The 72,089-nt window shown below is 30.4% G+C and overlaps 1 protein-coding gene across 1 annotated transcript; it reads right to left on the bottom strand.

The window, feature by feature from the left end:
• Positions 1 to 1,767: 1,767 nt before the first annotated feature.
• LOC143915813 (cholecystokinin receptor type A-like) lies at positions 1,768 to 56,151 on the bottom strand. The gene is made up of 11 exons (XM_077436630.1): positions 55,825 to 56,151; positions 45,966 to 46,080; positions 41,939 to 42,139; positions 30,145 to 30,330; positions 17,739 to 18,001; positions 15,905 to 16,078; positions 10,504 to 10,575; positions 10,236 to 10,408; positions 6,111 to 6,211; positions 5,075 to 5,232; positions 1,768 to 1,824 (listed from the first exon to the last, which is right to left on the bottom strand). The coding sequence occupies exons 1-11, from the start codon at positions 56,149 to 56,151 to the stop codon at positions 1,768 to 1,770; spliced, it is 1,827 nt and encodes a 608-aa protein (XP_077292756.1).
• Positions 56,152 to 72,089: the final 15,938 nt, after the last annotated feature.

Below are 72,089 nucleotides of genomic sequence, written 5' to 3' on the forward strand. Positions count from 1 at the left end.
TACAGACAATACATACATAATCTACCATTACTCATTCGATATAATAAAACAAAAATATGTACAAAAAATAGTTCTAATCTATGTTCTATTCTTTAACATGCATTTAATACTAAGGATCCTACTAACATACATTATTTCGATTTCATTTTATCAAGTTTTCATCAGTAATAGCAAATATACACTTCGATAAAATTTGCATTCAGAATATGGATAGTTGAAAATGTACAATTGTGATACGTACATACATATGTTCATTGATATGAAGAAAATTGCACTTCTAATGCTGCAATATAGTGCATAATGCATAAGCTGTATTGCAAATGTATCAAAGAATACCAATACAAATAAAGGTGAAATATATAAATGTATAAGAAACTGGAAGTTTATTGACATAGGTTCTTTAATACTACAAACAGGGCCGTCGAGAGGCGGAGGGGGGGGGAGGGGAAGCTGAATTTAAAGTTCCAGGGCCCGGACTACCTGAGGGGCACTATGTTGGGACGTTAGACTGATCGATATTGATATTTTATATTATTCTACATACAAATACATATATTTCTTTAATGCTAAATGTTTATTATTTTTCGATCCGCGCATTCTTTGTGTCCATGTGAAATCGCACCTGTTATATCATACTTTATTATTCGATTATTTAAAAAAATAGCATTTAACATATATATATCGTAGTTTTTATAGATTTTTCGCATATTAAAAATATATCTACATATAAGATTTTTTTAATAATTCCATACCCTATGACAAAAAAAAAATCTTATGGATATATTTTTAATATGCGAAGTTTGTCATAGGGTATGGAATTATTTTTCCAGGGCCCGGGAATCCTCTCGGCGGCCCTGATTAATACATATAATATGTGCCTATGTATGTATTGTACATATGTGTATATACATATGTATACGACATGTTTTCTCGCAAGCTATTAACGTAATCACAATTGTATGGAGACATTAAACTTCAATAAAATCTTGTAAGAAGAATTTTACTATCAATTCGAATAATTGTGACAGTGACATGTTGTCGAGATCTCAAAGTATGTAGGTATGTATGTACGTGGTGCATATATTCTTCTCGAAAATAGCATCAAATTTATATTCATTAAGTGGTTTTTAACCTTTATTGGGTCGCGGCAAACGTTAAAATATATAAAAAAAATTACGATCATGATTACTTTTGGTTTGGTTTTTTTTTATTATTATTTTGTGGCATCAAAAAGTACATTTTAAATTAAGTTTAAAAATTATCGAAGATTCCTCGCCGTAATATATATTTTCCAATTAAAAACGTGAAGTTATTAAAAAAAAATGAAAACCGAAAATAATGATGACAAAAGTTTTACCATTTGAAAATCAATTTCACTTCATTATGTTAGCATTTGGATGACGTTGGAAAAAATTGGATTATATTATATTTTTAACTGAATGAAATCAATATTAAGAAGTTAAATTTTACCATACTTGTAATGTTGCAGTCCTCTTTAAACATATCAACGAACTTCTATACAGGTTCATAGACCCTGATTCAGAACAAATGAGCCAGATTTTCTGCCCGTCGACGTAGACAAAGCTGGTATTTTGATTTGGTCAAAAAAAGGGGCAAAAACTCACGAAGGAATTGATGACAGCAAATCTTTGCAGACTTTCACACACAGTCGAAGGTAAATAAAACCACTTTAGTGTGGAACTTTTTCACGGAGAGTTTCGCAAAGATCGTAACAAACTTTGATGGACATTTTCCAACAGAAAATTATTAGTTAGAAATCCAGCCAGCAAACTTGTCTTTTATTTTTACAACGTCGCAGAAATGCTGTAGCATTTCATGAAAGATAGATCAAAAGAATACGCATCAAGTCCCGAGTCAGTTCGAGATAAAAGCGATAAATACGGAACAAACAAACCTTGACGTACATACGTACGTCAATGTATCACTTGTTGAGCTTTATCATCGTTTCGCATTATTATTATAATAATGTACGTGAAAAATATATATAAAACGTCGCAGATTAACGTTAATGCTCTGTTTAAGATATAGTAAAATAGTTATTACGATGACGTATACAAATTGCACTCATATCTCGGTTAAATATTTGCGACCACGGAAGATTAACCCGTATAAATTCGTCTCGAGGACAGTTAAGTGTTGCGGTGACTTTAAAAGTCACCTCTCGGAAAATAAGATTAAGCCGTGAAAAATGGTTAAAAAACACAACCATGTTGGGAAATTCGTGAGCGACGTTTTCTCGCCATTATTTTGTATAGGTATAGTAATCAGACGAAAAAAATAGAGAAAAATAATATTTCTACATCATTAAGTTTATTTACATAACGTTATTTGGTTAATGTAGAAAATTTTACGTATTTTATGATCGCATTAAAAAAATACTAAATGAGAAAAACATTTCAACCACATAGTATTTTAAATTTTTTTTGTCTTCGTCAGGATCTAGAGTTTTTCACCTTCATGAGAGTTTTTTTTATTATTTTCACCCATTTAATGAATCTTTTTTGTAAAAAAGAACCCATAAAAATTAGCAATAGAAACAAACAGTTCGCAAAACACAATTAACTTATATCTTTATCTTAATTTTAGAGTAATATTTATTTTCAATTTTACACAGGTGCTAATTGTTATATCGGGGTGCTAATTTACCGAATGGTTTTGACTAGACATACATATATCATATAAATAATTAGCTATTCTGTGTATCTGTGTGTTTGTGTAAGATAACGCTCGCCGTACTGTAATAGTCGTGTTGATTCGACATAAGTATGTACACAAAATGTACGAATATAATACGAACATAATAACGGATCAACAAAAAACTTCTATATATACTGTTTGCTAACAATGTGTCTTTGAGCATTTAGCGCCATTTATTGTAAGTTTATTTAATTAATTATTTTTTCTATTGTTTTTCTATTGTTTATATGTAGGTAGGTAGTTTTTGCCATTTTTTTCATACTAAAAAAATAAATATAAATATTAAATTAAATATATTTGAAAAAAATACCACCTCTTGCGGATCGAACACAGAATCGACACATTTCTTTTAATTTTTTATATAATCAATAGGTAAACAAACGTGTCGAGGAAGATGCACTGAACGACCTGCCTTTTATAAGCAGGTACTTAGGCCATACCAAGGCATTCTGGACGGAGCACTGGCTGTGCGTGTATCTCCTTAATCAGCCCATAAATGTTGTGAAGCGACTTTGGCCTTTTATTTGGATCTTCCACCCACCAATACGCAACAATACTTTTGCATAGCAATGCTAATTTAAAATATATTACAATAAAGTTTTTTTTTTATTGGATTCAAATACAATTAGAAAAATAAAAGCATTTATACTTAAACAAAATATGTACATACGCTTAATGAAACGATATTTAATCTCATGCTAAACTCCTTAATTAAATTAATGAAAGCGTAGTAGTATCTTTGGACGATAATAATCGAAATCGATTCAATGGAGGATATCGTCCACACAATGCTAGCGAAATTAATGGCAATTATTTCACTTTTAGTCGTTTTGAGAATACCTTGTAAAGCTTTCATTACAGCCAAATAAAACAGCTTTTCCATTATTACCCGCTATATTTTACATGGGTCGCTTAACGAACCTGAAAATTTAAGACGACCCCGTTTCTACACCGAAGCACCTATCTATGTACATACATATGTATGTACTTTGGAAATAGCCAGAAAATTTACACGAAAAAAAGGTAAAATAACGACCTGCAATATTCAGAGTACACTTCATGTATCATCATAATAGAATCTCGCGTATATAAATATGGTAATGTGAATTGTTGAACATTTTTCAGTCGAGCATATACATATTATATATGTACATATGTATGTACGTGTTTAATCCAGCCGCTGAAAGATTTATCTGCGTTTCAGCAGAAAGCGAAGTAATGGGACCGTGTTGACGCAGAGAGTGAAAAATTTTTCGTGTTCCCAGTGCAAATTAGTCTTGTAAAAGTATAATAACTCGAAATGTTTGTTTTGTATATGTATATTTGTATTTCTGGATGGAATAATTTACGAGGTCGCAAAACAATCTGTGCGGTATTTCGTAACAACTCTGCAAGAATTATTGCTCTATCATTTTTTCCTCTAAGCTTTCGGAATACGTAAATATTTCTGTGGAATTCAGGTTAAAAAGACGTAGCTGAAAAAATTAAGACTTGAGTAAGAATATTTTTTTCCATGAGAAAACCAGGAATATGCTTTTTTTAATAATTCAGACATATTGAGCAAGGACATTGTAATAAATTTAAGCAAATAATTGTTTTTAATTTTTAATTAATAAAAAAATGGGCAAAAGATGATAAAAAGAATAATTACGCATGAAATACATTTTGCACTATTCTAATTTTTGAAATGTTGAATTTTTCTAATTATTGTAATGAAAAACTGTATGATTTTTGAAGATACTCTTCTTCGAACAGTGGCCCATTGAGCTTATATTTTTAGAAAATAATGTTTGTAGGTTTATTTTATCAACAAGTAAATCCAAAATTTTTAATTCAGAACCGTGAAATATGGTCTACTAACTGAGACTGTACTTTTAAATGGTTATGAGCCCTTAGAAAGGTTTTTTATAGTCCATCCGAAACAACGCCAGTTAGTATTTCATAATTACAAATATAATAATAAAAAATACCTTTTTAATTACATAATTAAACGGTTTTTAATTTCAAAAAATCAATCTACACAATGAAATATTCGAGTATGTAAATTCTACTAGCGTTTATAAAGTGAAATTTTTTATACCAACTTACACTTCACCTAGGCCATTCTTTTACCTAAATAATGAGAATTTCAGAGTATTTTCTATTTTTAAGCGGCATGCTTTTTCACCAGAGTCCATGATTTATAGAGGTACGGAGAGAACGAAAACTAATATACGAGAGCATGCAAGGCTTTCTCTACATTGAATGCGGAAACTAATGTGAGTACCTACAACACTCGAGCTTGTGCTTTTTCTACGGTATGTACCTACTCGTACATATATATTTTCCTTTAGCTTTATTTATTTTTTGTACTCACCAGATCTGCAAAGGGTGCTGGCTCGACCCAAGTAAAGGGTAGAGTCGTTACCGGAAACGTCAGATACGTTTTGGGGAGTGTTTCGGCCGCCTCTGGTAAGTCCTCGGCCCTGAGCACGACCCTCAGCCCTTTGGCGTGTACTTTCAGGACAGCAGACACTGTAAAAATATAAAAAATATACAATTTGCATAACGAGGGCTGTTTTTTCAAAGAACGATATGAATTTAATTCCTGGCAGCTTGGAAAGTTTGCTTAATAGTGGAAGTTATATTTGGATGGATCTCTTTTAAAGAGGTTCGTAAACAGTGATTGAAAAAATGAAAATTAAAAACTGTATCGAAGAAGATCTTAATGGAGACTGATTTCATTGATCTTAGAACAAAAAACTATAATATGATTGGAGTATACATAGTTCAAAAAGTTGGTACATCATCTTAATCGAGTTAAAAAAGTTTTAATTCCATTTGGATATGCAAATCATTATTTTAAATAAACAATGTAACAATGAAAACAAAAACTCAAATTGATTTTATGTATATTCAACATGGCATGTGTGTTGCCTTGTAACATATCACACCGCACTTCGAGGTTCTTATTTAAGGTAAACAACAGAATTGATATGTATATCTTAAAAAGCTATAAGGTCGTTTATACATTACTTTTTTTATTTTAGTAACTTCTTTACAATATACTATAGATAATAATTATAATAAATTTTTAGTCCAGACGATAGGGAGAATATAAATAATATATATGTATATATGTAGGTAAATGAATCATAAAATAAATAAATATAATATAATGTTATAAAAATAATATAATATATGGATGTACATACATAGAATAATAATATTAAATCATAAATAATTGATTAATAGATTGAAAGTCAATTTAGCAGCAAGAAAACAGCAATTTAGCAACAAGAGCAGCAGCCAGAAAACTATTTGATGATACAAATACAAAACGACGTAGGGAGGCTGCATCCCTGCAGATTTTTTCAAAACTAATACTAGCCACTTCGTCACCGTGCGCTCACCGGTGGGCACTTGAGTTAGGTTCAAAATCTCCACGCGCCCGCCTGTGGGAACACAGTCGCTATATGAAGCTAAATAAATATCAGTTTCGTTACAACGACATCTATAAAATCAATGAAATTGAAAAAAAAAACTGTATTTTACGTGAGTTTTAAAAGAAATCGATACAGGTTTTTTTGGCCAATTTTCTGACCATAAGTGTAATATAAGGAGACGTTGAGAAGCAAGTGAGCCATAACATTTGATAACCAAAACTTCAATATTCAGATAAACTTACAGTCTCGTATTATATGAAGGCTGCTTTATTTTCTATGGAAACCTATGTAGATTTGTTTTCAAATAAAAAATCAAAAACAATCAGTCTAAAAATAAGTTAATCTTACATACTTAATCTTACTGTTCGACTCCTTAACTTACTGGCACATTACTTGGACCTATTCGATGCCAGTTATGTTGAGTTGGTGGAACACATCCTAAATAGCACGATATAAATTTTTCAATCTTATTTCTTTGTTTTTATTTTGTGTACATATTTTTTACTTGGTTTTTATTATTTTTTTATGATGTTTTTTTTTTATTTATGATTTTTATTATTTTCTTATGTTTTTTTTTATTTATGATTTTTATTATTTTTTTTATGATGTTTTTTTTGTAATTTTTATGATTTTTATTATTTGTATTAAAATCACATTGACGCTTTGGGGCAACCTGTCAAGTCTCTGTGGTATTGATTTTTTAAAATAAAATAAAAATAAAATAAAATATACAAATCAGTCGTTTTACTAATTTGATTGACTAGAATTATTAATGACAATGAGGTATTTAATTCATGTGTAATTTCATTTCAATAAAAAACTTTCAATTACAATTTATTTTATTTCAAACTAGCTTTAAACCCGCGAATCATTGAAAAGAAGGGTAGTCGGTCAAAAAAGTTTGGGAAATTCAGCTTCAGAGCGATCGACTTCGTTGTTCTCATGTACATACATATGTATGTACATATGTACGTATGTATAAATATGGTCCCTACAGTACTGTCAGAGGTTAGACGTCCTTTTGAATGGCAAATATTCGAGGATGTGGAGAGATTATGTTGAAAAAAAAACACGCTGAAATTCCATTCATGAAATTTTAAGATATTAAATATTTAATCGTGTACAAATGTTCCCCTTGTGAATATTATAATTCGGCGTGCTCAGTTATTTATTATTTTTTAGACAAAACAAACTCTAAGGATTTTTTTGTACTTTATTTATGAACTGAGACATCTTCTTTATCAATTTTATATATGTACATTACTGTATATACTGTATATATATATATAATTACTGTATATACTGTATAAATAAATATTACTGTATATATATATATATTACTGTATATACTGTATAAATAAAATAAATCAATAACAATATAAATATTTTCTTTTTAAATATTGTATATTAGTGGTTTTACTCGGCTTTGCTCTGCATTTGTAATAAAAACCGCTTAAACATGGTAATCTAATAGTTAACATTCATTTGTTTTTTTATTAAATTGATTTAAATCTGGAACTGAAAAAAGAATCCGAAACTGAAAAAGGAATCCTGAACCGGAATAGACAAATTAATCTGGATCCGGAACTAAAAACGGAATCGAAATCTAAATGGAAAATGGATTGGATTTTAATTTTTTTTTATTTCTAGTATAATATGTGTACATATTTTGAAATATTAATATTAATTTCAAAAAAAATTATCAAAAATCATCCCTGGTAAAAATAGCCAGAAGTATTACTTGTAGAGCTTCATTTATTCCAGCTAATTGTATTTAAATATTAAAAAAGTTAATTTTTAACGAACAAGCGCGTACAAGTTTTTTCTTTATCTAGGGCGCGATATGACTTTTTCGCCCTAAAGCACAAAACTTTTGCATATCGAAGTTACTTGCAAATTTTGAGTTGAAGCACTACTACTTACTCGGAATATTTGAATAATAAATGCGTGGAAAATCGCAAGAAACCCCGCCATATAACTGTAAAACTTGCAAACTCGCGACCTTAAGCACAACTTATGTATGAAGAATCAGCCCACGTTTGGACGATTTTCTCATTTGATGGCACACACGTAAGCTTTATATCCGAAACCCGAGTATGAGACTCATCACGAATGTCTGTCGTGACACAGATATGCGTGTCTAGTAAAATATTTACGCAATTTTCCAGAGTTTCGCCACTCTGGGAAATTTTTCCAGTCGCCGTGTAAAAAAACCGAATGTGAATTGTGGCAATTAACCTTCGCATTTTGAAAGCTTTTTAATTGCAAGTGGCAAAGTAAATTTGCACACTTAAAAAAGGCTTATCTCGACAGTCCAATCGACAGATTTGCAAGAGTGAGCTTTCGTGTTCCCGTTTCTTGTCGAAGCCCTATAATAATTCGAAAATTTTCCTTCGTGCACAATAAAGGAACAATCGATAACATCACGGTCAAATTTCAGCTTTTTCTTCTCCAGCCTTTCACATAAGAAATTGTTCTCGGAAACGCTTATGCCGGTTTCCCAATTTATTTTTTTATTCGACCGTTACCGTTACATATCAAATGATGAGAAAAAATTTCATAATAATATTTGAGTGGGTGTTAAATATATTATATTCGGTCCGAAGCATTTTCCAGGTATACACTCTTTTTAGCAATAAAAATCCCGAAGCTTTTCGTAATAAATGATTTTTATACCCGAGTGCTAAAATTAACGCTAAAAAGAAAGTTCTTCGAGTAATGATCAATCAACGTCGTATTTACTTCCAAAAGGATGATTAAAAAGGGAAAGTTTGTCAGATTTTTAATTTATTTCATCGAAAGTATAATCAAGAAGGATTATTGACGCGGAAGAAACGAGGCAAATTAAGAAAATGGTTCTATAAATGAAAAATTTTAATTGCTGCAATTATGACTTCGAAGAATCAATTCTTAATAAGACGAACTCTTTAAAAATAATATAAAATTACTACATTGTTAATATACTTGGTATATTTCAAAGATTTATCAAAGTAGTTCAATGAGAATTATTTCAAGTCAGATGAAACATTTTCAATTCAAAACGAAAACGAAAAAAACAACACGAATCTAAAGGTTATTGTAGAATAAACACAAAAGTCAAATCATTCAAAATTATATGACTTCATTTCTACATTATATATATGTACATATATGTGTATATATATATATATATATATATATATATATATATATATATATATATATATATATATACATATATGTACATATATATAATGTAGAAATGAAGTCATATAATTTTGAATGATTTGACTTTTGTGTTTATTCTACAATAACCTTTAGATTCGTGTTGTTTTTTTCGTATATATATATATATATATATATATATATATATATATATATATATATATATATATATATATATATATATATATATATATATATATATATATATATATATATATATATGTATATTATATATTTTCAATTATACAATTTCAAAGGATTATAAAATTCTATATATAACGTCTAAAAAACTTATTTATTACCTACACATTGGAATATTAAATATTTAACTATCTTGTATTATTTTATAGTATATTCCATTCATTTTTACTTTATCTATTTTTCATTATAAATGATTGAATATTTATATATTTTTTGAAGAAAATAAATAATCAAGTCCATTTATTCTTTAGATGTTCATAAGCATATTTATTTTAGATTTTTATCAAAAAAATTACTTAAACGATAAAAACAAAATCGTCAAAAAAGTAAGCACCACTTTAATATGAGCCTATTTATGAATGAAAGGAACCAATATTAATAAATCAACTTTTCGTGTTTCATAAACGATTTTATTAAAAATGTATTATTTAAATAGAATTATTTGAAAAAAATCAAATATGAAGTTTTGATGAAAGCTTCAAATATCATCTGCGAGGGAACTTTCAGTTGTGAATATTTCAAGAACACTCAAAAATCAAATCTTTGAAAATATTTTATGAAAAAAATCAATTAAAATCCATCTCGAGATGTTCACACTAATCATATCACACATATGCATTAACAACACCACAACAAAACTGAGACGGTCTTCATACCTGTTAAACTTAACAATTAACGAGCACCTACCTCAAGCAGCGGTAGCAATCGAAAATAGCAAGGAATGCTTGTCGAAACTTCTTATTCATGAAACAATATGTAATTGGATTACAGCAGGAACTGACGTATGCCAAAAGTTGAACCAGAGCCACTCCAGTACTGCCGACATACTTGTAAACCAGCTCATGTGAAAACAGATACACCTGATAAACAAGAGGAACAACATTGAGCGAACTTAATGCAAACATAAATATACATGAATAAGTTAGCAGGGCAATAAAATATAACATATTCGTACCGTATTGAGGACATGTAGAGGAGCCCAACATATGAAGAACTCAGCAATGATGACGAATAGCATTCGTATAACCTACGGAAACGAGAAAAAAACACTGGTATAATTCATTTAGCGGAGTTACATATATCGTTGTGTTTCCAACTAGATAAGTGTAACATTGTTTCAGTAATCCTTATCGTGTCGGGTTCCATTTTACCGCACGCAACATAAATCCCCTTTTCCAGCGATTAAATGAAAGAATAACGGAAATAATCCAAACTCTTCCTCCTTCCCTCCCCATTCATCTACGTTATTTAAAGCGTAATGAAAATATTTCTTCCTTTCGTGTTGTTTAGCCGGGTGTTTCCTTTATATTTTTTTCTTGTCGGTTTGTCGCTAATTCAATGTCACTGGATGTAATGAAAAAATAAGTAAATTACAACTGTTTCAACCAATCTTTTGTCGGTATAGTTAATGGCTTACGCTTGAAGACTTTGAATAGTTTATTTGTATTAAATATTCATAATTCAATAATTTACGTACTCATGTGATGCAAACTCGAACTATTGACTCATTGGGATTATAAGGTTCGAATTGTATCTTTGATTTGATGCGATGTAAAGATGATGAAAATAATTAATTGTATATTATTAAAAATGTGGTTTTTAAATAAATAAAAAAACTGAATTTATTTATAACATATACATACATAAATCCAAAATCATGGCTTTTATACAGGGTTGTCAGACGTACCTATTTGAACGGGACTGTCACGAGTTCAACGGACAAATCCCGAGTCCAGGATTGCCTCTGAAAATCCCGACTTTGTACATATATGAGCACTTTGTATATGTACAAAAATGTACGTAAATAGAAATGGTAAATTTAAAAAAAAATCAAAAGTATATTTAGTATTTAATATTTGTAATTTGCGAAAGAATATTTAGTCTAATGAGAGCAACCTGGAGAAAGGAGGGAAATAGAATATCATTAAAAACTATAGAAGCTGAATTAATGCAATTGTAACAACTTAAGAAAATTTTTATCAAGCAAATGTGACGAACATATTTTGAAAGAAGCTAAAAGCTAGGAAAAATCTTTTAATAAAACCGTTTCGATTCTATAATTTTTTGCATTTAAACCTAAATGTAATTCCTGTAATTGCATTCAATAGATTTCTGTGGATCATTAAGTGACTATTTTTTATAAGTTCTCATCCGATATATATGCATACTTATGTAGATATGTACTTATTTACATACATTATAATTTAATTAAAAATATTTTTTTCTTAATTTCGTTCAAAATAGTGACTGTCCCGATCTGTGATTTTGGAAATCTGGCAACCCTGCTTGCATATCAACAATATTCGTTTTTATAATTTAGTGTGCCGTATTACATTAAAGTTATGTATAAAATGTAGACCAGCAACGTATAAATATCAGTCCATAGATGTCTCTATGATGATTGTAATATTTGATGATCAATGTTTGTAACTGGTATTGAATAATACCTATGTATGTACAATTTTTTTAATTAAAAAAAATAAATTGTGTATACCTGTATACATAAAAATAAATAAATGCTATTTTGTATGAACGTAACTGTTACATATATACGAAACCATTGTCGCTTCTTATAAGATAATGTGATAAGCATTGATTCAATATGTAAGTATAATAGATTCTCAATTGAAATCATCATTTACTTCCATTCAGCCATTCTTTTTTCGTAAATCTATCTCAACTGTACCAATTTACACTCTCTTGGGTACCATTCGAGAAGTTCTTTCCAGCAATGTGATACATATGTACATACTTCACTATATAATTTATCACAAAGTGTTTCGTTTCTTGTCTCTCTTCTTTATTCCGAGTATACAGCGTTCAAAAATAACTCGAGACTTAAAACACAAATTTAAGATAAATAATGGATTGGATCCATTCTCTCGTTAATATTTTGTATTCCCGACTGTTCTAGTACTTTGTTATTCTTGGGAACTCATTTAAATATTCACTGGCACGCTAGTTTGATAAGTTTGTATTCGGTCAACTAAGTTATTTACAATTACGGTGCGAAACTACGGGATAGGTAAAGGTGTGGCCTAGTTATGATTTACGTTGCAAAGTTTTTGTATCACGTGTCGGGAATACATGGAATATTCAGTAAAATAGTAATGGATCTTTTGTGAGCTTTGTACGAAGGGCGCCATTAAGAGGCGCCAAATAAATCCATCCAGAGCCGGCGAGGAAGCGTCCTTCATTACTCTTGCTGCCGGATTCTTACAGCTTCCACTCTCATTATATTGTGGGGGCGCTAATGTAGCTCCAGTCGAGCTTTTTCACGCGAAAAAAGCTCAAAGTCCAGAGTGGTTGTATTCTTCTGTGAAAATAGTGCAATTTAGCGCAATCGTCTCGCTTCTCCTTCGAAGTACATTTTAGATAATTGCAGTCATTAGTCAAAATTAACTGTAGAACAAGTGACGTCTTATTTTCAAAAGAATTGCATATAATATATACAAGTACATTTAATATTTTATTATATTTTTATTTACCATATATATAAAATTATGTTTTACATACAGTGACACGACAACTCGTTCACAGATTTTCCGTAAACCGAGGATGCGCTCCAGGCATTACGTATACGGCCATCTCTTTCTCACCCCGTCTGTTCACCAAGATCTCGTTTACTATGCCATTGCGTATGCAGCCATCTCTTTCACAGACCGTCTGTTATCGGTGAACAGAAGGTCTGTGAAAGAGATGGCTGCATACGTAATGGCATAGTAAACGAGATCTTGGTGAACAGACGGGGTAAGAAAGAGGTGGCCGTATACGTAATGCCTAGAGCGCATCCTCGGTTTACGGAAAATCTGTGAACGAGTTGTCAGGTAACCAAAATTATGTTTTACATACATATATATACAAACATTCATACTTTGTTTAGATTGAATTTTACAACAAAACGTCTATACTCTTCAGTTCTTCAGGTATAAGCACAGATTACCTAAACATAATCTGCTTTAGATCGTCGACATTAGAGAGTCTTTAGTTAATATTATGTATAAGATGTATTATGAGCATTTAATTGATTAAAGTTATCGCAAGGCGAAAATCTTCTCTATAAAATAATGAAAATTGTATTGCTATGCTATAAATAATCTCAGATTTACATCAATTTCAAAGTCGACACATTTTCATATGGTGGCAACTGTCAGAAATAGCGTAATTACCATGAGCTTGTTATTTATTAAAAACGATACAAGTATACTAAGTTACTTTGAATACTAAACCACTCCTATACAAAAGAGCTCTCTAAAATAATAGGTTCAAACTTACTTTTGATAGCTGTCTGCAAAATTTCAGCAAAACCGCAACACCACATCTGAATTACGGTCGTGATGGAACCCGATGTAATGGATATTAGATTACGAGAGACATTTCCAAAATAAAAAAGATTGACCTACATTTATATATGTATGTATATACATATATAAAGCATGTTAATTCAAATTGAATTCGCGCCGATTCTATGCAAATCAATTAGACTGTGTTTTTGAATGGCCAGGAGGGGTCCGAGCATTTAGATTTATAGTTTGTACAATTGTGACGTGATTTACGTTTAATTTAATACTTCTATATTACGGTCGTAATATACCGTTTTGTGATTTATCGTCGGAATTGAATGATAAAAGGCCGGTTAGTGTGTAATGAAATAGTTTTGTGTATAATTTGAAATTGATACGGGGAATAACAATGAAATCGTTCTCGTGTCTGAAAATCGCGCTCTAAATAATTAGTTGTCAAATGTTTAAATTGCCTTTAGATATTAATATTTTGGAAATTTTGCACTCGGTTGATTGATGTTTGTTTGCTCGTTAATAAATTAAATAACAATGGACTGGTGCGGATTCATATTATAAAATAGATTCTATTATTATATGTATTATAATATTATTATTATACGATACATCATCAGTTTTAACGTCACTTCACGAATATACTAATTAAATAATATGATACTATCTCTTGGTACAATATATAATACTGGAATTCTAAAATTTTTTTTTTTGGCATCTTCATACTTCATACTCCACGCACTCGCCACATACAAACATATGTACATATATATAATACATACATCACGTCCGTTTTTTATATTTTTTATTATATATACATACTAGCTTTATTACCCAGCTTCGCTCGGTATTTGTAATATAAACCGCTTAAACATGACTAATCTAATAGTAAACATTTTATTAAATTTATTTGAATAGTTTTATTTTATATAAATATATTTTAATACTCATTTGTTTTTTTAATTAAATTGACTGTCACGAACAAACAAACATATGTATATAGTAAGTTTCTTATAAAAAATTATATTTATAACCCCGGGGTCTGCGCCCCCTAGGGCTCTGCCCTCGGCGTCTGCGCCTCCAAGGGGTGAAGCCCTAGGGCTTCGCCCTCAGAGCCTACGCCCCCGGGAAATTTGAATCCTTTGAATCGGAAAAAAGCGAATTATTTGTTCGATGACGACAGGACAATAGACTGTTGACGAAAAATACGTAGGTACTTAATTACATAAATACATATATACGAACAAATTTTAGTGTTTTATATATTAGATTTCAGTAGAAAAATTCTTAAAATTACAGAATATCTTTATTTATATAAAAATCTCAAATAAAAATTTAATTGATTATAAATTAAATTTTGTGACTTTGCTGGATTTAATATTTAATAGATCTATTTAAATATTGAAAAAATAAAGTTTTCGGTATTTTTTATGCCCAAAAAGTATATTATAAAATACAAGATTTTGGTCAAATATATAAATCAATTCTTTATAAAAATATCTTTTTGACTCTCTTATCTAGTAAAAGCTCGAATATTACGTTGCGAAAGCCTAGATAACATCACGCCTGGAATAAAACTACGTACGTTAAGTTGGCAGTAAAAAGACTAAACATAGAAAACGAACGAGATTCGAATCTTTCTTTGGACTGAACATATATTTTTTATAATGTCTGTAAGACCAAGTTTCTATCGATAAAAACGCAAGTTTCATTTACAGTCACATTTATTTATTTACTTTCAGCCTTATTAATGTATTATTGCTTCGTAAACCACTTTTTCGTTCAAGTTGTATGGTAAATATTTCATATAACCTTTATTTCGAAGCGTTCAGCTACAAGCCATTGTTTATGGGTAATGGAGTGCGTGCTTATAGGGGGTCAAATTGATAAATTGACTGTTAAATGAGTTTTTTTCATTGTCGAGACCTATTTCAATGGATATTTTATATCAGAAAATGGTTGTAAGAGTAATTTTATCACACAGATAGAAAAATTCACACACAGACAAGAATTTCTCGTTTATTAGAGGTTAGATTTAATATGTGGTAAAAAAATACTTACATTTTTCTTGGCTTCGATACTCTTATCCATATAGTTGGACCTGATGGCGTGTCGGGTGAAAGTGTAAGTGGTTTCTACAGGTGGTTCTGCACTGTGGCACAGACCATCCCTAGAGGCTCTCATCGAGCCTGGAGCCAGGCCCGTGCGCGTTTTCCCAGGAGCCGGAATACTCACCTATATGTAAATATACAGATTAACATATGTACATATCATACTGAAAATGTGAATAATTCAGAAAGTCAATACAAATTTTATTCTGTGTATCGATTAAATTTTCAATACGATTTGAAATTAAAGTAACGATTTTAAATACCGCACTTTTTGATTATATTAGTTTTGTACTTTCATGAACAAATTCATCGAGCTATTTATAAACTTGTAATTTATAGATTTTTAAGTTAAGTTAAAATTTTTATTTTGGAGTATTTTCTTTGGCGAAGTCGTATCATTTTATCGGCATAAATTTTTCATTAGCCAGCAACATAGCTCGGTTGTTAAGCTTCTGCCTAGCACTGAGAGGCGCCAGGTTCGATCCCATGAGCTGACCTCGATTGAAAATATTTTTTCTGTAGTGCTGCTGGTCAGACTTGGACTCCAGGTCGATCGTTTCCTATCAGAGTTTTCCAATTTTTCTGATTTCATTGTTGAAACGGTTCCCGATTAAATTGGCTAAAAACCTTCCTACCTACAATGTCACCACTATTCGAGTATGATTAATGTACAATTCATAGATGTCTCCTTAATTAAGAGTTTTCAGTGTCTCGTAATTCATTGACTCGTATAATAAAAATACTGTATTGTTTGTAATTGGTCAGGAAGGCGCATTGGGGTTTACCTGTAAGGCCTTCCTGGTATAAAAATGTAACAAAATAAAAATAAAAAATATGATATGACATACTATAGTCGAACCGATCGAGCATGAGACGTAAATGTACATGCTATCACTAGTCACCGGAGCCTGAGGGGGCCGTGTATTGTTCAAAGGTTGTAAATGCATTGTTAAAGGTTTGCCGAACAATGGATAGCACTGTGACTATCCTACCTCTAGCTATCACCATCCACTCGACCCGCAATGGCCAATTACATTTCGTTTCAGTATCTCATTGCATTTGGATCAAGAAATGTAGCAGTCGGTAGAATTTAATTTAATTTTTTTTAGTTTTGAGTTCGTGTTTCGTATTTTGAAATATTTAAATTAATAAAATTTGAATATAAAAAAAGTGAGTTGATGATATTATTAATTTATTTATGGAATAATTATTATATTTTATATTAATGGAAATTTATATTTTTAAGACGATAAAAGTAATTGACAACGTCATGTCATGGACAGCAAAACTAACAGTAATATTATTCAAGACCTTGCATTGAATTATATTGTAATAAAATTATATGGAAATAATTAAAAAAATATAAGAAATTATAAATAAAAAAAAATTAAATTTTTTTACGTCCTTAAAATGTTACAACACATTGTACGAATGTGACAGCATGCTCGGATCTTGTAAGTCTCACGCTACATTGGATCGACTATAAGAGCATTGTTTGATACTGTTATACTATGTATGTAATTGATTGAAATAAATTGAAATTCCATTCATATCGTGTTTTTTTCTAGCTGTTTCAAATTAGAGCGGTTTTTTCTGTTTTCATATAACGTCAGAGCAAATAATGTAGCTTTTTAATTAAAATAATTGTCATTAACTAAAATTTTGAAATTAAAATTAGTAAATTATCATGTTTATATTAAGTCACAACTGAATTCTAAAGCAGAAATTTTAAGAAAAGTAGGTACGGAGGGGGGGGGGGGGGCTTGTATTGGTTGATTTATTACCTGCATCATTCCTCTTAGCAGCCAAATCTTGACCGATTTGGATCCTTTGTTCTTGTTGTCTTGCTCCTTGGTGGTGAAGGTGGTGTCGCCCCGTTTGGTGTAGCCATTGGCGTTATTATTCAACCGGGACGGAGATAGACGGTGTTGTCTGAGTGGTGTTATTGGCGTGAGGTTCGACGCTGAGTTGTTCGGCGAACAATTGTTCGGATCTTGATGGATGAGGGTGACGCCATTCATCGTCGCCGAGCTGTACGATCGTTCCACTGTGAACATTTTCAACAAAGAACACACATTTTATTACATTTTTTACTTTTTCAAGGACACTACATGCATATTTCTTCCCCTTGTGTGGTATTGTCAGTTTTCCCTCAGATTTACAACATGTTAAACCCCTAAGACGTGTATAGTATGACGTTAAAGACATGACATTTTGACCTGCTTATCTACATATATATGTATGTATGTACATGGGTGACCGTGAAAAAGTCGAAAATATTCGTTTATCATGCATACGGTGACACGACAACTCGTTCACAGATTTTCCGTAAACGGAGGAAGCGCTCCAGGCATTACGTATACGGCCATCTCTTTCTCACCCCGTTTGTTCACCAAGATCTCGTTTACTATGCCATTACGTATGCAACCATCTCTTCCACAGACCGTCTGTTATCGGTGAACAGACGGTCGTTCACCGATAACCGTCTGTTCACCGATAACATACGGTCTGTGAAAGAGATGTCTGCATACGTAATGGCATAGTAAACGAGATCCTAGTAAACAGACGGGGTGAGAAAGAGATGGCCGTATACGTAATGCCTGGAGCGCATCCTCGGTTTACGGAAAATCTGTGAACGAGTTGTCAGGTAACCCCTGCTTATCTACATACACATATATGTATGTACATGGGTGACCGTGAAAAAGTCGACAGTGAAAAAGTCGAAAATATTCGTTTATCATGCATACATATGAAAAACGGTTAGTATATACATATATCAGTGGCGTGCGGTAAAACTCTCTCTCCCCCCGTCGTACATCCTCACTTAATTTGTGCGAGCAGGATACAACAGGAACAAGAGGAACAGGCTTTTCCTCCCGTATCCTGCGCGCGCTCATTAAACAAGGCTGTGTGACACTGACATATTTGGTCAAAAATCAATAAAGATCGTGTATTACATTAGCTACGAAGCTACACGCCAAATTTGAAATTTATATATACATGTGAGAGTTAAAACTATAAATATTTATATATTAGAGATAACGCGAACCTATAGAGCAAATTTTATAAAATATAGAGTGAATTTTAGGCGTCCAAACAATTAAAATCTGATATGGCCATATCACGGCGAACAGGTTGGAATATAGGTTATAGTAGCTTGCTAGACGATCAAAACGACACCGTACCCAAAATTGTGAATATTTGATACGCATTGTATACGATATTTTATCTCCAACGTAATGGCAGACGATACATTAACGTATATTGATGACCAAAATGGGCAATATGGCAAAGTATGAAAACGATCGGATAAGAGAGATAAAAAAATGACGACTTACACGAAAACCATGTGAACTGTATAAGAGGTATGTAAAAAGAGAGATAATTTCACTGCATGCCACTGATATATATTATATATATACAAAGCCAGCAGTTTGGCTTAGTGGTAGCGTATATATTTAGCACCACTGAGGCCAAAGGTTCGAGTCCTCGCCATTCTGCTGGTTAGATTTGGAGGTTTTGTGACTCCAAATCGATCGTTTCTCTATCAGAGTTTGCCAATTTTATCTGATCATTGCTGAAACGGTTCCTGAAAATTGGTATTAGATCTAATCCTGTTGTCACAAAATCTGCCTGTGGATAATTTGTAATAATTATACACAGTAATCTGAAATCTATAGATATCTCTATAGACATCTCTATAATTTCGTATATATTATATGTATAAAAATTGTATACAAAAAAATCTAAAAGTAATCTATAAATGTCTCTATGATTATTATTTCTGATTAATTGCTATATGCTATATATTCTGATTGTATATGTACGTATTACTGTATTTCTGATTTCTGATTGTTTATGTATTCTGTATTTCGTTAATGTACACCCATCGCATTGGAGCAAATTTGTAATGGCGAGTGTATATTGATCTGTAACAATAAAAATAAAATAATACCGTTTAACACGCACCCTTTTTTTATCTTTCGACTTAAGATTTCGATTTTCGATCTTTACCTTCTGATATTTGCTTTTTCGACCTTTTTACTTTCGGTGCCGTGAGGTATACCCCTATATACATATATATATATATATATATATATATATATATATATATATATATATATATATATATATATATATATATATATATATATATATATATATATATATATATATATATAAAAATCAATGTTTGTTTACCTGTCTGTCTGTCTCGAATAGGCTCCTAAGCCACTGAACCGATTACGATGGAACTTTCAGGATTTGTTGTATGCATGTCCGGGAAGATTACCTCTTAAGAATAATATTAGTAATTACGATTTTACCGACGCGAAAGTAAGAAGCGCCAGTGTAGTCAAGGAACTATGTTTGTTGGTAACCAATTTAACAGGCACGCATGCCAACCCTTACATTACGTGCCATTCATACTAACCGTACATTACGTACCATTTATAACAATCCTACATATAGCTGAACTCGGCATGCGTTGCAATGTCACAATAACGCATGCAATTCCCGTTCCCGTTCCCGTTCCCATTCCTGTTCTCGTTCCCGTTCCCGTTCCCATTTGTCGGAAAAACGCAGGCAGCGAACACATTTGAAATTATTCAATTATTTGTTTATTTTACCATAACAACGCAGGTCGCGACGCGAAAACATTTGAAATTATTACGTTACAATGCCACTCATTCCCGTTTTCCCCGTTTCCGTTCCCGATTTTGGCCGATCTGTTTTCACAGTAAGCTTCCCGGACATGCATACAATAAATCCTGAAGGTTCCATCATTCCATCGTACAATAACGCATGCAATTCTCGTTCCCGTTCCCGTTTCTCGATGCGTTTCTCAATAAGTAAATGTTTCTGTTTCAAATTAATAATGAATAATCAAATTAAATTATAGTAAAGTATAGGAATGCATACGTGATAGACGATAAACCAAAGGGGTTTGACTTATATATATATATTTAATGAATGAGCAAAAGAAATAAAACAATCAAGGAAAATACACGATGAAATAAAAAAAAATACAAAGATAAAAAAAATAGACCACTAAAATGATAACAAATGTAGAAAGAAAACAAGATATAAGAAAAGAAGAATTATAAAAATCTTTTAAGTTTAAGAAAAACATCTAGCTTGTTTTTAAAATATTAAGGTTTTCATATTTTACTACGTTGTTGGGAAAACTATTCCAAACTTTATCCACTCTAATTGAAAAGAAGGAATCTAATCAATTTGTTTGATTTTTCTTTTAGGAGTCTGAGAGATTGACCTGTAAGATGAATGTTTCAGGTCTATAGTAAATTTATATGTTTATACAAATGTATCTATACATATATGTATATGTACGCTAAATATGTTTATTTTGATACATAAGATGTTGTGGTTGTTTTTCATTATTTATTAGCTTTCTCATATGTACATACATCTGTACAATATTTGTAAATTTAAACAGAATACATATTAAAATATAAAAATTTTGCTTAGAGATTATTACGTGTTTTTGACATATCATGTCAAAAACATTTCACAAGACTTATAAAATTACGCTAGCGTTACAGACTTATAAGTAACGTTAAATAAGTTTTGGTTTTTCGTGGATATTGAATTTTTATTTACATAATATTTTTATCATATTATGAGTACCAGTAGGCATATTTTTTTTTGTATATGTACATATACAATGTATTACTTTGAAATACACTCATATTTTTTTTTATTTCAGGTTAGGGATGTTGAAGTATGACACGATTTATATACGAATAAAATATATTCAATTTGCAATATTATGTATGAAGTATTTTAAACTTTGACATAAAAACTTAAACGCTATACATAAAGGTAAGAATGTTAAGTACAGTATTTTTTTTACTTTATTAATCAGAATAGCTCTCAAAATGTCGGTATTCAGACTTTCAATTAAAATTTCGATGTTATATTCAATTTGAGACGTAAAACTTATTTTCAAATCCATGGCTAAATGGCCAATAAAGCTTAGGAACGGTCATTTTAAAGTCGAGATAGAGCTATAGTTTTAACTGGAGATTATTTTAATTCCACTTTGAAAGCATTATATAAATGCATGAATGCTTCCACTTCGTAAGCATTCATGCATTTATATTATTGTAAAATTTATTATTTAATTAGTCCTTTTTTTCGACTTCATAGTTGATTTATATCAAACGACTTTAATTAACATATTTATTTAAAAAAAATAAATAGTTAATAATGATTATTAGCATATACTGTTTATAACATTCAGGTCAATATTACTTTTAAATGAACATCTGCTTTATTTTGCATAATTATAAACAATGTCAATGAAGGAAATCCTCATTCTATACATACATATGTCTTACGATGAACAATAGGAAGTCACTCAACCGATCGTTTTCAAATACATCTGAAACTAAATACTAACGTTTCGACAGGTTGGAAGGATTCGCACAAAAGACAAAGTCGTATGCAATTTTCCCGGATGTGATTTTCCTTATATTTCCTGAACGTGCCCCACTTATGTGACACAATGATGAACGAGCACACGGCTCTGATGCATGAAGTTGCTATTTTAAAACGAGTAAAGTCATCATGGATGAAATCCCATTTCTCATATAATATTTACATACATACATACATATATACGTAATATCGTAAAACAATCACGTAGTCTTAATATGTTAATTTATTGCGAGCGTATTTCAAATTCTGAATTTGTTTTACGCATACGCAAGTACGAAACGCACATTGAATTTTATTACTATAAAAATGAGAACGTACGAGTTCTGAGAAGTTTACTTAGCTTTGAAACCGGGTCGCGATCGTAAAAGGACTTTTGGTGCAGAAATAAAATAAAAAACTTAAAGGTTCTAACGGCGCATATCGGATGTACTAAAACGGGGCATTTGCAAATCAAAAATATTTTATTTTTGATATGAATAATGTACGCAATGATTTTCTGATTTTGGTTTAATGTATGTACATACATACATATATGTTACAGTGATTTCACATCGGCAGTGAAATAATGAAATAAACAGCAGCATGGACTATGTAGTGGTTAGCATATATGCTATTGAACATAGTGGTCACGGGTTCTGTCACGCTGGTTGCTGCTGGCCAGACCTAAGTTTATGACTCCAGATCGATCTTTTCCTATCACAGTTTGCCAATTTATCCGATTTACATCGAAACGGTTCCAGCAAATTGGCAACCTTTACCCAATTCACTGATTCGTATAAAAATGCTACAAATTTGTCAATAAATGTCTCGCAAAGTTTTTAAGCATCTTGAAATTTGACGATTTATATGTATGTATACAAAAAAATGCTTCGAAAATGTAAATCACTCTGTTTCACTCCGAGTATCTTAAACCACTCCTGATAATAGCTACTAGTAAAATGGAACCACAATTAAACTATATTATTAACAGAAAGGAACAATTTCATAAATCGCATTAATATTTTTTTCCAATATTCCAATTGTGTTTTTATTTTTGTTTACATACTTACAATATATTAAAGCTTTGATTATACGTATAATTTTTTTTGATTTTTATTTCACTATCTACATACATATATATTGAGAAAACTTTATTTTAATTTTGTAACGCGACGTTTTGTCATCGTCCCATAGGGCAACACTCGCCCTTTATTTCGAGTGTCCACCCAGGGAAAAGCCTTATAGGCGCGCGCGCATGCGGAGCGCGCTCTCTCACCCGCCATCAACCGACGAAGAAAGATCTCTCCTGTGCACGTCTCCAGGGGGAGACGGGGCCCAGAGATCCACCATCATTGCTGAAGAACCGCTGTGAGGTCGAGTGTAGCATCACTCCCTCCCCTGAGTTCCAGCACAACGTCCCCGGCATTCCTCACGCCGTTTCCGGAGAAACCTCAGCCGTGAGAGAACCGACCAGAGGACCGCAGAGCCTCTTCTCTCTACAGCCAGCCGTCATCCGGGAAGGACCTGCCTCTCCAGCATCTCCGCCGAGCGTCTTCAGAGACGCCCAGAGATCGCCATCTTGTGTCCACACGAGGCAGTACGGAGTTTGTCTCCTGCCTACCCCCTCCTGCTGCTGTGACCCGACCAGCGGTGCTTCAACGAGAAGATGACCGCAGAGCCAGCTTCCCGAGCACGAGGAAGATGTTATCAATGAAGACGACTTGCAGTCAGGAACCTCCCCGACTATATACATATATATCACAATCCCAAGGTTAGTCCACGTTTCTACATAACCCAACCCTTGGAAGAATAACGGAGTAAACGCCCTCTGCACTCCCACCACGAGATCAGATAAGCGCGCGTAAAATCCGTTCGTCACAATTTTAAATTTTTGTTGTAATTGTGTAAAGGTTGAAATAAATATACAGGTTGAGGGCCAGATGGAAAAAAAATCTAGACCGCTTCTGCGGGCCAGATTTTTTTACCCGGGGGTTGTAGTTTGAACACCCTGGTCTAGGCGCATTGGGTCTACCTGTCAGGCCTTCCTGGTATATTCATATCTTTATAAAAAATAAAATAAAATTTGTGGACCATTTGATCCCTTAATGGAATGCTCTATTTTTCAGAAATTGGACATTCTTATAATCCAATTGGTACTATTATTGGGTTGCCATAATTGTCGGACCATAGATGGGGTTACCCCCCCCCCCCAATAAAAATAATTTATTATATTTTTTGATAGTTTAATTATAAGAAATTGAATCATATTCAATTAAATTTACTCATTCTCTCTTATCTTCAGTCTTCCCCAACTTCTTGAACTTGATCTTCATTGCTCTTATTTGCCCAATCATACTTTTCTGACTTTTCCGGTTTTTGAAAGAGTTCCTTTTTCCCTTTTAAATAATTATAAAATTCGATGCATGACATTTTATAATTGAAAACGCACTGAATTATGCTTTCTGCTGTGACAATTGAAAGCTTATTTCGTTCATCTGTCCACTGAGTATTTTAATACATGACCACTCCTTTGTGTAGTCGTCAGAAAAATGATACTTTCTTCTTCCCATGGTTGTAAATTTTTTTCAAGTTTAAGGAATCACCTATATTATGAAATGAATAAGTAGGTAACCTGGTAACTTGAAGAGAAAATTGGAAAAACCTACTTGTCTTCCCGAATCATAACGCAAATAGGTAAAAACACCGAGCTCCCGGCCGACTTTGACAAAAAGGAAAATTATGATGTAATCCATGTCTGAAGAATGGGTATTGACTTTAGTGTTACCATTTGACAAATATAGCCACTACCCTTGTATTACCATTGTGCAAACCCACTTAATTTTATATTATCGGAAAGATATATTTTTAAATAATATCTATGGAGAACTGGGACAAATATCCTTCTGAAGGGGACACTGGGACACAAGCCTCAAAACGTGGACATATATATATATATATATATATATATATATATATATATATATATATATATATATATATATATATATATATATATATATATATATATATATATATATATATATATATATATATATATATATATATATATGTATATATATATATATATATATATATATATATATATATATATATATATATATATATATATATATAAATCAGAAAAATGGGTGGAATGAGATGAATGAGAGTTATTCAAAACGGAGACGAATGGAAGGCAGTGGATTGTGAATGGCTGTGAATGATGATGATGATGATAGTGATATACACGACTTTATCTGTATACATATCTAAATCTGTAAGTTTATTTAAACATTATGCATGTAAAAATATCAAACGTTGTTATTTTAGACTCATTTTCTCAGAAAAAAACGTTATCAGAATGTGAAATGAAATATCTCGAATACAGACTAAAACTCCAACTTTCCTTTTAAAGAACTTCTTATTTTGTATACAAAGAAATTTCTTTGATAATGAGCAAAGGAATAAATATACGTGAAACTAAAATTGCCAATTTTACACGACAGAGATACTTACATAAAAAGGAAAGGTCTAAATAAATCTTCAAAATAAAGGCAAAAGATTTATTCTTGCTAGGCTATATTTGAAATTGAGACAGAATGATCGAATAAAGAATATAAATGGAGAAATGATAACTCATACTCTAAATTGTTTCAAATGTATGAAAAAAATGTTTTCGATTTCGAATGAAAAAAGTCATGCTTTATTATTTTTAATGTAGTCAAATAAAATTATCTTCAATACAACACAGTTGTGTGTATATATTTTTTTAATATAGGTACATGTAATACAAAAAGACTTTTAACAGGATTAAATGTCTATTTTCAATATAAAGTATAGTGGACTATATATTTTTCCCTTTGTCTGCTTATTTATTTTAACGACCAGACATTCCTCTTCTGAGCCATAGCTTGGATTTGTGAATCGTGAAAGCGTTCAATAGATACAGAAAAGGGTACGGAGTCTCTTAGGGTTCCAAGAAGATTATCCCGGCTCTCATCTCATTGTTCGATGGCGTAAATCCGACACCAATACGACACAAAATACAACAAACTCCCTCTAAAAATAACCCACATTTACCGAGCGAACTTTACATCGTTGTTATTTATCGGTCTGAAAAAGTCAAATTAGGTAAAAAAAACAATATTTTTCAGTGGTTTGAAATATGGATTTGTTGTGTGTGGTACTTGGAAACGCGCCCACCACTGCGAATTTTCCTCTCGACACTTTTCCGAGAGGGCAAAATTTAAACGCAATACATAATTTTTTTATTCTTCTTAAGCGTATTCGTGACTTACTAAATCGCGTTCGTGAGCGAAATGTGATTCGGATATCGGGTTTTTCTTGGCATTAATAATGACTCTGTTTAGCATTCAAAGCTCAATACACAATTTATTGTTTCCCATTCAGATCTTATCCCTTGTATATACATACGTATGTACATACATACATATGTATAAATAAAGTTAGTATAATTGATTTTAATTAATCTAGGATAGTTTTATAGTAAAAATGTATTTTTTAAAAGGTTCTGAAGCATTCTAGTTTTTTAATAATTTTGTAAATCGATTTTTGTCGAGGTTAAATTTCACAAAATCGTCAAAATTTATCTTGAGTAATATCAAAGCTTTGTGATAAATTTAATTGAATAATTTTTTGATGAGTGATGAAGCTCATTTCCAGCTGGATAAGTAAAATGGACTATTCTGGGGTTCAATTAATCATCAAAGCCTTTGCATTCAGCCGACACAGGAATATGATCTTAAATTATTTCTTGCCACAACTGAAAGAAGGTCATGGAAGGTGTCAAGTAGAGAAATTATTATTTCTTAAATTAAAAAAAGAGATGACATAATCTCAAAAAATATAAAAAATTGGTCTATTATGCTTTATTTTGAAATTTGATCTTTTAGTAAATCTTTCTTTTTATCAAGGCAGTTATTCAATGCAAAATATTTTCATTGTCAATAAAATGTATCATGAAATACGTAATATTATAAAGAGTATGTGGTTTTGAAAAGATTTTCAATTTAAATATATAATATAATGAAATTTTCAATTTGGTAAGGAATCATATTTCTTAATTGAATTGAAATATCGAAAAAATGTCGGTTCAAAAATTCATGTATTTATCATATAATATTTCACGTAAAATAATACTTTATTTCATTATATACATACATATGTACGCACTGGTATTTTTTTATAAGCAAAAGGGAACGAAAACTATTTTTTATTATGTTTTTAACTTCAATAGACTTACATAAGCGTGAAAATTTTAAACCAAAAAATTTATATAATCTGCACATAATTTTTTGACACAGCAACGGATCATATCCTTTTCAACCAAATGGCGCAATATCCTTTACATTCAGCCAACTTTCGCAAACGTGTCAACGCCATTTATTTCTATTTTTCTTTATACGAGTTTACCGGATTTTCTCTGGCAATATACATAACAGATTTTCCCCTCAAAAGCTTACCGTTGAGTGGGTGTGCTCTTTTTTATTTTTTTGGAGAGCTTTGCATGGATTCGCTTTAACACTCGTAGCACGAGCTTTAAAAGCGTCTGAAATCCGCTCGCTTTAGCCACATTTTAATTTGAAGATACGCCCTAATTGAATTCTGCTCTTTCACCGAAGCTAATTTAACTGTTAACTTCGCAACGTTGAATCTTAATGGTGTGTTGATTTGCTGAGAAACGAAAAAAAATTTAGCCCTCTCGGAAAAGTGTCTGTAAACTTTCGACTCTGAAGGTCTAATAAAGCCGCAAATGCGTTTCAAGGATTTTACAATCAATCCGGGATAATCAACATTTGAAAAAAAGTATATGCAAATTACACCTACATACATATATACAAATTTACAATGTAAAAATTTTGCATGTTGAAAATGTCAGAATTTAATAGGGTTAATACGATTTTTTCTCGGGCAAGTCTTTCCACGCTTAAAAGCAATGACCCACAAATCCCCACACGAATGGTTATAATATAAATATTTTATATACTATTCGATGTGAATTTGAATTTCAAGATAGAATAGACCATATAAAAGAAAAAAGAGGGTAAAACATTTACAATATATCCAAAGCTTCTAACACGGAAATTTAATTCAAAGATATATGTACAATAAAATATGTATATACATATTATAAAATATGCATATGTGCATGTGTTATATATGTATGTATGTACCTACATATATATGCATATATAATATCTATTTGATACAAAGAGAATGAACCATCTATGAATTTCGCTTTTCGCTCACATTTATGTATGTTTGTATGAATGTACATTTTATATATGTATGTATATATAAATGTATGAATGTATGTATGTAAAAATACACACACATGTTTGTCGACAAAACAAAAACAATATCATTTATTGAAATGTACATAACTGTGAGCTTAAATAATAGAATAGAATCGAAAACCATTGAAGAAGTTTTCATTTTCGCAAAAAATGTTTTTTTTTTTTTAGTAACTGTAATCCGCCCTTTTAGAATATATATCAATTAAACAGGATTCACTGCAGATCAATGCAAATATTTCAGGAGGTAATAGAAGAGGCTATTTAAAAGTAATTCAGCCACACTTACTTTTGTAGCCATCTCAAAGAAATTCTGCATTTAAAAAAAAATTAACAATCTCGTAATTTTACAGTGCATATTTATCCCATGCTTTACGTTAATAAGTATCTAAAAATATCGGGAACTTATATAAAGTCACGTTTAATTGACAAAAAGTGTTTCTCTCGTGGTGAATTGCGGGTTTTCAGAGTTTTACATAAAAAAATACACCACCCACAGATATCCGATATATAATTCCATTTTATAATTTTTTGAGCAAATATAAAATATTATATGATCAATGATTCTGTCTGCTGTCATATATTACGTTCTAAATATATGTACCTTGTTAATTAAGAAATAAAATCATAATGTTTGAGAAAAGTTGTATACGAACATACATAGTTAGTTTTATATATCAGCATATTTATATGTGTGTATGTAAATAACATATAAATATGTACATATAACATATGTATAATAGATAATGTGAAGCTGAGCCTTTGATCCTTTATAATTTAAATGTACATATGTACCAGTGGCGTGCGCTGAAATTCTCTCTCTTTTTTTGTCGTACAGCCTTACTTAATTTGCAGGAACGGGATACAAGAGGAACAGCCTGTTCCTCTTGTATCCTGCTCATGCACATTAAGTAAGGCTGTACGACAAAAAGAGAGAGAAATTCAGTGCACGCCACTGATATGTACTATTATGTATTAAAGGAAAATGTATTTTTAATATTGCTTTCATAAGCGTATAATGTATGAAAAATTGAATTTCTCTTATCATATTATATCGCGGGTCAACTACTTTTTCATACATGATTATATGTACGTTAGTATCAAAAGATTTTTTTCCTCCATTTGCATATATGTAGCTTTCACCTTTAAAATGAGCGCTGCTCACATATTAAAATTACCTCGGGCTTATCCCAACAGGTAGGAAAATGCGAGAGTGCACATTTTCCGACGCGTGAATTTTACTCGAGGTTTTATATATGAATTTATTTTTGCGTATTTGTACGCGTCTGCCACAATAAAAGATAAACAAATGTTTCAATTTCCTTACAAATAACGTGGGTTTATGTTTATTTTTTGTTGTTATTTTTATTTTCGGAAAAACGTCGAAAGGGAAGAACGTCGTATCGTAACGATGCCTAGAGGGTGGGATTTTACTCACTTTGCCTCTGGCATGAAGAGTTGTGCTTGATTTCCCTCTTGAGTCCCTTCCACAGCTTGCTGACTATGAGCGAATAAGCCAAGCTCATGATGAGGAGAGGTATCAAAAGCAGCATCACGTCCAGGAACAAATTGTACGCCTGTTCAGATCCCGTGCTGGGCCATTCTTCGCGGCATTTGTGACCAGCTAAACACATAATACACATAATTATATAGTTATAAAATATTGAGACTGAAATTAAAACGAATTTTAAAATTTAAAACTATTGATGCAGAAATACTATACATATACATATATTTATAGTAAACTAGTTGGTTCACCCGGCTTCGCTCAGTGTTTGTAATATTAAAAGCTTAAACATGGTAAATCTAATAGTAAATATTCATTTGTTTTTTTAATAAATTTATTTGAATCGAAAAAAAATATATCGAATCATTGTCATAGAAAATTTGATTCGTTTTCGATGTTACAACCAACATTACATACATATGTACTTATACATACTTATAAAGTCTCATTCGAAATTATATATTAGATATTAGCCGTTGAAGCAAGAGTAAAACGTTTTGCATTTAAAGTTAATTATTAATCTGGGACTATATTTTGCATATAAAAGGCCGGTCTCCGTGACGAGCCAGAATGTTAAATTACAGAAAACGCAAATATCGGAAGGCAAAGAATATATATATATATATATATATATATATATATATATATATATATATATATATATATATATATATATATACATATATATATATATATATATATCTGTTTAAAATAAATAAATAAATAAATAAATATATAAATATATATATATATATATATATATATATATATATATATATATATATATATATATATATATATATATATATATATCTATATATATATATGTATATATATATATATATATATATATTTATATATTTATTTATATATATATATATATATATATATATATATATATATATATATATATATATATATATATAAATGAATGTCTGTCTATGTGTCTCGAATAGGATCTTAAACCACTGAACCGATTACGATGAAACTTTTCAGGATTTGTTGAATGCATGTCCGTGAAGATTACTGTGAATAAAAATCATGGCAACGCAATAATTTCAAATGTGTTAGCTGCCTGCGTTTTTCCGACAGATGGGAACGGGAACGCGAATTGAATGCGTTATTGTGGCATTGCAATGCATGCCGGGTTCAGCTAGTATATAATATATTACAACATAACAATGAAATGAATAAATATTTGCAAACCAGCAATCGATTATTTGAATCCCCTTATATATTTCTATAATTAAGTACATATTTCTATAATTAAGTCGATACAGATTTATTTTATTTTTAGCATATTAGCCTCAATGATATAAAAAGTACTCTAACGCGTTACTGTAGCCAGTCATACAATCATAACACAAATAAAGGGATATAAAACATTCGTGCTTGACATTTATAATAGATAAATTCAACCACGGGCGTTGCTCTATAACCACTTAACCAGTTCAAAGCAGCTTACATTAAACAGGTCAATTTCACGAGCAACCCGGTTGAGCAGATAGATTGCTCTAGTTATTGGAGACGTTGCCAACATACATATTTGTGCGAGCCACAGGAGGAGAAAACAAATCACGATTCCTCAGGTACCCGAACTTAATAGGTGTATACAACTTAAATTCATTAAAAACCTGAGGATTGTGTACTAATTTATTTATTTATTTATTTACATACAAATATACCAGGAAGGCTTAACAGGTAAACCCCAAACCCCTTCCACATAATTATTACATAGGTACATGTAAATCTAAACAATATCTGACATCTATGGTCAGATATTACAAACATCGTATTAATACGATAAATGACGATGAATAACTTTCATGTAACAATACGAATTTATATTCGATAAACAACCACAGAGACATCTATGGTGAGCAATATGGTTAATATATAACAATAACTAAAGGTCCGCAACAGAAAATTGGGAAGGAAACACCAATTTTACAGGAATCGTTTCAATGAAAATCAGAAAAATTGGCAAATTCTGATAAGAAACGATCGACCTCGATAAACCAAGGTCTGGCCAACAGCGAGACTCAGCGGGAATCGAACTCGTAACATCAAGTACGAAATAATTCAACATTCACCACTAGACCACGCTGCTAGTTGTCCATTTAATCCATTTAACAGCTTAAAAAAGGGCTTTCCCAGAAACATAACATGACGAAATTCCAATGAGTTGAAGCCTAATGCCTAAAGATGTTTATACATATAGTATTTTTGTAAAAAAATTATAAGTTATTATAAATGATCAGAAATGAAAGGATTATTAATCAGTTCAAAGGATTTCACCTTTGAATTGATTAATAATGTCTTCAAGAAAAATGAATTACATTTAAAGCTTAGCTGAAAATCAATACGCGTCAAAGGTTTATTCCTCAATGAATTAAATTACAGTAAAAAATCACTGGAGAATTTAAATAATGAAATTGTAAAAGAATAATTCGATTAGAGCTCACATAAATGCTTAAATAAATTTTGATACGATATTTACTGTAAAATGATTCATCCTTCCAATTATACATGCAATATATGTTTGTATTATGTACGTTTAGGTTCAATATTAAAGTGTCCTTTTGCTTAGGAATAGCCCCATAATTTTAAATTACATAAACTGCTTGATATTTCATGCAATTATTATTAAAGTAATCTTATACTATCCGATAAATCATTTAAAGCGTAATATCACCGAACGAAATAATACTTTAATTAAACGTACCAAATATTATATATTTAACTCTTTGACATTTAGAATGTTTAAAAGATGGAGTTGCGATATAAATTCGATTTCCGTCACAGTTATAATATAATTGAATCAAGAACATGTCAAAGGAGAATGACAGAACCTTTACGAATTAAATCGATACCGTACAGTAAGTATAAATTTTATATTATTCACATACATACATTTGTATGTGTGTGTTAGTTAAATAACAGATGAATCTCTCTATTGTTCGTCGCAAATTTGGTTTCAATTTGTGATGGAATTTTCGTGTATTCCACCAAAAGCGTATTAGTTCATTTTGATTATTCTTGCAAATGAATTACACTTTTGAAATACATTTACACGCCATTTGATTTGAAATCAATCGAATTTCTTCGCACGTTTATTAGCTTAATGCTTTTAAAGTATAATAATAGGGAAACATTAATATATTATTTTTGTTGAATATGTATGTATGTTTACTTCCGAGAGGAAATGACTGAGTTATGTATTCTTGAAATGACGTAGTATTTTCGTCGTAATAATTAAAATATGTTAATTAGCCTCAGTGAAAAAACAAACAGGTAAACAAATTTTGAAAAAATAAAAATAAAGCCCTTAAAAATTTTGTACAAAAAATAAACATACATAGATGTATTGCAATTTACGTAAATATTTGCTTATCACAGTTACGCAAATAGTTTTCATTAATACATGTTTATTATCAGAACACTGAAAATTTTACTGAACAAAATGAAAATATAATTAAAGCACATAAAATACAGTAAATACTCAAAAATGTTTGTAGCACGCAAAAAATAAGTATGCCAAAGAAAATATATTAAATGAAATTATATTGTAATGTACGTTTATATTATCATAATGAAAGCATTATAATCAAAACAATGAAACAAAGATTTATTTCAACTACAAAACGGTTAAAATATGTGAAAGTTTTACGGTTTATCTATAAATGTACGTATTTTCCAGCTGAAATCGAAATTTTTAAATGTCAAAAATTTATTTTATCTTGTGAAAGGATGCGTATAATTTTTTCGGATGAAAGAAAATTTGATTAATTTTTTGTGACTATGAAAAAGGTTTCTCGCGGCGAAAAAAATTGTAGATAACGTTTTCATTTTGTGCTTAAACATCACTGGAAAATTTCCACAATTTAAATTGAATATAAACCGCGAACCTTGAACCTCGAAAAAAATATATATCTCATTATTCATTCCACACACAGACGTGCTAATCTCAATCATTTCAACAGGGTTGATTATATTTTCACGTAGATGCTTACGTTTCTTGGATGAAATCGAGGAAAACGAGGTCACGGAAAAATTCAATATTTAGTAAAAGTTACACACGTAACAACTATTATTATCACGTTATCGTGAGTATGAATGGAGTTCGAGTTAGGTATTGTAGAAATTCATGTAACTGACGTTCAACAATTGTAACACTTTCACATATCTCGTCCATTATCTTGATGGTTTGTAATATAGTACATGTGTACATAAACCCACATAAATATGAAGAAGCTGTGAATTTGACAAGTCAAATACGCCCGAGCTATGAGGGAGGCGTTATAAAAACGCGTGGGTTAAAAAAATACTTGAATTTTTCCTTCGAAGGACGAACTCAGTTTCCTTAATTGTAGTTAAATACTTAAACTAGAGTGTCTGCAAAAATAAATAAATGCGTACTTTTTTTGGAAAATAATATATAATTTGTCAGGTTTTTAATCTAATATTCCATTTCTTTAAAACCAATATTTGTTAAACAACATTAACTACGAACAACACAAATTAGTTTACTGAGAAGAATATTTTTAATTGTTTTAAAAACAGAAACAAACAGCATTACAACATATGTATATAACATTGACACTTAAAAAAATTCTGAAAATGAGTAACAACCCCAAGTAGATCGTACGTAGCTCTTAACTTAAACCCAAGAATGAATTCGCTTCCGTCTCTTAATTTTGTGTATAATAACACTGAGCAACAAAAAATCACGTTGTTGAGTTACCAGAGCAGATACTAACCAATTTTTACTAAGTTTGACCCATTGAATTCGAATATGATAATGATTTTTGTTGGTTAGTGATTGTTTACGAGACATGAGTGTTTAAAAAAGCACGCGATTTTGATAGTTTTTTGGCTTTTGTGGTCTTTAACGAAATAAAAAACTGGCCAAATAAACGCAAAATATCACGGAGAAAAAATCCGTAAAAAAAATTCATTTTTGACTTTTAAAATTCCCTAGACAATTAATTATAAGTATTTTAAAAAAATCACAATTGAGATAAAGACCGCAAAAGCCTAAAAACTATAAAAATCGCGCACTTTTTTAAACGCTCATATCTCGTAAACGATCACTAACTAATAAAAATCTTTATCATATTCGAATTCAATGGGTCAAACTTAGTAAAGATTGGTTATTTTGCGCTCTGGTTACTCAAAAACGTGATTTTTTGTTGCTCAGTGTAATTAATTGTGTATAAATAACATTTTTCACGAATACCACAACTATTGAAAATAATTGAATATTATTAAAAAGCTTGTAAAAACTAGTCGATGTTTGAATTTAAAAAACGTCAATACAAATTTTGTTCTATTGAACTAGTAAACAAAGTGTTAGTTACTAATTGAAAAATTACATCGGAATGGAAACTGAAATGTCAACGAGGATTGGATCTACAATTTCATTCGATTCACTCGGCAATACAAAACAATGATTAAAATCAACGTAAATTTAGTACTGAATTTTTGATCATTATTTTGTCTATGTACATTTTGACAGCGTTGAATGAATAAATCATTAAAAACATTTAAAATTTGCCATTATTTATATGCCGTCAAATTGAAATATTGTGCAAACAGCATCTTTTTAATGGCTATAATTTGTTTACTTTTAGTACACAGCGATCATCAATCAGGGCAACATTTTCAGTGCGGTTTTTTATTATATATGGAACAGCGACATTTTTTTATTCGGTTGAAATATACGTACACAATAAAGTCAAACGATGCTGTTTCGTGTTTGTGCGGAATTTAACTTGAACAATAAACATTCTGATGGCAACAAAACAAATTTACCTTCGTTTTTTTATTTTTTATTATTCGTTATATATTCAAATTTACGACGGTAATTTCTTCATATTTTTTACTGTCAAAACTTATATAAAATGTATATAAATCAACGTTCGCTCATGTCACTGTCTGTATTTCATAAAATTATACCTACTCGTATTTCAACGACACGGATAAGCGAACGTTCTACGTAAATTTACGGAGTCAAAACATTGTAAAAAAATTTCAGGAAGTATGCCATAAATTTTCAATTGAATACTTGGAATAAGATCAATGGCAATTTCTTTTGAAAGTACATGTTCTTATACTTATGTGTCAAATGATTCAAATAAAAAATAATACGTATCAAGTAACAGTATTGACGGCAAATTTTAAAATTTTTGGTGAGCCATTAATTATTATCATAATTGGTCGGTAAGCATAGAATTAAATGATCAGTAATTATATAAGAATTTGGTTTGATAAGTTAACAGGTTGATATTTAAAAAATATTTTTATTTGATTCATAAAAATGTATATGTGTGAATTTGGTTTGTTAAATTAACAGTTTGATGTTAAAAAAAATATTTTCATTAGATTCATAAAAATATTTGTGTGCAGACTTTTGGCCGAATGGACACTTGGCCCACTAGGCTTTTTATCGATTTATTTATTTATGCTTATACAAAGCAAAGGAAAGCTTGTACAATGCTTATACAAATTTTAGGCTTTTTTATGGATTTATTTATTTATGTTATATTATTATATCATATTTATTTATGTTATCATTCATATTATTTATATGGACGACGGACATTAGACCAACGGACGCTTGACCAAACGGACGTTATGCCGACGTAATTTTGACTTAACGGACAATTGGCCGAACGGACACTAAGCCGAAGGACGTTTGTAAAAACGAACATTTGGCTGATTGAGTATCAAAATTACTCAAAAATCACTTAAAAAGTAAAATTTTTCATCAATCTTATTATTAAAATTTGATATTATTGATAAATTTTAACAATTAAAAATTTCATTCAGCCAAATGGCCGTTGACCAAATGTCTGTTCGGCCAAATGTCCGTCGGCCTAGTGTCCGTCTACCATGTCCGTTCGACCAATTGTCTGTCAGCCAAAATTTCCATTCCAAAAAATTAGAAGGTCAATAATATGTTTTCAGATTCGAGAAATAATTTTATTTTGCCTAATATGTACATATGTATGTATGTACGTCAAAATTCGACCCAACTATTAAAATAAACTGACCATTTAATTGAAATATTGACCTTTAAATTTTAAATACTTACTAATCAATATATGTATTGGTTCCACGACATAAGGTCCAATGATATAAGATCCAACGTCAAAGGCACCACGAAAGAAGTTCCACCCGATAGAATGTCCACCTGATAAGTGATCCAGAATTGCGTAGAGATTATTATCGATCGAAAAGTAATTTTATTCAAACATAAATATACGTTTCTTCACATGTAGACATTTCATCTTTTCATTATCTTCATTTTCATCACAATTATCCCCATTACATATTTAATTTTCTTCATAATCGTCGACTTCTTAGTTATCACTCTTATCATATTGATTTTGTGTATTTATTTAAAAAAATAATATATACACGAAGAATATTCGAATATTTGATGAAATATTCGAATAACGAATGGTTGAAAAATCAAAAAAAAAATTTGAATATTCGAATATTCGAATATTCGATTGGGATCCCTAGGTTGGACCTTTAACTGGTTGGACGATTTTCGGTCGGACGTTTTATCATTTGGGTTTTTTATCGTCTGGATCACTTATCAGGTGGACATTCTATCGGGGGGATTTTCTTTCGTGATACTTTTGTCGTCCGAACTATGTATGTATCTGTTATTCTTTAATTACTGATAAAATCTGCGAAAACTGTGAAAACACATACAGTTTACGATTTCAATTATGTTTTAGTACCTACACATATGTATGTGTATATACATATATATATATATATATATATATATATATATATATATATATATTATATATATATATATATATATATATATATATATATATATATATATATATATATATATATATATATATATATATATATATATTTTTTTTTTTTTTGTAAATTTGAATTATTAAATTGGAAGTCGTATTATACTTTCAAGTCGAAACTTTGTAAATTTTTTTAGTGTGTGGAAAAATTTTTGTTTTGGTCCAATGAACATCGGAATGATTTCAGGGACGGTTCGCTGAGCACGTCAAAATAAAGGGTGAGTTTAATATTTTGACGGAATAAATTTCAGATATTTACAAGCTGAATATTTACATCACAGAGAAGATCGGCGTAAAAGCTTTTTAGTTAAACTCTTCTATAGCTTGCGCATACTAATAAATTTACATTTCGTATCCAGCCCACGCTCTTTCTCTACATTCACAATAACAATGATCGTTAAATACATATACTGGGCTAGAATCATACTATAGGATTTTATAATTTGCATTGGCACTATACTATGTCGCTATTCAGACTCAAATGAAACAATAACAAAATTTAAAATTAAGTCTGCAAGTAAAATTGTTTTACAAAATCCCTCACATAGTACAACAAAAATTTTATATTATATGTATTCCAATTTATATGTATATAAACATATAATTTTATCTTTATATGAGAATTAAATAAAAATTCACTTAGAAAAATCATGTTTCGACTATTCTTGTGGATTAATAACAAAAATTCGTTTATTTTATCAAGGTAAGTCAGTTATCAATAGAATTTTTGTTATTAATCCACAAGAATAGTCGAAATATGCTTTTTTTAAGTGCAATTTTATTTAATTCTCATATAAAGATAATTTTATATATTATCCCTATTAATTCAATTCAGATTCGTGTAAATACGAGTAAATACTAATACGAGCTTTTTGCTCGCAATTTTACCGATTTAAAGTTCAGCACACTTCCAATTAACCCTTTTAAATGAAAACAAAATAATGTGGTCAGAACACTATCCCAATAAACATGTTTTAATAGAAAAAAAAACTCAATGTAAAATAGTATTAACAGTAAGAAAAAATCCCATGTAAAAATACGTACTTTTGACTTTTGATTTGAATTGGACGATTACTTGGAGAGATTTAAAAGCTGAAAAATATTACAAATGAAATATAAAATACCCGTCTGTAGATTCCAATATTCATTTTGAACAGGAAATTGACATATTTTGAGACATCGACCTAACAACACTATAGAAAAATCGCGCGATTTAAAAACACACATATGAATCTCGAGCCAATCAACATATTTTATTACCAGATTCGTGTTCACTGGGCATAGATCTATAAGAAAAGTCATATCTCGTATCTGAATAAAAAAAAAGTCGTTATTTGTCGAACAGTGTTATAAACGTTGTATTTATATACACTAAATTTAAATTGAATAATCAGCTAATTTTGCAATTGGTATTCATATATGTATGTATGTACATATGGATTTTTTTTGAAAACATATATTGTATAATAATATTAATATTTTTTCATTCGAGATTTTTAAATTTGTAGATTAACCTAAACGCTAATTGGATTTGCGTGTATAATCACTTGAAAGCAGAAAGGAGAGTAAATGAGATTCCGTTGCTTAGTAGCAATTTGAACTCTCTCATTGAGGGCGTATATTAGATTTTCCTTTGATGTGGAACGTTCTAAGAGAGGAAATAGAATTCTATTGTATCAAATAGAAGTGATGTTTAACTTTCATTGTTGCCAATTCAATTATTGCAGATAGTTATTTTCTCATATCTACTAAATTATATCTAATTATTAAGTTTCATTAAATAACGGATTAATTTAATTATCCCAATGTTTCTTCTAAGAAAAACTCAAATTTCAAAATTTTCATTAATTATGTATTAATTAGTAAATATCTAAGTTGATTTTGACATTGTTTGATTGTATTTTCAAAACTAAATATACTTATGTATATTTTTGATTGATATTTCAGGAATAAAATTTTTATTTTGATAAATCAACATGCAAATATTTATAATTTGGAATATTTTTTTTGCCTATAGCTTTTGATGAGTTTTTCATGCTTAAATTTAAGCCTTTTATGAAAAAAGGGGCTTACTTACTTCGTAAATTTTTAGACAAATTGCGAATTTATTTTCGATTTATCGGTCCAAAGGTTAGTCTCAAAACATTTTTCTCAGCTCTGTAAAATACGCGTATACCACAAAAGCTATGAATTTTGTTGAATTTTATCACATAGCAATTTAATGAACGACTTTGATTCGGAAAATAAATAGGAAAGTTTATAAACAGTGTAATATTAAAATATAAAGTTGAAATAAGTGTACATACATTTTAATAATCCTATAAAATAATACAAGTAAAATATTTTTTTTCATACTATAATAAATGCTAGTAAAAAAGCCGAATTTCCCCAGAATATTTTAAATGTTATGCGGATTTAAAAAAATATATTTACTCTCTATATTTAAAATACCTACATACATAAATAAATTATAATTACGACAATATAGGAATTTAATTTGTTAGTATTGTTGTGTAGGGGTGAGTTCGGGATCCAAATGAGAGGCTAAAGTCGCTTCACAGCATTTATTGAATGATTCAGGGGGTCCACACGTAACCAGCGCTCGCTCCAGAATAATGTGATATAGCGTTTGTACCTCCTTATAAAGAAAAAGTTGCTCACCACAGCTTACCCGATCCATTTATGTATCTATTGTTTAAGCACGTACAGTTTTGTTCAATTCTACAGTTTTTAAAGTGAGTCTCACGCTCTCGCCCGGGTTCTGAGAGTTCTAGAGGGTACTTACTGAGTCCCGTTAGGCCAATTCGGAGGTCTCCATTGTTTACCCCTAAACGCACTTAGACAGCGGCGAATGAAATTCATTAAATGGCGCACAATTAAATTAAATTAAATCGATGGCTGCTCAAAACGAATTCAATGCTCGTATGAATTTTCAGCGCGATCGTTTAAAAGAGAAACACACGAGTTTAAAATTCAGATCGTTAGTGCCACAGGGTTAGCATTCGCAAATTCTTAAAGTGCAATTAGTGAAAAGGAGAGGGGATAGATTTAATTCTGATTAAACATATACATACACACTTACATATTTACATAATTTGTCGAAGTGCACGTATTGTGTACATTAGATATACAAGCAGTAGTATCGTCGGAAAATTTAATTCACTCATTGTGTATGAATATATCAGCTGATCTTCGTCTGTTAGTTCGAATAAGATGCATTGTTACGATAGTGTTTTGTATCTATGGATATGTGTTGAAATTAAGACACAAGGCGCGCAGGGACACGTGGTTACAAGGTTAAATAAAGCGCTTATCGACAAACACGGAGACACAAAGCGTTCCATCAAGTTTCGCATTAAGGTATTTTTATATTATCCAGCACTATACGTCAATAGGCACGGAAAAGACTACGTATATTCATACCTACATCAAAAATTTGATGATAAGTCGAGATGACTTCTGAATAATGTAATTGTTTCAGTGAGTTTGGAGTAATCCGTTTGGCCAAAAGTCCGCGATTAATCTACGCACTAATATATAGGTAATATAGCATACATGGCTTTACACGAAATTTTTTTTTATTTTTTTTCCTAATACATACATATATGTATGTATGTATATAGCTCTACACGGAACATGACCGAATTACGAAAAATATAAATTTAAAATGAATAAATAATGAAATACGAAATTACGAGAGGGTAGATTTCAACAGCACTTACGTACATACATAATACAAGAATCCCAAGTAGTGGTTTCGCCATTGCATACGTAAGTCTGCATTTTCCGACCATAAATGCTTGTACGAAGGATTCTTTTCCAAAAAAGAAAAGCCACCCATTGAAATACACTAGTGATATACATATACATATATTTACCTCGACCTCTCATGGCTTTCAGTGTGGACACGACGAGAATGGGGCTGTTCCAGGCGAGGCTGGCTATCCAGACTACGGCTATCATTTTGTATGCGTGAAACTGGGTCTGCCATCTTCTGGACTTCAATGGTCTGCATATGGCGAAATATCTCTCCAGAGATATGGCGACCAAAGTCCACACTCCGACTGACACTGACACGGCTGAATGCATAAAAGAAAAATAAAAATCATATCAGCGTCGTAATGTAATTCAACCGAAAGATTTGTATGCGGAGATATCCATAGATATACATATGTATATGTATATGTATAAATATAGAGTGGATGTTCTGTACATCGGATTTTACTATCACTGTGGGTCAATTTTTTTTTAATAAATCGAGCTTTCAGAAAAGGTTTGGCGATGTATTACATGGTATGTTTGTGTAGATATGGTACTATTTCTATACATACATATGTAAATATATCTGTGTATATTGAAAAGTCTTCTATCGGGAATCGAATATTTTTCATACCTTATAAATTTATATAATATGGTTAGAAATTATCATTTTTATATTCATTTTCATTAAAAATTAATATAATATAAATATTGCACTATGAAAATTTTAATCCTTAATTAAAAAATAGGTAATCCTATTGGGAGATTTGTGCATCGTCAGTTTTTTTTTTATGTACATCTGGGATTCGATTCAATCGTTGCAATTGAATTTTGCAACAGTCGTTTCCGCATTGAATCAACTTTTGGGGTTTAGTGCATCCGCTCTAAAATCGCCAGATTAACAGAATGGCAGCTTTAAACGTAATTCTCGTTTTCTCGAATGATAGATTGCACATCAGATGACGAGTAACTTTTGATGTGCACAGATGCAATTATTAAAATTGAGTCGGATCTTTCTGGCGAGTTTAATAAGGCAAGATTCATCTGATGTGCAATCTATCATTTGAGAAGACGAAAATTGCATTTAAAGCAGCCGTCCGTTAATCTGTCGTTCAATTTGTCTGACGATTTTAGAGCGGATGCACCGCATCCCAACTTTTGAAATAGATTTAAATTTTAAATTTAATAATGTAATGAAATATAAATGTACATTGTATTATAGAAATGCTTTAAACAATTTTCAAATCATTTATTACCGTAAACCTCATAAATCCATATGTTCAAAAACGAGATTGCAAATTCGATTTTAAAACTGAAAAAAGCATGACCATCAAAAGAAAGCAAAAGAGTATAAATAATAGTCTAAATGTATAATGCTGACGATTTTGTACCACGATTTAATATAATTTACGACCTCGAAAATGATTATTAATTTAATTTGAGGTGGGTTTAAGTCCCGGCCAAATACGCAGCTGGCGAGGTCTTGTGGTTATTAAAAAACCACAGATCGACCGCCTCCTGTAAGAATTTTCCGATTTTTTTCTAGCTTAATTGATGTGACGGATTCAATAAATGCGTATCCTTCCCGTATAATTCAAGTTTCTTGAAAATTTGAATTATAGCATCTTGAATTTGTTGAATCTTATAAAAATATGTTACCTACATAATGTATTTCTCGCAAATTTTCAATGAATAAAAAAAAATGTTGATTGTCCATTGTTGTCTCTATTGTAATCTACGTACTGTTATGTTTTAAAAAATGTAAGTACTTATGTAAGAAAATAATCTAAACATATATGTCGCCTTTGGGGTTATTAATTCCTGCCATGGCACATATGATGTATGCTTTTTTATTTTATTTTACATAGATATGTATATACCAGGTGTCCAGTCAAAACCGTGCGGTTAATAAGCGCCCCGACATAAGCGCGCCGACATTACCGCGCCACGACAAAACCGCGAGAGCCAAAACCGTGACAGACATAACCGCGCGGTGAAATAACCACGCGCCGACAAAACCGCGCCAGAAAAAAACCGCTATATTAATCCATAGTTGTGGGTAATTGTGAACGATTAAATGACGTATACATTACACAAGTATATATGTATGTATATCTATATTTGAAACAAAGTAAGTCTGAATACTTATACATAAAAATAGCCAATATATTATTATATGTACATATGTAGGTAGTCGTCGTATAGCCAATATATGTAGATAGTAAAGCATAGCCACACAACAAGTTTTTGCTACTCTACCTGCATTTGAAACGATTGATAATACTGTTGACTTGATAAGTCTGAATATAAATATTGTGAAACATTCCGTATAACATTTATGTACTAGCATTATTTGAACCGTTCGGCAAGGACGAGTTCGATTCCCCAACCAGTCCCCCCATACGACATCAAAGGAAGCCAAATCGAAACAGATACTACTCCCTACTGAGGTAAAACGCGAGCGCAACTTGCATCTAACAGCGGATTCTCGCGCGGTTTTGTCGGCACGTGGTTATGTCACCACGCGGTTATGTCTGTCGCGGTTTTGTTGTGGCGCGGTAATGTCGACACGCTTATGATGGGGCGCTTATTGACCGCGCGGAAAAGTCGGGGTACCATACCAGGAAGTCCTAACAGGTAGACTCCAATGCGCTTTCCTAGACAATTAATTACAAACATTGCAGCAATTTTATTCCATGAATCTCAGTATTTTGAAAGGCTTAAGAACACTTCGACTTGAAGCCACACATATCTAATTCTGACCAGCAGTATTAAAGATTAGCACGGGATTGAACCCAGTAACCTCTCAGTGCTAAACATACACGCAACCACCGAGCCATGTACATATATATAACCAGCAGTGTGGCTTAATGGTAGCGTGTATGTTTAGCACCAAGTGATCAGTGTGTTCGATCCGCTATAATGCTGGTTAGATTTGGGGGTATTCGTGACTCCAAATCGATCGTTTCTTATCAGAGTTTGCCAATTTTATCTGATCATTGTTGTAACGGTTCCTCAAAATTGGCAAAAAATCATCTTTCCTGTTGTCACAAATCTTCTGTATTTATTGTAATTATAATTTGTAAAAATTATGTACAAATCTTAAATCCATAGATGTCTCAGGATTAATTATGTAATTAATTAATTAATTAATTGTTATTTCGTGTTCTTCAGCTTCTGGAAATACAGTGATTTATGTAATAATAAAATGCTGCATTGTTTGTAATTAATTTTCCAGGAAGGCGCATTGGGGTCTTCCTGTCAAGCCTTTCTGGTATATATTTATGTAAAAATAAAATAAAACATATACCAGGAAGGCCTAGCTAGACCTATATGTATCTATGTAAAATAAAATAAAATATGTATGCTGCTGGCTATGTATGTATGTATGTATGTATTAAAATAAAATAATAATAACAAAATATTCAGGATATATATAATATAATTATTTTCACGTATTGCATATGTGAATATAACAAAAATTAAATTAATATAAAAAGTGTCTATATAGCATCAATATCAATGGATGATTTTTGAATAAAGCCAATGTTTTGAATAACAAATCACGTTTTATTCTATTCAAAATATAATATAAAGTATTAAGTAACAAATAAGACACTCTTACGAAACGCTCAAATCACGCAACATAATGTAACAATACATTTATGTAATGAGTCGTTTCACGTGTTTATAATTTCCCGTTCATTCCGTATATTTTACCTACATATAATATGTAATGTTAAGAATTCGTTCGTTCGGTATAACGAAGTAGAAATATATCTTAATGAGAACGAATAACACTGTTACTGTCTTATTTTTTCCGTCATTTTTGGGATATTTTCCTCCCTCCGTTATACATTACATGTCAGATCATCGATACAACACGTGCCGGTGACGTTGAATATGAACGAAATGAACGGAGAAATCATAAAAGGGATGAAATAACAAATGAAATGAATTTCTTCATCATCTGTATACCGAAGACGGGGGAAAAAAAAGGAGAGTGTGATGTAAAAGTAAATGCAATAATTGGTTATGGATTTCCGCAGAATATCTTTGACTTACGATGCAAAAACTTCATACTGGAAAAACAATAACGAACTCACATTATATTTATATTAATATATATGTATGTATATAGTATACCTTGTATGTAGGGAATCAGTTTACACATGGCTGGTCCGAATACGAAATTTCTTAAAACTTGCCCGACCAGCGTGAAAGGCATACAAAATACGCCCAGCAGCAAATCTGATATGGCCTGGAAAATAAACAACAAAAAATATATAAAAATTAAGTAAAGCTTTGTAAACGCAATATCGGTGGAAAAAAAATTAATATGATTTTTCCTATCGTCGAATATCGTATTAAACCAAAAAATCATACCAAATACATATGTATATAGAACTTATACATCTTCATTTGATCTTCGCATTCGGACGTAAGAAATGTTTGTCTCTCAGAAGAATTATCCAAACATAAATGGAGCTTAAATATATATGTATACATATATAATACTCTAACGTCGGAAAAATTGGAGGAAAACCAAAGAATTATTATTGAATTAGTGAACCACTCGTTCGTAATAAGCGATTGACAAAAGTTTCCCCTATTACACATTGATAATGTAATAGTAATACGAATATAATATATATTTATTGCATTATATTGGTTCAGAATTGGGACCGTATATTGTCCGAAACTTACAGGCAATTATCTGAAGGTCAAAATTTCGGCAATAAAATTGGATCAATGACATCACAATGAAACTTTTGTAGGTATACACTTTAGATTTAAAATAACCTAATAATTCTTATATTAGTCATAGAACACTGAAGCAATTGTTTGAAGACTTCTATGAGATGTGACACTGTCTCGTTTATCAATCAATACCAAACAAATCAGTTCATAAAATTAATGTGTTTTATCTTCCAACAGCAAATCACCTGTTATATTACGGCACATATGGAGCAAAGGAATAACGTCTCGAATACTAACCTTTCCAAGCTCCAAATAATACAAAATAAATCCCTAAAAATAATTTATAATACACCCATATATACTAACTTGAAAAAACTGCATGCCATATATAATATTCCGTTTGTTACAGACATTACTAACAAACTAACCAGTAGATTCTATGACAGAATCACTAATAACCATACTAACACACTTGTGAAGAGTCTCGGTGATTACAACAAAATGTCTATACCCTTCTTTTATAAACACAGATTACCTAAACACAATCTGCTTTAGGTCGTCGACTTTAGAGAGTCTTTAAATAATATTATGTATTAGATGTATTATTAGCATTTATAAGAATTGTAAATAGGTTTTTGAGCTCTTTTTCCTATTACGCTGTACATATTAACATTATAATAATACAATACTATGATTACTAACAAAACTAAATTAAAATTGTAAAATAGAAAATGATCAGTAGATCAGTAGCTATTAAAATATATATCAGATGTATTGTGAACATAATTTAGTAATAATAAAAAGCATTTAAAAATCAAATAAGGAGCAAAATTTATTTTGCATTGAAACCATTTTATTATTTAGCTTTGAATTACCATAGGAATTGATGGAGCGTTGATAGTATTACAACTACATAGTTACTGCAAGCTGAAATATTACAAATTTACGTACCGGAAGCTAATAAACATATGTATGTACATACATAAAGCGTCAAACCGTATAATTAAGCTTTCATAAATTTGGTTAATCTACTTCATACAAATCCATTAGCGATTTCGATAGATATATAATACACATACGAGTAAATTTAATAATAACTTACACATGAATTTTGCATTACACATACCTTATACGTGAATTTTGATAGGAATTATGTCACCATATCTGACGGTTTTGAACGATAAAAAAATACAACGCAAAAGTTCCTTTGTCATTTTTCAGCATTAGGGAAAGTGTATAGCATCTACGTATATACATATGTATGTACATACATATGTATACACACATTGGTCACACAACAATGGCTTCCATATATAGGATTTATGAAGCTGTTCATCATACATTCGTTACATTGACAGCCGGTAAATCTCACAATATCGAAAAAATATAATCGTCCCACTGACAATCTAATAAAAACGCTAAAAGTTTGCAGTCTATGTAATAATAAACTGAAACATTTCATTTTTTTATTTTTATTTTGATCAAATGAAATTTGGATTGACTGGAAGTAGAATATTTTAAATTTATCTCTATGGACATATGTACATATATACGCATCGAGTTGAAAATTCATATTTACGTACAAAGCTTAAGATTTTGAAGATGATTGAAGTTGTGTTAAGTGTCTGCTGTCAGATATTTTAGTTTCATACTCGTACATAGTTTGCTTTTGAACTACATAAATACATATGATATAACATGTTATGCATATTAAACTAAAAACTAAACTAAAAACGATTAATATTTATTTATTTTAAATACAAATTATAAAACTATTAATAATTTTTATCTTCAATAAGAAGTCAATTTAGCCAGTAGCATAGCTTGGTGATTGAGTTAATGCTTATGGAAAGCGAGAATAGGATATAATTTTTGTCGTGGTAATTTTGTATCTAATTACATGTTGTTAGAAAGAAATTGAAAAAAATAGATAGGAGATTTTACATTCATATATGTAGGTCTTCTAGTGTCTATCCTGTCAATGACAAACAGTTCAAGAAATTGGATTAAATTTCAGATTTAAAGTAAGCCAGCAGCATAACTTGAAGGTTGCGTTAATGCTAACCACAGAGAGGTTGCTGGGTTCGATCCCGTGGGTACACCTGGATCGGAAATAATTTATTCCGAGTATTATCTGTAGTGCTGCTGGTCAGACTTGGATATTGTTACTCCAAGTCGATTGTTTCCTTCTAGAACTTGCCAATTGATCTGATTTCATTGTTGAAACGGTTCCTAGTCAAATCTTTTAAATTTTGCTCGACAAGATAATAGTATTTGAGAGCAGTAAAAAACCAAAATCAATAGAAAAATATGTTACTATTGATTTCAATACTCAATTTGAGCGCAGCAATACTAGATTTTGATTAAAAAATAAAATTTTTCGCAAAAGTGAAATGTTCGTATTTTTTCAAACGATCATATCGTAAACGAGAGCAAACCAACAAAGATCATTATCATTTCCGAATTTAGTAGTAGTCAAAATTAGAAAAGATAGATGAGCTTCACTCTGTAAACTCAAAAACGTGATTTTTTTTGTTGTCGAGTGATACTTTATAAATTCAGTACCAGTCCCTGGTGTTTGGAAAAAAATTTACTGGTCAAACTGAAAAGCTTAAGAAAAACTGTACTAAATGATTGCATAAATTCATACCCGTTTATCTTTGAAATTTTGAAATATCCCAATATATATATGTACATATATATTATATTATACATATAATGTATTCACTGAACCCTAAATGCTTTTGGTCTTACACCAAGTCTAAATGCAAGGGTAATTCTTTGCCCGAAACTTTACAATTTAATAACATTTGTGCCTCATCTGGCTTAGATATGTGTGAATTGTTTTCGGAATATTTTTCATCTGTGCATAACAATGATGATTGCTCCCTTTCATATGTGGACGCTCACATTGACAATTGCTCGTACTGCCTTGATAAAATATATGTTGAAAAAAAGGAGATTACTTATGTCCTATTAAATTTAGATGTAAATAAGGGTGCTGGACCTGACGGCATACCTCCATACTTTATTAAAACTTGTTATTTGGAACTTGTGGAACCCTTATTTATAATTTTTAACAATTCTTTATCTGCTGGTGTATTCCCTTCTAAATGGAAACTAGCCAATATTGTACCTATTTTCAAGTCTGGCGATAAATCACTTTGTAATAACTATAGACCAATAAGTATCTTATCCTGTTTTGCTAAAATTTTTGAATGTTTAACTTATAATCATATTTATTCTCATGTAGTGCCTAAAATTGCACAGGAACAACATGGATTTGTTAAAAAAAAATCAACCGTGTCTAATCTTATTGAATTCACTACCACAATTTATAAATATCTTAATACTCGTACACAAGTAGATGTTATATATACAGACTTTCAAAAAGCTTTTGACAAGGTTAATCACGGTTTGCTAATTCGTAAATTATCTAAATTTGGAATTCATGGCAATTTACTTAGATGGCTAACTTCTTATCTTAATTTGAGAAGTCAATTGGTTACAATTAAGGGTTTCTCATCTGCCCCTAGAATAATCCTTTCAGGAGTTCCTCAAGGTTCTCACCTTGGACCACTTCTGTTTATTATTTTTATTAATGACCTAATCCCCCTACTGAAGTGTCAATGCTTACTTTATGCCGATGATCTTAAGGTTTTCCATCCTATCAATAGTGAGTCGGATTGCTTAAAATTACAATCCGACATTGATATAATATCTGAATGGTGTAATGTAAACCTTATGCATCTCAATATTTCTAAATGCTTCTCATTGACTTTTTCCAGAAATCGTAACCTAATTGACTTTACTTACAATATTAATAACGTAGATCTTACAGCAAAAAATTGTGCCAGAGACTTAGGTATACTTATAGATTCCAAACTATCATTTAATGAACATATTAATCATATTGTTACTAAATCTTATAAACTCTTGGGATTTATTTGCCGAGTTGCGAAGCCCTTTAAGAATCCCCATACTCTGATTCTACTCTATTACAGTTTAGTTCGTAGTAATATGGAGTATGCCTCAATCATATGGTCTCCCTATTACCAAACTCACATTGAGTATTTAGAAACAATCCAGAAGCGTTTTTTGCGCCATTTATCCTATAAGACTGGTCTTAAAAAACTGTTACCATCTTATAATGACAGACTTTCTTTTTTCCATATTGCAAGTTTGTCTCAGCGTAGAAGGGTTTCTGATTTGTTAATTTTATATAAGATTGCTAATGGTATTCTTGACACATCTGTTTTTAGCGAGATTAATTTTAACGTTAATGCCCGATTCACCAGATGCACAAATCTTTTTTATCCACCAATTTGTCAAAGCAACACCTCTTTCAATAGTGCAATTGTTCGTATATGCCGTATTTACGATAGCTTAGATGATTGTCCTGACCTCTTTAGTGACTCTTTTGGTATTTTTAGGACAAAGGTGAAGAAAATAATATGTGGTTGATTTGCTTCTTCACCCGTATAGTCTTTCTTTTTCTTTTTTACTTTATCTGTATCTTTTTCTTTATCTGTTTCTTTTCTTTTTTTTTTAAATCTTGATGTTTTTGTAATTTTACTTTTTTATATCACCATGTGGTGCTCACTGTAAATGGAATATTATATTTTTATTTATGTTTATTATTATTTTTTGGCTCATTATACAACTTTCTTTTTATATTTTATTCTGTATGTGTGCCTATTTAAATAAAATAAAATAAATTCAAAATCAATTATTTATCAGAGTATATTATTGATTGATTAATTAGTTAATTGTTTTAATATTATTATTTATTGTTTGATGTGTTTTTGTTTATACGTATATTGTGTTGTCATTATTGTTATATCATAGTATTATGTTCGTTCGTTTCGTCATTCAAAATTTGTATAATCTATTATCTAGGTAAGTATTATTTGGGTCTACGTGACGAGACAGAATGTTAAATTACAGAAAACACAAATATCGAAAATCGAAAGATTCTGTGCGCGCACATTAATACGGGAGGAAAAGCCTGTTCCTCTTGTTCCTGTTGTATCCTGCTCGCGAAAATTAAGTGAGTATGTACCGTTTACCATGCACCATTTTTTTTTAATCTTTCGACTTAAGATCTTTAGATTTTCGATATTTGCCTTCCGATATTTGCGTTTTCTGTAATTTAACATTCTGTCTCGTCACGGAGACCGGTATTATTTATATGGATGATGGGGATTGCGCTATTCTCCCTATTATCTGGAATAAATGTTAGTATTATTATTATTATCGCATCAAATTCAGAATATTTAGATATGTACATATGTAAATATAATATTGCAAATTCATTCCAAAACCACCACTCGAAACATTTAATGGCGCAACATTATTGCAAAATTTAATCCAAATCAGAGTTTGGCAACACTTTCCGATTTTTCTATTGCCATATGAACATTTTTATATAATACAACATACGGATGTACATACATGCATACGTATTGTGAACATACTCATACCAGAATGAGGCAGATAAGGGTTTAATTTCCGCTCCATTCGGTCGACGTCTCCGATTCGGCAATTACGGTCGAGGTCTCGATTTACGACGACCCCGTTTTACGATTATTAACGCGATGCAGTGAGTCGACATGTGAAAACCTTCCCGTAGCATTTTCCGGGAACAATGAGATATTCACATTAATCTCCATTTCGGCGTTGCTAATGCGAGGCGTCCCCACAAACGGACTTCGAAATTAACCGCACACCCCGTATACGTACCCTGTTTATCCCCGACGATATGATATATTCATGTAATATGTGTGTGTGTGTATGTTGGGTAATGTTTCGGTTAGATTGTGTATTCAAAAGGTGAAAGTCAAAAGCCGTATTTTCGACTTGACGGGAAACTTTTGTCAAACAATAATGGGTAATATGGCTGAGAATCCCACGAGTGCAATATACTAGAGAGATCCAATAGGAATAATAAAAGTTTGCTCGCTTTTTTTTTCTATACGTATAGTAAAATAACACAATAACCAGCATGCGACGATCGATGGTGAAGATTGGAGAGATTCGTGCACAAAAGGACACCTCGCTCTGAATGAAATATAAATATGAAAAAGATAATCTAAATTAGATGCTTTAAAAATACCATAAAATATATGCTTACATGTATGTACATAAGTATAAAAGCACAATATGGAGTTTATTCAATCATTTATCAATCGATTCAGTAAAAAAAATTATGTATTCCTTACATACATACAAGCGTAATACGAAAAAGTTATTCAAACCAACTAGTCAATATGCAAAAATTTGGTTTTTGTTGAATTTTTATAATCTAAATTAATTGAAATGGACATGAATCAACTTTGGTTTTAACAAAATTGCGCTTTTCAAAACGAATTGTCAAACAACGTTTTGTGATATGTATGTATGTATTTCAACAAATATATAAATATATTATATTTAGAATAAACATCAAATGAACAATATGAATCTCACGTATAATAAAAATAAATATTAAGCTTTCAAATAATACAGAATACCGATGCTAGATTCATAAAACAAGTATTTGATTGAATAAAAACTTGTATTTTAACAGTTGGAACACGTTTTATGATTTATTATGTATTATGGAATATACGATAAATCTTTTGATTGAATTTAAATTCCAGATTTTCATTGGAAAAATAAATCTTTTAATCGAAAATTTGAACGCTTGGTTTTCAACGGAATGTTCTGTGAAATGTTTGACATCTACCATAAAATCTATTCTGAACGAAATATATATTTACGAACGCAAACACTTGAAATACTAAATCAAATATTTAATCTTTTTGAAATTTTTCCATTTTAAGGCTTTATTTACGCGATTTTATAAACGCAAGGAATGTATATAAAATTGAAGAATTGCAATCTTGTATAGAAAATATTGGTTCTTTGGACGTATTTAAAAGTTTTAAATCTTTTAAAAACATTTTTTTTTATTTTTATCAAAATATCTTTAATACTGATCATAGATATACTGCGTATATCACAGAAAATTAAAATTAAAATGAGATTACTTCAAACTATAACAAGTAAGATGAGAGGCTATAATGTTATAATGGTAAATTTCTATGCTTATATTATTTTGAAAGTTTTCCGAATTAGAAAAGCCTAATGTTTCAGATCCATTCCATTGTATTCTATTACATTATCCACTACTGAAAAGCGTTGTTTTGAATATTATTCACAATGATTTATTAATTTACATAAACATATTTCCATCAAAGGAAAATATATATACGATGAAAGTTTAAAATACCTAGACATTCATAATTGAAAGCATCGCAAAGTTTCCACTTTTACTTATCAAGAATTTACTTATCATTTTAAATTTCAATTGCTCATACGTTGATGAAATATGAGTGAAATTTAAAATATTCATCCGAAAAGATATTTAAACAATTTTTAAATTGAAAGTATTTATGTATTGATAGACTATTTTTATGTAAATTTGTGAATTGTCAATAGGTTTTTGAGCTCGTTTTCCTATTATGCTGTACATTAACATTAGAATAATATTATGATTAGTAACAAAATTAAATTAAATTGTAAAATAGAAAATGATCAGTAGATCAGTAGCTATTAAAATAGATATAAGAGGTATTGTGAACATAATTTTTTATTAATAAAAAGCATTTAAAAATAAAAATAAAAAATGTAAATTTGTACAGCTACGCATACAAATATAATATTATGCTAGATAAATAAGCTTTAATGTAAAACGTGGTGTCAGCTTACGGCAGATAATAATGTAATATACATTTATGTGTTTATTCCCCTTTAATGTAATAATTATAATTAGGGCCAAATTAAACAAGAGCTGAGGTAATGGAAAAGACAAGAGAAACGGCGATAAATTGACATGAAAGGGTTAGAAGAGAGAAGGAGTGTTATTAAACAAACACGCCGCATAATTTTTCACGAAGGCTCGTGTAAACATTTTTTCGAATTTGTAATGATGTCAAAATTCTCGTTTCATTTATCTGAATTTTGCACGAGACATATATAATGCATTCGTTTGGATTGAAAGTTTGTTACATTGCATCAGAATTTGAAAAACTTACGTTTCAAAGCAAATTTCAACGCGTTGGAAAGTTCTGTTAACGATCTAACGTCTCGGGATTGGATGAAAACTTTTCCAAAAAAATAAATAAAATCAGTTTACAAAATTTGACTTTGACATGTGAGAACTTACTAGCGTATATTTATGTATTATTAATTATCAGTAATTGAGAACCCGATCCATTTTTCGATATGGGATAAAAATGAAGTTAAGCGGCTTCAGGATTTATATTACACTGGTTAGAAGTTATATCAAACGGTCAGATTTTACACTAGATTGGTCATAATTTATATCAAATTGGTCACAATTTCTACTCTGCACGCTTCTTGCCAGAACTATCGCTGTTATACATAACTTTAGGCATTTTCTCAACATGGACACGATTCATCTCACTATAAGATGCTCAGATAGCAGTGGACATTATCAAGTTTCAACTTAACTTAATCTAATTTAAATACTATTTTTTACTAAAAGAACTGCTAAGATATTTTTAAATTTCATATATATGTATACATATATATCCTCTTTGGTTTAACCTCTCTCTCATTGATTTAACCTAAAATACAAAAATTGTTTGGACAAGGGACTATTACAGACAAACACTCTTTGAAGTCTTTGAGAATGGGCTAAAAATGTACCTTAAATTTAAACAATAAGTCACTATTATTAGTTTTTTGGCCTTTTAATATTTCTTTTACACAAAAATACAATGGAACTGGCTGTGTGTTCATACATAGTACATAATTTTTACATGATATAAATAAACATTAAAAATTTTTTCAACTTTTCCCACCGTCACAGATATAATTTGCTCAAATTTAAATTTGGCGCATTTCACAGGAGTTGTTACAGTGTAAAGAATTAATGATAAAAAGTAATGACCACTAGAAATTATGTTTGATTCTCAACCGATTACGATAGAACTTTCAGGATTTGTTGTATGCATGTCCGGGAAGATTACTGTGAAAAAAACGGGAAAAAACCTCTTAATGATACTATTACCACGAAAGTATGAAACGCCATTGTGTAATCAAGCAAATGTGTTTGTTGGCTACCACGTTGGTTTATGACGACACGGCGTTGAAGAGACGTTAGTAGAGCTCCAACCATCACTTGAAACAGGAATTGCATACCTTATTTTGGCATTGCAACGCATGCCGGGTTCAGCTAGTACTTATTAAAAAAGATAAAAAAGAGGAGCACTCTTCAATTAATTATTCAACTCACCAAATTAAGCAGATACACATTGGTAACAGTCCTCATCCGCTTGTTCTGGGCCAGGGTGATAACGACGAGAGAATTTCCCACGACAGCAAGAAGGAAAATGGTCGCATAGAGCGGGATGATCAATTGAGACTCGAACACGCCCACACTCTTGATCCCAGCTGATCCGACAGTCTTGTTGACCGCAGCATCGCCAACAGTTGTCATAGACCAATCTGTCGAATTGGCGTCAGTCGTCGAATCGTTGGCCAGCTCGTTCAAATAGTGAGGATTGAATGTGACGAAGGTGGGTGAAGCTGGATAAGGAGAAGTACCACCGGTGAACTCCATCTCTGTGCGTTTTCCGTTCGAACGGTCAACGAAATGCATCCATCCGATGACTTCCGCTATTCACTGCGTTGCAATCAATTGCAGTGCCGTTTCTATGCATGACGTTCGTCCGATTTGGATTTCGATTCGGTCGACTCCATTTGAATTGTTGGATTCTGCAACGATAAATGTATACACGTTTTAAAATACACGACATTGATTTAGTGCTTGAAAGCTTTCGCATTAAAGTTAAAGTAATTGTGAATTTATTTGCGCGTAATTTGCTATATACATTCGACTATTTTCAATTGTTTCTGTCTTTAGTAATTTATTTTTTTGCTTTAATTTTGATCTATTTTTTTATGTTACTTTATCAAGTTAAAAGATATTTATTTTCAATTTAAGCATTTTTATATCTCATCTTATATATAATTTTGAAAGAGACTTTGTATGTAAGTATTGTTGGTTAGAAAATGACGAAAATTTTTCCATGACGACATGGGGAGGGGGGGGGGGCGAAGGCCCAGGGGGCGCCGGGGGCGGAGGGCTCTGAGGAGTCACCGGATTCTGGTATAATATATAATACATCTAATATATAATTTCGAAAGAGACTTTGTATGTAAGTATTGTTGGTTGGAAAATGACGAAAAATTTTCCATGACGACATGGGGAGGGGGGGCGAAGGCCCAGGGGGCGCCGGGGGCGGAGGGCCCTGGAGGGTGCCGGGGGCGAATGCCCCTGGGGGATTCGCACCGGATTCTGGTATAATATATAATACATCTAATATATAATTTCGAAAGAGACTTTGTAAGTTTGTAACTATAGGTGGTTGGATATCGAAAAAAAGTCAGTTTAAATGATGATTCCATTGGTTGAATATTTTTTTTTTCGATTCAAATAAATTTAATAAAAAAACAAATGAATATTTACTATTAGATTCGCCACTTTTAAGCTGTTTATATAACAAATACTGAGCGAAGCCGGGTAAAACAACTAGTATACATATAATTTCGAAAGATACTTTGTAAAAAACAAATCAAAATTTCTACGACGATGGTTGAATATTATTTTTTTTCGATTTAAATAAATTAAAAAAATACAAATGGATGTTTACTATTAGATTAATTAATGTTTAAGCGGTTTATATTACAAACACCGAGCGAAGCCGGGTAAAACCACTAGTCTAGTACATATATATAATTTCGAAAGAGACTTTTAGAAGGTTTAATGTATGTAACTACATATGTAAGGTTTGGGTGATAGAATCCGTGACGTTAAATTTAATAAACCAAATGAATATATTCAAATAAATTTAAATAAAATAAAACTATTCAAATTAATTTAATAAAATGTTTACTATTAGATATGCCATGTTTAAGCGGTTTATATTACAAATACGGAGCAAAGCCGGATAAAAAGCTAGAAATAAATGAAACGCATAAACATCGTATGTGCAATAAGAAAATACGGCATAAAAAGTTTGTCGTTGGGATTAAAATAAACAAACATACGTATGCACATTCAATTGAAATTTTCCGTATTATATTCTGTAGATCCTCAAATTTAATTTAAATACAGGATTTAAACTTTTGTAATGTTTTGTATATTTGACAAATTTATCTTCACAAAAGTTATCCAATATTTTCGATAAGAAATAAATTTATTACTCTTACTTTTTTGATGTATGTACATACATAATTTGATCCTGTATATATATGGTCAGCATTTTCGTTGGATTTCGTTAGTAAATACGTAAATGATCAGTAAGTTTTGTATGTATATTATCGGTCATTGACTACTTGACTATTGTGTGCTTGTCAATGAGATATTGATATTGATAATATACATATACATACATATATTGAGCATCGAGAAACGTAGTCGAAAAGTATCTTATTAATTTTCTTAATTTATCTTTACGCTTGTGAAGTGAAGAAATCTCGGTTATATAAGCAATATTTCTTAATAAAACTTTGTCTTTGATGGGTTCAAAATAAATATTTACAATTTGGTCCATTTGTGGGACGGCGGGCAATTTATTTGGGATGCTCTTAAAACGAAAATTTTATAATCGAACTTTTCAAACACGAGCAAATAATAAACTTTGTTTTCGACGAAAGATTAATCCGAACGGTGAAACTAATAACCGTAGTGGAATTAATCTAAAGTGAAATAATGTCAAACGACACACACACAAAGCCCGTTTGGATAAATTGGGGATCAAAATCAACAGTTACGTTTATTTCGTAAGTTATATGATGACTTTGTCTAGTCTTTGATATTAAATTCTTGTATTTATATTGCAATCGAAAGCTAAATACGACGCTTTCTTCAGTTCTTATTTATTTTTTTATCAAACAGTATCCGTTAACAAAGAAGATGAGTTTTATAAGTCATGCTTTAAACCTAAAAACTTTCACAAATAACAGAGAGTTTATTTAATAAAAAAGAAACAACTACTATTTCGTGTGCAAGTCACAGTTTTATTTGGAAAAAATACACTGCATAAGTTGGAAAAATCGATCGGACGCATGTCAGATTGATAAACTGAAATGTGCAGTTTTTCCAGGTCACATTCCAACCAATAGATACATTAAGTAATTGCGAGTGCCGTTTAGCGTTTGCAAAATTAACAGATATCGATTTGCAATTCTTTCACATGATCGTTCAGTTTCGTATCGGCTTTCATTAAATTCGAATCGTCATGCTGGGTCATTATTTATTACAGCAAGAAGCTTTTAAAAGAACTATTATCTGCGTGAATACTGCATATTTTAATTTAGCCAGCAGTTCAAAAAATGACGACTTACACGAAAACCATGTGAACTGTATAAGAGGTATGTAAAAAGAGAGATAATTTCACTGCATGCCACTGATATATATTATATATATACATAGCCAGCAGTTTGGCTTAGTGGTAGCGTATATATTTAGCACCACTGAGGTAAAAGGTTCGAATCCTCGCCATCTGCTGGATAGATTTGGGGGTTTTGTGACTCTAAATCGATCGTTTCTCTATAAGAGTTTGCCAATTTTATCTGATCATTGCTGAAACGGTTCCTGAAAATTGGTAAAATCTATTCCTGTTGTCACAAAATCTGCCTGTGTATAATTTGTAATAATTATACACAGTAATCTAAAATCTATAGATATCTCTATAGACATCTCTATAATTTCGTATTTGTTATATGTATAAAAATTGTACACAAAAAAAAAAAATCAAAAAAATAATCCATAGATGTCTCTATGATTATTATTTCTGGATAATTGTTATATGCTATATATTTTGATTGTATATGTATTACTGTATTTCTGATTGTTTATGTATTCTGTATTTCGTTAACGTACACCATTGGAGCAAATCTGGAGCAAATCTGTAATGACGAGTATATATTGATTTGTAAAAATAAAATAAAATAAAAATAAAATATATGTATGTAAATACAAATACGTACATATATACATAAGCAAATTATGAAACGAAAGCCAGTCATAATCCTGACAGTCGAAATGCCGACAGTCAAATATCAAAGTCAAAATCACCACATTTGGGATAAGCAGGGTTGGCTTAGTGGTAATGCGTAAATACTCGTATAAATTTCGTATAACCGATATATTTATACGAAAACAATATTTATTTGTGAATTCCTAGTATAGGAATACTTATAATACTTTTTCTGAATATATAGATATATATTCAGAAAAAGTTAAATCATTTGGTCATATTTCATTTATTATTAATTAATATCATACATTTGTACAATGTATACATAGGTATAATAATCATTACACATATTAATTGGTCAGTAGTTTTTGTTTAATTGGTCAAAAGCTTTACATAATGTTTGGTAGTAAATAAAACAAATGGTCAGTAAATTAGGATAAGTTAAAAAATGGTCAGTAATTATTAAAAATTGATACGTTATGTATACACATATGTTACAGTGAATCTGTATTCACAGTGAAACTATACTTTCACTAGAAATAGTATACTTTCACCAACTCGGTGAAAGCGTATTACACAAATCAGGAGATTGAAACATGTTATCATCTTGGATGTTAGATCATAACATAGTTGATTTGGTTGTATGTTTTAATTAGCATTTTGCTATTTAAAAATAAATAACAGCACTCATTGGAGGAAAGGACTGAGGGCTGTCTATTTTATGAAAAATCAGATAGCAATTTTTTGTCGGGCTGGAATGTCACTGATCTAACAGAGTGAAGCTAATAAGAAGCTTGTGAAAATATGGCGATCATACTGTCACCGTCTAAAGCTGTATTTGGACAAACTTCAAAAGTTGGTCTATAATCATCAAACTTTTCTTCCGATGTAATTAAACATTTATAAATTGAAGAAGATATCGAAAAACATTTGTTGTAGGTAGAAAAAAAAATTCATTAAGAAGTAAATTCATAAAGTATTCGTAATATGAATTAACTAAAACGCCACGAAAATCACTGAAAAATATACAAATATTGAAATAAATGTTTGGTTTATTTTGATAGTTTGTTTCTATTTTAACAGTTGGTTCCTATTTTGTTGAATCCAGTAAATGAACTAATGAATTAACTGAGCCAATTCGTACACATTTGTATGTAGCGAATTCGTATACATTTGAAGTTACTGACCACCTACATAATTTAAAAGTTGTAAGTTTTCCTATAAGAAAATATTACTACATTATAAGGTTTAAAATGACAAAAACATAAAAAATAGTAGAATCATACCATGAAGAAATAATTGTGTAGATTTATTTTACTAATATTATAATATATGTATAAGATTTTGAATTGAATTCCCACAACTCGAACTTTATTAACATAGTGCTTACATTAACATATGAAAATAGTTACTCAATTGAAGTACGCTATGAAAATTTAATACATTCAAATCTTAGATTATCTTTGTTCTCTTGTCGATTTACCAAGAACTCGAAACGTACATACATAAATAAATACCTATAGTATTATTATAGCTAATGAATATAAGATGAATTGAAATTCGATGCCATTTTTGAAAAGTTGAAGATATGCTGTTTATAATCAAAAGGAATGAGGCGATCTTTGATGAATTCAATCTTACATATGTACGTAAACGTCAAACTTTCTGTGTGTTCTTTCTGAACGTTGATGGAGAGATAACGGTTTAAGTGTTCCAAAGGACTCATCTCCTGTGGGTAACTCGTTCATTAGATACATTGCAAATTTGAACAAACCAAGAGCCAGGACACAGATCGTATATGTATGTATGTATGTAAATTAGTAGGAAACTAGGCAAAAACGTTAATGGAAATCGACCAATCGATTGAGTTTGACGAACTTTTCATCGGTCCGTTTGGAGGTTTAGTCGGCACATCCTGTCGCCCTTCAAATTTAATTGAAATTTTCGTATATGCTCATTCATACATACATACATACATACATGTATGTATGAATATATATATATATATATATATATATATATATATATATATATATATATATATATATATATATATATATATATATATATATATATATATATATATATATAAATACAAATAGTTGCGTAAAAAAACATTATTCGACCTCTATTTGATTTATTCAACTTTCATTTAATTTGATGTTGTATTTCAAAACTGTTTTATAAAAGTTCAAATCTATCTTTGTTTTGTAAAATTCTCAATATCAGATCATAAATACGAAATATTTTTAATTGAACTTAAATACTATTAATTCAAATCTATAAAAAACTTGCATCCATCTATTGTTTATATTAAAATATTAATTAAATTCATCCACGGTATATTCTTAACAAATAAAAAGCTGTTTACTGTATAAATATAATTGTTTGTGTTTACGCTATATACATATGTAAATCTACATATATTTAATTTAGAGCCGCTAAATTGGATAAACATACTCACGATACTTTAAATAAAAGTTCAATTTTAACTATTTTTGAGCTTTCATCTAGGAAAGCATTACATTCGATGGCATATAAATAGTTTACAAATTTGAAATACTCATTGAATTGATACATTTCAGTATGACCATTGCTGAAACGTATCGTATATATTATACATACATATATAGAAATTATATATATGTATATACCTACATTTGTACATACATGGCATGGCAATTTTAAATATCGTTGATTGTTTTCACCGATATCTCCAGTTAAATTGAAATTCATCGTTTGACGATGCCGTGAAATTTCCACATACGTTATTAATATCTGGTCCCTTGTTTGCCCGTGGATAACTGTGCATAAATTTACTGGTTTAAGTGACTATCAATTAACGAAAAGCACACACATATAAATTATAAGCTGTGTATACATTATTAAAATTTCAAATTAAATTAAGTTCATATATGTAATGTGCATACGTAGTATAAAAAATCACAACCAATTATGAACGTTCTTAATTCATTGGCCCATTTGTTTTATGGGCTTCTGTAATGTGTAAAAAGACAAAAAGCTTGTACTTTTTCATTCCGATAATATATTGAGAAACTTTTTCATATATTGTTTGCTTAATACGACCCAAGAAAGATAAATTACTTGAGCGTGTTGCTCTCAACGAGGGTGTGGCATCCCATTATTTTGCATAAATAACGGCGATTCATTCTTTATCTGATTAAATTCTAATAAAATAAACATCAAAATCTAGATTCAAATTTCACACCGCACGATCGATTTGACAATCGGAAGATTTGTGGTCGAAGTTTTGATGAATGAATTTCGTCTTCGGTGTTTGATTTATGATATTTGAATGTTTTAGAAAAGAACCGAACGTGTTTTCGATAAGGAAAAGCGGTTTCATTTATAAATTTTCTCGTATCTTTTTGCGAAGTCGCCAAAATCGTTAATGAAATTCAAGCTACATTCCACCAGGTGATAATTTAGTTTTAGCCTTATCAAAATTACATTTTTAGAAGGTCTTAGAAAAAAATACACGTATAAAAGCTGAAATACCTACAATCAAGAATTTATACATATCTTCAGCTTATGTATTGTGTACGGCTCTACAATAAAATAGGACTTTAACTAGTATTTTAAGATTAAAAGCAGTAGAAAATGCTTTAAAAATAAATTCATTTTATTTAATCACCTATAAATCCTATAGTATATAAAACAATTGAAATTTGGTTTTTAAAACATTTTTTTAATAATCCTTAAGTAGTTATAATGCTTTTTTAAAGTTTAGCCGTTAATTTGTCAATTTATGTTTTAATGACATACATTAATCAATATGAAAAACTATAAAAATATGAAAAACTAAAAAAATATGAGGATTCTAAAATATTAAATTGAAATCCCGTACTGTTTATAATTATTTAATCAAAAATTATTATAAATTCTCTAAGAGCTCTTTTAGCAAAGAAGACAAAGGTAAAATCTACTTTTTTTTTCAAAGAGAAATCTGTCGTTTGTTAAAAAACGTCTTTTAATATTTTAATAGATTAAAATTTAAATCACATTTAACAGTCAAAAAGGCACGTTTTTTTACAATGCTACAAAAGTGAAATCATATAACCGTATTAAATATTTATCATTTATGTAAATATAATAGTAAAATATGTAAATGCACGCATATTATATGTATGTACGTATATTTGTAGATATATGTTAAATATGGATACGATGAAACAATCTGGAATATCAATCTAAAATTTTCCTCAGGGAAATTATTCTATTAAAAAAAAAAAAAAATTTCTCAAAACCTAAATTGAGTGCTTCTAAAATTGCTCTTTTGAAAGCACCCTAATCTTTAACAGCATTTTATTTGAATATATGTATAATATAAACAAAGGGCATATAACTTGGTTTTCCAAAATTCTTTGCATTATAATTTTTTTAACGCTATTTAGAAAAAAAAGCATTTCTGAGTACACCACTTCATCATTTTTATCATTTTTAGATTGCTCAACGGTTTTAATACTTTATTTCACATAAAACTCAACAGTATTTTGAATAATATACTCCATTTAAACAATCAATATCTCTTAAGGTTTGCATTGTGTATTGATTTTAAAGCTGAATCAAAACTGCTTTGATTCAATTCTACCTAAAAAACGTACACATATATATATATATATATATATATATATATATATATATATATATATATATATATATATATATATATATATATATATATATATATATATATATATATATATATATATATATATATATATATATATATATATATATATATATATATATATATATATATATATATATATATATATATATATATATATATATATATATATATATATATATATATATATATATATACATATATATATATATTTTTATTTTATTTTCGTTGAATTGCGAGAAGTCGTTGAATTGCGAGACACTGAAAAAACTCGCAAATTAACGAGACATCTATGAATTGTACATAAATTTTTTATTGTACATCCATCAAATTTCAAATAGTGGTGACATAGTAGGTAGGAAGGATTTTTAGCCAATTTTTTTTTTTTTTTCGGGAACCGTTTCAACAATGAAATCAGAGAAAATTGGCAAACTCTGATAGGAAACGATCAACCTGAAGTCACAAATCCAGGTCTGACCAACAGCATACTCTGATATATATATATATATATATATATATATATATATATATATATATATATATATATATATATATATATATATATATATATATATATGTGTATAAAAACAACGATTTGAAACAACATGTTTGACTACCAATTAAAACTCAATCGTTCCAGATAATCAATCCTATCGTATAACGGAATTAATAACTTAACGGTCCAATTTAACGGCGTGCCGTTTCACAATGTCACTGAGCCACATTCCCCAGAACTGTAACGATATACAAATATATGTATATGTATAATACATTTAGCTGAAGTGAAAAAATAATTTTCCACGATCGAGATTGATAAGAATCTAAAAAAATCTGGAATAATCCACGTTTTAGTGATTTTTTTGAAATAAATCGATTGGTTTGGAGGTATAGAACATTGTTAAAATCGACGTTCTTGGTCTATCATGGAAAATCCAAAATTTGCATTTTTAGATCTGGTCCAAGGCTCTCTATGTACATACATATATTCGTTACTAAAGCGAATACAAAACGGCCAATTTTAGCGGAACGTCGATATACATATGTATTATATGTATACATGTTCCGTTACATATATGTGTAAATTTCGGTTTGATTAGTTTACACAGGAATCGTTTCCAAGTTTCACTCTTTACTGTGAGATCGCGTGTGTTCGTGACGTTCGTTCAAAATTAATTGTAATTATTGTTTCGACGAAGCAAAAGCTCATCGGAAAAATTAAATTTAATAATAAAATTTCCATACCAGAGTTTGCCGATTTATCTGACTTCATTGAAACGGCAACCTTTCCTGTCTATCGCAAAAATTTTAATATGGCATTTTTTTGATATATAAAATTTCAAAAATTCAAAAATGTTTATCAAATTTTCCATTGATGTCTCTAAGATTTTTTTTTTCATTTCAATCGAACATGCACACTTGCTTTTACAGATCGTTCCAAAGCGACGATTGTACTAGATACAATACAATCATACAAGTAATACAAGCGTTTTATACCATGCGAATTCATACAAAAATTATCTACAGCGACATCTATGGAGAAATTTTTGCAGCATTTTATTATAAAAATTGGCGAACCTCAAGACGCTGAATAACTTGAGATTTGCAAGAGAGATTGAACTAGAAATGCCAATTTACAGGAATCGTTTCAATGAAAATCAGAAAATTGGCAAACTCTGAAGGGAAGCGATCGACCTGGAGTCGCAATCCATGGTATGGCCAACAGCTGCTAGTGGGAATCAAACCGTGACCATTCCACTCGAAAGCATACTATGCTAGCCACAAGTCTACGCTGCTGGTTAAGATGTAATTGTTATCGTTATTTGTTATTGACATATTGGGGTTTACCTGTTGAGCCTTCCTAATATATGAGCCGTTATATTTGAAAGTGGTGGAAGTCCGATTTTCAGTTCCAAAAACACATTTCTTTTTGTTGTGAGTTGTGAAGGGGCAGTAGAAAGCCGAGAGAGTGAAAGTGGTTCAAAAACAGATCACAATTTTTTGAAGGGCAGGAATGTCACTGAACTAACAGAGTGAAACAAATAAAACAAAACAAAAAAAATTTAGTCAAGTTTTCTTTAGATGTTTGTATGAAAATATTATTCTAAATTTTCAAAATTTATTCAACCCCATCAATTCAAATCGAACTTTTTTTTTTAATCAATCAAATTGTTAGCATATTTAAATAGCTGCATAAATTTGAATTACAATACGTTTCCAATTCTGATTGAGGTCAAAGTTCCAACATTTTTTTCTGTTTTATTTTTTATGTTTGCGATAAATGAAAATCTGATTCATTGAAAAATACAGCAGACCTCCAAATAAAAATAGAAAACATGAAATTCTCGTAAGTTCCATTCCAATTTCTATACTTTCATAGACCAATTTCCACTCGCGAATTTACAAAAAAATTCACATTATTACGCCGCACACTAAAGCGAGTCGAATCGTATAAAATTTTCGAAAAAAACAAAATCATGTTACATAATAAAGAACATATGTCCCTATACATATGTGAAATATGGCCGGTTGTTATCAACATCTTTAAAATATGCCACAAACGATGTATTCAATTGAACGACAAGTTGCTTGCTACGGAATTTATCGCAACAGGCGATACTACAGGCGACCAATTGCTCGTTTCTGCTTTTGACAATCAATAGCAACAAATAATTACATTTTTTACATACCGAAGCGGAGACTAATCAATACTTACTAAGTTTGACCCACTTAACTCGAATATGACAATGATTTTTGTTGCTTTATTGTCATTTATGAGATATGAGTGATTAAAAAATGCACAGTTCTTACAGATTTTGGCTTTTGCAGTCTTGAAATTGCTAGGCCTTCCTGGTATATATTTTATTTTATTTTTACATAAATATATACCAGAAAGGCTTGACAGGAAGAAACCAATGCGCCTTCCTGGACAATTATTTACAAACAATGCAGGATTTTTTATTATTACATAAATCACTGTATTTCCAGAAGATGAAGAACACGAAATAACAATTACCTAATTAATGACAGAATTAATCCATTGAGACATCTATGGATTTATATTTTGTACATAATTTTTACAAATTATTCACACAATAAATACAGAAAGTTTGTGACAACAGGAAAGATGATTTTTTGCCAATTTTAAGGAACAGTTTCACAATGATCAGAAAAAATTGACAAACTCTGATAAGAAACGATCGATTCGGAGTCACAAATACCCCCAAATCTAACCAGCAGTATGGCGGATCGAACCCACTGATCATTTGGTGCTAAACATACAAGCTACCATTAAGCCAAACTGCTGGCTATATGTATATAATAAAATAAAATAAAATAGGAAAAATACCCAACTATTGATTTCAATCTTTTTAAATTTCAGTATTTGAATTAAGTGGGTCAAATTTAGTGAATATTGAATAGTCTGTGCTCCCCTAATTTTTGTTGTGGCTCAGTATCATTCGTCTGTCGCAACTGGCAAATTATCCGTCAACAAAAAATACGTTCATATATATAACCCACTTGGCAAAAGAATTGAATAATCGTTTTCCTAATGTATCTTATTTTCGAGGTAAATTACAACTTGAGCCCGACAGATGCATAATTCAGATACATAGTAGATACTTATGACGATTTCAAGCGTAGCCTTCCTTCATTGTAAGAAAACCTTAAACTCAACGTTCGTGTCCCCCGAAATTCGCCCCCTCATTTTATTTATTTATCATGCAAATTCGTCAAGATTATCGTCGACGTTGTTTGTTTTATTGTTCGAGAATTAACACCGATCGATGCGAAAAACAATCTCATCTCGACGACGATAATCTCGTTTAGCTTCTCGTCGCATTAGGTTCGCTAACGAGTTCGCAGATTCAAATTCGCGGATCGGTTCGCCCGTTTATCAAATTGTGAATATTTGTTCAGAGTTTCGCAATCGAATTTCGAAGTTGCCACGGTTTATTAGAATCAAAACCGAAACAATCCGAGTTGACAACCGACGGGAGGCGCGATTTGATTAAATCCACTCGATCTACTCGATTTTAAAACACACGGTACATATTTTGTAGGCGAAATACGCGACGAAAGAATTCAACATGCGAAAAATTCACAATGTAGAATTTCTAGATAATTTCACGTAATACACATTAAGAATAAAACACGCTGAAAAAAACATACATGAAAATTCCGCTCATTCCGGTGCGTTTTCGAGGACTTTTATTATTTAAATATATACATACATACATATAGGTATACATATGTGTGTCCACATACAAAAATTCCTATGTACAAACATATTTACATTGTGTACGTGCATATTTTCGTATCTGAATGCATCCGGGTCGTATTAAGATAAATATTTGAAAAGCCGAAATTTTCTGGCTAAAGGAGCTCAAATATAATATATACAAAATATTAAATATATTTATTTATTCTAGAATTTCGTCTTAGATAATCCATAGCCAGGTATCAATGTATTAGGTTTGTTAATGCTCCGTAAATCATATTTTATCCAACAAATTTCACTCTAATTAAATTTTTATTAAAATAAAAATACATTTCAGTATCATTTTTGGGCCAGATATAAAGGGGGTTTCATCAAAATCACCAGGTGAGTTTTTTTTAGAAATATGTTTACATATATAATCATACAAGAATAGTTCTTTTGTGTATAATAAAACTTTTCGATTGTCATGGCTAATGGATTATGATTAAACAATCATATAGCAAGAAAATTGTTTAATTGCTTTCTTAGAAAAAATGATTTTATAATATATTCCATCAATCCAAATTAAAAGTATGAAGTTCATTCAACATTTTAATAGACACCTTAAATCGGCGGTTTCCAAACTGGGAGGCGCGGACTATTGCCAGGGGAGGCGCCAAATCTTTTTAATAAAAAAATAATAAATAAAACTTCATATCGTAGCTTAACAGTAAAAATTCAATTCATGAATGTTTATTTTTATTTTCCTTTCATTTTTATATACACATTTAATTAGCAACCTTTCTCGAAGAAAACCAATATGAAGAGGCACATTTGTGGACGAACGATAATTTTATTGTTAAACTTGCCTATTTGGTTGAAATTTTTGGAAAATTGAGCGGTTTAAATAAATCTATGCAGGATCACAAATACATCCACTTGTTCAAAAAGACAAAGTAAAAGCTTTCATTAAATAGTTGAAGTTATGGAAATAAAATTTACAAAAGAATGAGTTGGATATGTTTTGACTTTCCAAAGATTTCTGGGCCACGGTCAATATTGAAGCAAGTAAAAATCTTTTTAGTGACAACTTGGATGGTCTAGAGCTGCATTTTTCCAATTATTTCAAAGACCTTAAGTTTTTGTGGATACAGAATGCATTTAACTACAATGAAAAAGAAGAATTCGAGCTGACAACCCTCGAAAAAGAAAAATTGATAGAATTGTCATGTGATAGCTCACTAAAACAAAATTTTCAAAATGAAATCATAATTAAATTTTGGATGAATCTTAGTAGAGAGTATGAATCTTTGTATTGCAAAGCAATTCAAATGCTTCTACCGTTTGTAACGTCTTATTTATGCGAAACGGACTTTTCGGCACTAGCTGCAATGAAAACCAAATATCGAGCCAGGTTAATAGTCGAAAAAGAGTTACGAGTGGCACTCTTCATATTGTCCCCAAGATAAACTTTGTGCCAATAAACAACAACATACTTCGCATGAAATTTTGATGTGTTAGATGTAGTTTAATTAGTAATTTAATATAAAAATAAATATACGTGTTCGTATAAATGTATGTTATAGCAAAACCTTTTTTATTATTCTGTCTATTGTAGTGTTCAGTATTTTTTTTTTAAATAAAGGTTTATTATTTAAAACGTGTCTACATATATTATTATATCTATTAAAAAATAAAAGGTAGGGAGGCGCGGAAAAAACAAATTTTTAGAGGCGTAGTAGCATAAAGCTTGGAAACCGCTGCCTTAAATGATAACGGAAGAATTTAATCAAATTTTAGCGGAAAAATTAATCAAATACTAAGTAAACTTACCAACACAAATATTCACGTACATTTGTTTCTATATTGATTGAAATACGTTTACACATTTGTAATTTTAAACGGAGATTAAAGAAAAAAAAACCCGAAATATTTAAAACAGATTTTAATATAATTTTCTAACTTCTTCACGAGCTAACTGAAAATGTAAAGCAAATATTTACCGCCATTGAAATTGGAAAATGACAAAATATCCCGTTCATTTCAGAGTTAATTAAAAATGGTTCGCTTTCAACCGCAATAAGCATTTCTAGTCCCAATGGACAAAGTTTAATCTTACTAATAGACTTGCTCATCGAAAAAAAAAATATATTGCGCGATTTTACTCTAGTATTAAATTTCACCCATGTATATATACATAGGTATATCAGTGGAAATATTGACGTGAAATGCTGACAAAAGAAAAAAGTTGACATGACAGGCACGTTTGGAGAACAATGTCCTCTTAGATAAAATGTTCATCGACCTTTTTAGCTTCCGACAGATGGCTAAAAAAAACGTGTCAATGTGAAAAAAAAAATTCGGACACAAAAACATAAGTTATTAATGGATTTTTTAAACATATTTATGTTCTATTGTAGACAATCAAACAGACAACGATATTTTATATTATATATACGAGCATATGAATAGTAAATTTCACATTAAATATAAATAAATACGAACGGCATTTTTTTAACTTTTGATCAAAGTTCTGAACATTTATAGATTTCAGCAAATGTAGTATTATTTTTATAAATTGCCAGTAGACTTCATTTACACAGATTTTAGTAAGGCATTATTATACAAGATATTAAACATCGAAATACATAAGTGGCGTATTATACTGATTTCGTAGCTATTTATCCAATAGATAATTTATCAGTTAAAATGAGACATTCCAAATCGTAGTCCTTTAACTCAACTATTGGCGTTCCCCAAAGCTCTCAAATGGCACCAGTGCTATTTAAATTTTTTATAAATTATACATATGTATGGTAATAAATATATTTAATGATGTTAAAGTGCTCTTATTTTCAGATGACTTAAAAATATTAAAATGTATCAATGACATCAATGATTATACAAAACAACAAACTAATTTGAATTTTTTAAATAATTGGTGTTCATCTTTTTTTTAAATATAAAAAAAAAATATTCTGATATCCGGTTCAGTAGCTCAAATTGTAAAATTATTTATAATTATAATCTAAGTAATGAAACTTCTGAAATCAAATAAATGGGAGTTGTTTTTAATGAAAAAAGCCTTGTAAAAATAAGCATTCAATTCTCATATGAATTATATTACAAAAACTAATAAACCTTTAAAATATGCCACCAAATCAACTGGGTTTCCTAATGAGAAACTCTACCCACTTTAAAAATAATACAATAATAATTTCATATACAGCTCCAGTATGAAGTCAATTAGAATACGAGTTAACCATTTGGTCGCCTTATTCAGTCAAATATATTAATTTAATAGAATCCAAAATATAATATAAATACCATGTCAGCAGCATTATCATTTATAAAAAAATATTTATCAAAATTGTGGGACAGAAGAATGATTAATGACAATAATGTTTCATCGAACTCGGACATGTCAAGATTGCACATACTGGATAATGAGGTGAATATGTTTGATTTAATTAATGTCAGTAGATGTAAGTTAAAATGCGAATTGTCCAAATATATAAATACATATGTATTTATATACGATTTCATGAAGCTGATAAATCACACATATTAAAAAAAAAACAATAAAGGTTTCGCAACCAATACCTAATTTTAATTTTAAATAATAGAAACCATACATAAAAGCAAAAAATAAGGATTGATGTAAT

The sequence above is a fragment of the Arctopsyche grandis genome, chromosome 8 (assembly GCF_051622035.1).
Source record: "Arctopsyche grandis isolate Sample6627 chromosome 8, ASM5162203v2, whole genome shotgun sequence".
Classification (NCBI taxonomy): domain Eukaryota; kingdom Metazoa; phylum Arthropoda; class Insecta; order Trichoptera; family Hydropsychidae; genus Arctopsyche; species Arctopsyche grandis.

Bases quoted from the DNA above. Each gene is read 5' to 3' on its own strand.
- LOC143915813 (XM_077436630.1), bottom strand. From the start codon at position 56,151: ATGGAGTTCACCGGTGGTACTTCTCCTTATCCAGCTTCACCCACCTTC. The intron at 42,140-45,965 runs GTATACTATATA...TTATGCATTCAG, and splicing joins ACTGATTCCCTACATACAAG to CCGTGTCAGTGTCAGTCGGA. The intron at 1,825-5,074 runs GTGAGTACAAAA...GAAATGCTACAG, and splicing joins CAGCACCCTTTGCAGATCTG to CATTTCTGCGACGTTGTAAA.